Raw genomic sequence first — 72089 nt, forward strand, 5'->3', positions numbered from 1 at the left:
CCGTGGTAGTCTCAGTTGTGCTTGTCATGAAGAATTCTGAAGAAGTTTCTGGAGTTGCTACAGTTTTTACTGTGGTTTCAGTGGCAGGAAAAAGAGTAGGCTCCACAGTAGTGGTTGGATTAATGGTAGGGGTAGCTGTTTTATCCTGAGTATTCTTGGGGGCAGTGGACATAGATGATTGGTATAGGGTTGGCTGACGGATCATAGAGGATGCATACATATTTTTCAGAATTTCCCATTGAGGAATTTGGATATGTGGCATGGCTGCAACTGGCTTGGCATAAAATGGATAAAACATGTACTGATTACCCATGGGCACAACTGGTTTATGTGGGTAGTAACTGGATACATAGTGAAAAATGTTATTCAGCAGATAATGAACTGGAGCAAGCTTGAGAATGTGCTGATCAAGAAAGATTTTCTCATTCTCACAGAACTGCAAAAAAAATTACACAGAATGGCATTATTTTGGTTGAAATGTGCAGATAATTGAATTCTTAAATGATAAAACATTTGGTGCCGAATATGTACATTTTATAAGTACTGAAATTAATGATAGCATCATTTTACACTTTCCTACTAAAATTTCCAATGAATATTGTCCACTGTCCACTGTCCTCCCATTGTTTATCGATTTGCTTGAGTGGGCCCAGTAATGTCTCCATTGTGAGACTTGTTGTTACTGTGCTTGGCATATCAAATACGTCACTGGGAGCTTGCCAAGTTTTGCTGTGCGGGCAATAAATATTAAGAGTTATAATAGTTCTGACGAATTGGATGAAGTAATCTTGTATGGTAAGCCATAGTTTTCAGTCTAGTCTATATGGTAGAACTCAGAATGATTATTGATAGGGATATGTACAACAGTTAGAACTATCTTACAGAAAGCTTTGCTATAGTTGCTCATGTTAGGCATGAACCCTAACCATTAAACTACTTCCCAGTCCCATATGTATAAAGAGCAGATATTAATGGAGAGTAGATATTTAATTTTTAGACATGTTATTTCACTATCATTAGTCTTCGCAGAAAATAAACTTCACAAGTCACATCTCTAATAGAAATAATAAGAAAATACTTACTGTTGGCTGTTCTTGTTTTTGTTCTGTGTTTTGTGCCTCAGCACCCTGGTGAGATTTGAAAAACGTGAAAAACAAGAAGTTAAAAAAATTAACAGGGCAAGGTGTAGTTTGTTTTAATGTTTTAATAAAAATATTTTTTAATAAGGAGAAAGTGGATTATTTGCTCTTACTTTAATATAGTACACAAATTTCTATTTTTTAAAAAAATTTAAAGGCCTGGGTACCACTCCAGAAGCAACATACTAATATGTATGTTACAGCAATATACTATTTAAAATAATAACAATAGCTGCATGATTAAGTTGTCTTTAGAAGCCACTATTTTTAGTACAAAGATTAAGAACAGAAATGGTAGAGATGTTAAGGCACTTGCCTTCTGTGCAGTTGCAGCCCAGACAATGGCCTCAACAATCTTACATGGCACTTGGTTCTGGGACACGATGACGGGTGTGGTCCTTGAGCAGAGAATCAGGTGTGGTCCCTAACCAGAGAGCCAGGAGTGGCACCTGAGCAGGGGCCAAATGTGGCTCCTGAACATAGTAGCTGTGGCCCCCAAACCAAAAATATCAGAAGTCATATGATCATTTGAACCCTGTTCATATTTGCCTAAGTGAAAAAATTAAATATATATTAAAAAATTTATTAAAATGTAATTAGGAAAACAACATTGGCACAATTTTTCTTTATCTGTTCTATTAAAATGACTTGAGAAGTTTACTTAAATTTCAGATATTGCCTGCAGCATAAAATTAATCCATAAATGTTATACAATTAGTGGTGTTCTAAATAGATATTGTGGTGGGGGAGCCATGCCCAGTTTACCCCTGATTCTGTGCTGAAGGGTCTGTCCTGAGAGTGCTCAAGGGACTATATATGGTGCTAGTCATCAGTCTGCAGTAGCCTTTACCCCTTCAGTGTCTCTCCAATGTCAATGTGTGCTTTTAAGAGAGCATTTTTTTAAAAAATTTTGGATTGCAATCGAATATAGCCTGCCCACAGGGCAGAGTCTGGCAAACTCCCCGTGGCGCACCAAATATGCCAAATACCAGTAACAATGATGGGTCTCATTCTCCTAAAGAGCCTTGAATATAATCTCAGGGCTAGGATGAAAGAGACGTTACTGGGGCCTGCTCGAGCCAATCGACGAATAACAGGATGATGAATGAATGAATGAAATGGATTGCAACATGCACAGGGAAACAGTGGTGATAAAACAATTTTCATGGGGTATGTACATACATACACTTAGACACAAACACACACACATACACACACACACACACGCACACACACACACAAGCTCCAAAAACTCACAAAGACTTTAGAAACTTTTGAGATGAGGCAATAATTTTAAATATTTTAAAAAATGTTAGCTCCAACTTAGATGTTTGTATACATATCCCTTAAATGTAAAATACTTCAGATACCTTTGGGAAATACAATCATAGTTTGTCATATTTTTTTCTCTATGTTAAATTCCCACTAAATAGTTTTAAAAGGACTCCAACTGCTAGGTCAATGAGCTGAACACAGCTTTGCATGCAGTACTGCTGCATGGTTCTCCGCACTATGAAATGTGGCCCAAAGAGAAAACTAAAAGGTATCTGGGATGGATAGAAGAGCACTAAGTAAATGATGGTTGGAAGGATCCCACGCATAGTAGATGCATGATGAAAGTAGACTATGGACCAAACATGATGGCCGCTTGATACCTGTATTGCAAAGCATAACACTCAAAATGACAGAGTAAGAATGTCCCTTCCAGAAAGGCAGAGGGTGGGAATGCGTGGGGGTGGGGAAAGGGATACTGTGAAAATCGGTGGTGGAGAATGGGCACTGGTGGTGGAATGGGTACTTAAACATTGTTTGATTGAAATGCAATGATCAAAGTTTGTAAGTCTGCAACTGTATTTCATGGTGATTCATTAAAATTAATAAAAAAAGGAAAAAAAGAAAACATCTTAATAGAGAAAAAATAAAATAAAAAATAAAAAGTAATATGAGGGGTCCAGAAAGATAGTAGAACAGTTGTCTTGCACATGGCCGATCAGGGTTCGATCCTCAACATCCCATATGGGATGGGAACACCACCACGAGTAATTACTGAGTTCAGAGTCAGGAGTAATCCCTGAGCACGTCGGGTTTGACTCCAAAAGTCAAATAAATAAATAAGAAGCAATATGAAACTTCTAGAAAACGTGCCTGATAATCTAGACACATTGATGCATTTTATCAATCTATATTACATATTAGTTTTAAGGTTTGTTAGGTATCTCTTGCTTTGTTGAAAGAAGAATAAGCACTCAAAATTTCCTACTTAACTATTTCACATCTGCATATTTATAGTTGAAGGTATAAAACCAATTACTATCTCATAACATTTTATTTATTGTTATTTAGCTTTAAAAGTTCTTTTTTATTATAGACTGGAGTGACAGTCATCAGGTAAGGCACTTGCCTTGCATGTGGTTGTCCTAGGTTTGATCTCTGACACTACATATAGCCCCTAAGTACCACCAGGAGTGATCCCTGAGAACAGAGCCAGGAGTAAGCAAGTTTTGAGCACAGCTGGGTGTGGCCCCCAAACCAAAAAATTATTTTATATGTGTATAATATCTGTACATGAAAAGCTTTAAAAAAGTTTTGATACCTAGGATAGTTTGAAAAAATGCGATTTTGGGGAATTATATACTGACCAACTTATAAACCACCAAATCCCCATAAAATTATGTAGTCCACCACATAATTTTTAGTAATAAATAGTAATTATTGTTGAAAGAAAGATAAATTAGTGCATAAAAGATACCATGCGTTGCTGTTTTCACTTGTATGTCTTTGACTACCCATAATATAAAATGATGCAATCTATAAAATTTCATTTTAAGTTGAATTATTTATCTGTGTGCCTCAACTTTGAAGTTATTGTGAAATAGTAAGATGTTTTGGGGAGAAATAGCATGTTCAAATAAATCAATAAAAGATTGCTATAGGACTTATGCATCATCTTACAATTTAAAGTTTAGTTCTTATCGAAGAAACTCAAGGTCTAAGTGTGTGAGTAGCAAAAATTAAATAGAATTTCAGAGACTAAATAAGAAAATTAATTTTTATAAATAACTTTGACTTCAAATTGTCTACTGAAATAATTTAAGATATTTTACCCAAAAAGCAAGTGTAGCTTTAATAATAAAAGAAATATGGGGCCCTTAGAGATAGTTCAGCAGGTAAGTTGCTTTTCTTGCATGTGACAGCTACCAGGTTTGATCCCCTGTACCATATATAATCACTCGTCCTAGGATTAAGTCCTGAGTACTGCTGGTGGGGCAGGAAAACCAACCAAACCAAATAATAAAAAAAAAGAAGTTTAAAACAAGGACTAGTACCCTCCAAGTATATTCAGTCTAAAAAGTATTGTAACATTACCTTATGTTTATTTCTATTGGGAAATAATCCCCAGAGAATTCCAAATGAGCATACAAATCAAACAGAGCAATAGCCATATCAGTAATAAAAATAAGCAATACTTTTTTAAACAGAAAAACCTTTTCTTGGTCCAATAGTCCTGAAACACATGTAATTCAAGAAAAATTCTAAACACAACAACAAAAAGCTGAACAAAAACACAGGAAGAAATCAGGCAGTAACTATGATGGTAAGAAATATATCAAAAGATAAGAGAATGTTTGGATATTAAAGGCAGATGTTTTAATATGTGTAAAACTGGAGAAAAGGCTTAAGCAAGCTTCTACTCTTTTAAAGAATTTAGTCCCTAAAGAAATGAAGGTCTGTATAGGGTAGTAATTTAATTAAAAGGATTTCTAATCTTGGATTATAATTTCTTTATTCATAATTAGAACATATGCCATAACATAAACTAATAAAATAATTAACTCACCATAAAAGCCAGGGTTAATGCCAGGATATTCAAAGATAAGAAAAAGCCCTTCATCATTGCACCTATAAAACAAAATTAAACAAACAAAACTAATAATTTTTTTCTGATTTTGAACATAGTTTTCTTGCTTTAAGGGGGAAAGGCAAGATTCTGTTAATGTGAAAGAAACATTTTAGTAAAAGTTTTAGAAAAATTTACATCACAATTTTTTTATGTAACTTTTGGATGTATTATTAAAAGTACAATTATAAGAATATTTAATGATTTAACATTGAAGAATTTACTAGGAAAGAGGCAGCATACGAAATATTGAGATTATTAAAATGATTCAGAATTTGTAAAAAATTAAATTTATGGAATATAAAATAACATAATATGAGACTGACACCCAAGGACAGTAGACACAAGGGTCAGCAATATTGTTCCATAGTTGGAAACCTGCCTCATGAGCTGGGGGAGAAGGCAGATGGAATAGAGAAGGGATCACTAAGTCAATGATGGTTGGAGGAATCATTCGGGATGGGAGATGTGTGCTGAAAGTAGATAAAGGACCAAACGTGCTAGTCTCTAAGTATCTATATTGCAAACTATGATGCCCAGGAGTAGAGAGAGAGTATGGGGGAAATTGTCTGCCATAGAGGCAGGCGGAGGGTTGGGATGGCAGGGAAGATACTGGGGACATTGGTGGTAGAAAATGTGCACTGGTGGAGGGATGGGTGTTTGATCATTTGTATGACTGAAGCTCAAACATGAAAGCTTTGTAACTGTATCTCACAGTGATTCAATTAAAAAAAAAGTTGAGAAAGAAAAGTGAAACATGTGCAAATTACTGCAAAATGAAAGAAAGTAGGAAAATATTACAAATGTAGTTTATTAAAGAGAATCAACTAAGTGTGTGTGTGTGTGCGTGTGTGTGTGTGTGTGTGTGTGTGTGTGTGTGTGTGTGTGTGTGTGTGGGTGGGCCGAGGGAGTGTTTGGGAGGGTTGGGGCAGGGTGTAGGAGATTTCACCTAAGATAGGAGGTGCTTATGTAGACATTAATAGGGAAACTTTTTAAGTTTTTAAGAGGGAAAGATTGAAGATATTCATGGACATTTTGGAAGGTGTGCTTTATGAGATGGAAAATATATAGTTAAAAAAGAAAGTTCTGGAAAAACAAAGAGACTCCAAATGATACATTGCTTTGTAAGCAATGGAAACCATTCCTTGGAACTAAAGACTGATATATAACATTGTTTGGAGGACTAAGTAGCCCATCAATGTCTAGCTTATAAAACTTTGACCAAAATTCTCCCTTGCCTAGACTTTATATTTCTTACTTTGCAGATAAGGAGGATTTGAACTAGTGATCTCTAAAAATTGTCTATTTTCTGGATTGGTTTAACAGGAGGATACTGAGTGTCTGTGCATGGGTCCTGAAACTTTTTTTTCAGTAACAAAAGAACAGATGTAATTATTTTTATGTTAATAAAAATCTATAAATATAAATATATACAAATACAATGTGCTGTTATAAAAGCAACATTTAGAGAAAAAATTCACTTTGTCTTTTTAAAAGATTATGCTGAGCCAACATACTGATTTGTTTCTTCATTCTATTAAATCGAAGCTTTGAGAAAGATAATATTTCAAAATTTAATATTAAAAACATATTGTATTTGTGAAATAAATTATTTTTAAATCTATTTGAAGTTAGTTTCTCTCAAATTTTTAGTTTTACACTACAAAAGAGAGTTGTGGTGACAGTCCAAATTTGAAAAGAAGTTGCACATCAGACTTCTTTAGTCTCAAATCCTTAGGCAATAATGGTTACGAAAAACATCTGCTTCAAGCATCTGTCAGAACAATTGCAATATAGAGTTGGATGGGGCCAGAGAAAGAATACAGTGGGTAAAGTGCTTGCCTAGTATGTGACCACCCTTATTTGATCCCTGGTATCACATATGTTACGCTGAACACCCAGTTAGATGAAAGAACTCATGTGAGACCAATTTTAAATAACCTGAGGAAAATGCACATTTTACTGAGGGTGATGGAGTTTCTTTTACTGTTTGTTTTATTGTTTTGGGACCACACTCAGTGTTTCTCAGGATTTATACTTGTTCCTGTGTTAAGGGTTCATTTCTGGCAGGGTTTATAGAACATATTAGGTTCCAGGGATAGATCCCGGTATTTCAGGGAAGCATCTACCTGCTGTATTATCTCTTGGACCCAGGAAGGAGTTTCTATTTTCTAACTTTTCAGATATAATTACTAACCCTTTTTACCCTCTTTTTTTTACCCTTGTTCTTCAGTACAAAGATAGAGTTATGACCTTTAAAAGCACTACACTTAATTGTTACACTCTTTGCAAAAATATTTGCCATAAACCCTGTGATAGTTATGCAGTGAAATATATATTGAGATAAAACATTGTGAAAATGAATTGTATACATTTAATATTAATATTGGACTGTGACTGACATTGTAATTGTAATAAAACTGCTTACATGTTACTTATTTTTCTACTTATGGTTAAAAAATTAAGAATTTTCTCCTAAGTTTTATGTTCATGAAATAGTATAGATAATATAGACAATAATATTTTATTATAAGTATATATTAGCTCTAATATTATGACAATGACATTTCTATGGTGAATCACATATTCTTTTCAATTAACACAAAATGCTAGCAACACACATATGTGCATACAAATACTTTAAATTGATAGTAATTCCTCTTTTTTTAATATTAAACATGAAGTTCTCATAAAACCATACTTATTGGTTAAACCAATGAGTACTTGCATTTGCCTTGATAGCTTGCTAAGGCAGAAAGTATTTATGAAATTTTCCAGCTTTTCAACTATCATGATGTTTTAAGAGACATATTTTAAAATATTTCTTAAAACATGGCTAATAGTTATGAATTACATAGTTAGAAAATTTTAAATGAAATTGGGTTAATCTAAGTTATTGCTACATGTCCATCTTTCTGAAAGTTAGCTTCAACATTTTCTCCGTAGAAATAGTTTCATCATCTTAAAGGTCTTCCAGAATTTGCCCTAGCCTCATGAGTTGAGCTAATATGAAATCTTGACTTTTACCAAGAGCAAAGTTAAAATAAGCTTGTTCAGGACACTATTTAGAATCTAAAACCAGTATCATGTTTAAAACCAATATCAAATGGATGCCAAGACATGTTCAAGCTCACCCATAAAATCAAAAAGAAAGCAAAGGTGGTTCTAAATTAACGTTAGTGCTGTCCTTATCAACTGCCATGAAAAGGAGTCATTCTCTTTGGGCATTTCAATATTATTACCTTTTCCTTGTGCCTGTCAGGTCTTGCTTGGCAGAAGGCTGAGTTGGCTACTCAATTGTAGAGAAGACCCAAGATAAATAACTGAAGACTATAAGTGACTTGTATCACGCGATTGATTTTCCTCCTACTTTTTATCCAATAAGAAGCTGATGACAAAGAGGAAAGATTTGATGACAGCAAGGTCATCTTTGGGTCAATAGTAGTTGATGAAATGAAAAATGAGATGGGGAAATGTTTTCTCACTCATAAAGTTTGAAAAGAAACCACACTTTTTTTTTTAAAAAAAAAGAATGAATGTTTGTTTGATAGGGATATAGAGAAATTTAAAAATACAGGTACCAACTAATCATACCTATTTAAATTTAAAGTTATTGCTGAAACAAAAAAAATTAGACAAAGACTTCTATGTTTTAAATATTTATGTTTAGTTTATGAATCTGAATATCAACCAGCCCTGTATGCTATGAATTATGGTTAGTGATCTTTCTTCATAATTGCAAGTATTGAAGTTTAAAAATTAGAAAACTGTCTATCTCTGACATACACTGCAGCAACTTATTATAAGTAAAATCCATGTTAAAATATTTTGATCAATATAAAGCATGAATTCACTGACATTTATGCTGTCACATGCATTTTCTAATTATCATTCATATGTACTTTTTAATTGCATAATATATTATGAATTATATTTTTCTTATATTTTAAAATTTCAATAATATAACAATTCTAAATCTACAGGGTTAAATTATTGAATCAGAGATAACTGTTACGATTCAAGAGAGCTTTTACTTACTAATACAATCAATATCATATAAACTTAAATTCAGAGATATAGGTGACACTTTTAAATACAGATGCCTAAAAAATCTCTTAGATAACTCAAGAGAATTTTTTTTGTTTTCATCTGGGAAAATATTAACTGTGGCTTCATTTTTGCTCTAAAGATATGGCCAAACCAAGCTATTTACAAGAACCATTGTAGGACTGCCAGAATGAAGACAAGAGATAATGTCAGCATTGTAGTTATTCTAGAATTCCTGCCTTTTTTCTTAGAACTATTTCATGTTTTAGAAAGTTAGGAACAATCAGCAGAACCACAGGATGTTTATTGAGTTTGTACAAACTGAATTGAGATGTCCTATTTTCTTGTAATACTTGGCTTCTATTGTTCAGGTGAAGATGGCAGAGTTTCAAAATCCATAAGAAGAGCTAAAGTAATAAAAACTGGTATGAACGAAATAGCTAAGAAATACAATGAAACAGAGCAAAGTAAAACTATGTGCAATGAATACCACCAGAAGAAAAACACAGAGATAAAATATATATATCTGCATGGAGCATCATTAGAGTAAGAAACTGTTAATAGTGAAATTATGCATATGGTTGCCTGAGAGGTGTACAGCAGCAGGGCGCTTGCTTTCCATGTGCCACCTCTGGATTGGATCCCCAGTATCCACTATGGTCCCAAGCAATGTCAGGAATGATCTCTGAGCACAGAGCTAGGAGTAATCCCTGATCACTGCCGGTATAGCAGAAAAGCCAAATATATATATATATATATATATATATATATATATATATTTGCTCGAGCGGGCCCAGTAACGTCTCCATTGGAGACTTTGTTGTTACTGTGTCTGGCATATCGAATACTCTCGGTAGCTTGCCGGGCTCTCTGAGAGGGGCGGAGGAATCGAACTCGGGTCGGCCATGTTGGCCGCTTGTAAGGCGAACGCCCTACCCGCTGACTTATATATATGCGTGTGCGAGAGAGAGTTGATTACCATTCATTCCACTTATCATGAAATGTATTGTTTCACAGTGTTTTAAATGTGAGCTTATGAAACTGCAGGAGTCCATTACCTACTTCCATTGTGTGAGCAACTACATACATAGACACTGATTTAACCATCCAACTCTATGTTTTAGCACTTTGCTCTCATGATAGAAGTATTGAACTAGTCCTTGGGACTGCCACTTCAGTGACATTTTTGTTCCTATAAGATGCCAAATTGTTTCCCAAATCAGTAACTTTTTACTTATGCATATAGTTTATGAATGTTCTTATCCTAGTTTTTTTTTTCATTAGTGTCTCCTTTATTTTATTTATTTTATTTTTTTGCTTTTTGGGTCACACCCAGCGGTGCACAGGGGTTACTCCTGATTCATGCACTCAGGAATTCCTCCTGGCCATGCTTGGGGGACCATATGGGATGCTGGGAATCGAAGCCGGGCAGGGCCGCGTGCAAGGCAAATGCCCCACCCACTGTGGTATCGCTCCATCTCCAGTGTCTCCTTTATTTTGTTAAGATCAACTTGAATAAATATCTTCTCAGATTTTTTTTTTCCTGGTTACCTTTTCAAGTAGTTCTTTCCTTTTCTCCACTACTCTATTATTTCACTCTTTTATTTTATTACAACATAGCACCAGGTGAAATAATTTGTAAAATTCATATATAGTCCCTGGTGCATGAATCTATGCATGGCATATATAATGTACTATATATTTGGATTCTTTGGGTTACACATTTTTATTTACCCCTCATTACTGAGTAATAACTTTGATAAGAAAAATGTACCTGAATGTCTGCACAATTAATAAGTACTTGAATGAATAATTGGGGAATGGGGTTGGCCATACCCAGCATATTTCATGGCTTATTTCTGGAAAAACTCTTAACGCTGGAAAAACTCCTGGTGGAGGACCATATGAGTTGCCACTATCAAACCAAGGTTAACTAGATAGAAAAGTGGAAATCACTTTTCTCTTCCAGATGAAGGCAGAACATTTCATTTCATTTTCATCATCCTGTTAATCGTCGATTGCCTCGAGCAGGCCCCAGTAACGTCTCTTTCATCCTAGCCCTGAGATTATATTCAGGGCTCTTTAGGAGAATGAGACCCATCATTGTTACTGGTATTTGGCATATTTGGTAGGCCACGGGGAGTTTGCCAGACTCTGCCCTGTGGGCAGGCTACATTCGACAGCCTGCAAGTTTGTCCAAAGTAGGAATGAGATAATAAGATGTCATAAAAAAAAGTTCTGATAAGGTTTCGGGATCTGGATTTTATAGTCTCTGAGTCTTGGCCGCTGATGGGATTACACGGCGCCAGGGGGCCAGGTGGTGGGTGTGACCCCCGCCTACTGGAATTTGGAGGATCTGGATGGAAGACATAGTCACCAATAATTCCTAATGTGGACAACAATACTATCTACATCTATTGGAATTCTAATTTATTTGACTTCTTAATTTATTCATTAAATATAATTTATCACTATTAATTTTACTAATTTATTTTATATGTGCATCAAGATATGGAATATTCCTAGACTAAATTTCTATTAGAATAGTACAACTAACTTAACCTGAGAAGGTTGGAAAAGCTGAGAGTAATTATAGCTAAATTTCAGTGTTCCACTTTCGTCTTATATTACAACACTTATAAATCCTTGTTTAATAAAAAGAAATTAGAAACTTTCTGAAATTATTGTTGGGAAGGAACTTTAGTTGTCAATTCATAACTAGCTTATGTAGTTGTTGTTAACTAGATTCAACTACTTTGATTTGACTCAGAGTCTTTTATCAGAAGTTTCAACCATTCCTAGATATTATTGACTTTACATACTCCCTTCAGAGAATTATGATAATTTACATGAGGAACTAACTTATCAGGATATATTTACCTTCTATGTAGATATATAAAGGATTAACATAAAGAAATATATCCTAAATGCTATCTACTAAACAGAATCTTATTGCAATACTTGTTAGTTTCCTTTTTGACTCTCGGACAGGCTTAAATCCCAGGTTAAGACAATCTACTCATTTGCACATTCATTAATGTAGCTTCTAATGAATTTAAATAATAACTTTTATTGTTTTATATATACTTTGCTAAATGATAATTTTTTTAAAGATACCACAAATTCAGTGTGAAGTTTACCCATGCAGTAATACAAAGCAAAGTAAAACAAAACAAAATGTCAAACAAATAAACAAGTAGTAATGGGCCAGGGAGATCATATAGGAGGTGAGACACTTACTTTGCTTTGCATAATGTCTGTGGCAGCAGCTATCCTGGTTAAAGCTCAGGTACCACAACAATCTCTTGAATACTGCCAGAGATCAGTCCTGAGCACAAAGCCAGGAATATTCCCTGAGCACTGTTGGGTATGATCAAAATTTCCTCTCTAATATAACTAAAAATTAGAAAAAACTTGAAATATGTTATTGGAACACTTGTATATTATGTGTATATAGTCACATGTTGAAGATAAGTATATTTTTTTCTATCCTCACTAGAATATAATTTTTTGTTTGTTTGCTTTTGGTTTGGGGCCATATTTGGCAGTACTCAGGGAAACTCTTGGTACTATGCTCAGGGATTGCTCTCGGAAGTACTCTGGGTATTGAACTGGTGTTAGCTGTGTGCCAAGCATAATACCTTTTGTATTAACTTTCTAGCCCTAAGATTCTTTTTTTATTTAATTTTTATTAGTGAAATATCATGAGGTACAGTTGTAGACTTATAAATTTTTGTGCTTGGGATTCACTTAAACAATGATTGAGTACCCATCCCTCCACCAGTGCCCATTTCCCACCACCACTGATCCCAGTATTCCTCACACCCCCCCATTTCCCCATCCCACCCTGCCTCTGTGGCCTGGCATTCCCTTTTGTTCTCTCTCTCCTTTTGGATGCTGTGCTTTGCAAAAGAGGCATTGAGTGGCAATCATGTTCGGTATATAGTCTACTTTCAGCATGCATCTCCTATCCTGGGAGGATCCTCTCAACACCCTTTATTTGGTGCTCCCTTCTCTATCTGAGGTGCCTTATCCCCTAGCATGTACGGCTGGCCTCAAGCCATGGAGTAAACCTCCTGGTACTTATCTCGGCTATTTTTGGGTGTTGTCCTCCTCTTTTGTTACTTTATGTTCCCCAGATGAATGCAATCTTTCTATGTCTGTCCCTTTCTTTCTGACTCATTTTGCTTAGCATGATACTTTCCACGTAGTACCACTTGTATGTAAATTTTATGACTTCATCTTTTCTAACAGCTACATAGTACTCCATTGTGTAGATGTACCAAAGTTTCTTTAACCAGTCATCTGTTCTAGGGCACTCAGGTTTTATCCAGATTCTGGCTACTGTTAAGAATGTCTAGTCATACGATTCTTAAACAAAGTCCTTATGTTTAAATCAATCATTTTAACACAATGATACAAAATAAGCATTCAATTATTTTAGTGAATGAGTGAAATATGAGAGATTATATGGGACCATGCGAGTCTTTTCACTATGAAACTAACAGAACAGTAGATATAAATTTAGATCTATAGTAACTATTTGAAAAAAGCCTTTTTCAATAATGGTACTTAAAAAACTCCACATGAATGCAGTGCCTCAATAATGGGTTTTATGAAGTTACATTTTAGAACAGTATGTTGAGAAACAGACTAGTTTTCATCAACTATTTTTGGAAGAATTGGGAATTGTTATATGGTCTATTTGGTTCCGGGAAATATAGTTAGGTAAAATGATCTTCTAAATGGTCACTGTCATGATGGAGCTCAGTGCCAAAATGCTGCCATGTATGTCTGAGTCCCTAAGAGAAATCCCCAGCACTGAGCACTAAAAAAGACCAAAATAACAACAATAAAAGCCATATTTGTATATGTAGAAGGCTACCATATCTATATATGTAAAAATATTTAAGAGATTTTGAGCCTGAATAGTACTTTTTACCCAGTCCTCTGATATTAATGCTTCAAGAAGACAACTTTTGAAAATGTTTTAGTAAATCCTATCTGTAAAACCTAACAGTAGGTTATAAAAGAAAATGGGGGTTTGACAGATTTAAAGAAAAATCACTTCGTCAATGATAAAAATCAAAGATTTGAGCATGGAAAATGATGTTTCTTAAATCTAAGGAGTAAATAACTGGTTGATTTTAATAGAATTTATTTGCTTCACAAACCTAGTAGTTGAAAGTAATGGCAATGTATATTTTTTTCTTCCACCAGAAATATCAGTAACATAATTTGAAGTGAGCAAAATAAAAGTTCTAATTTGAGAGTTTAGGGCATAAATTAAGACAAAAAATAGCAAACTTGGTTTTGTTCTTACTGGGTGCTTTTCTTAAGTCATGTAACGGTTTCTAATATGGCAACTAAAATATCAATAGAAAGCAATCCTTATAAAATTTAACACTATGCTAAGGATGGCTTGGTTTTCCTGTTGCCTTTTCTGTGGTTTTAACTAGAACCACTTACTTCAATAAGTGAATATTTAATATTTGAAGAACCTCTAATTGCTGAACATGAGCAACAAAGTCAACAATTTACCCATTCAAGTCCTGCCAGGAGGCTCATTAGGCCTTGATTTGTAGTCAGCTGATAGCAAGACCGAATTTCCCTCTCTGAGCTAGTTTTAAACCGTTGGGGGAGAAATACAATCTTTATTCCTGATAACTTATGTGTGAGGATAAAGGCTGCAATTGTGACACCATGAAAGGCTCATTGTGCAAGTAGAAACTTGGATGACTTTTAAGATGTTCTCCAGGATAGTTCATTTTCATCACCATCTGCTGCTTTCCTCCTTTAAAGGTTTGTTTCTAGAATGCTCATTATGAAATTTAGGAGAACTGATTACCAGGACAAGTTGTTCTTCCAAAGTGTTTATGAAACCTTTGAATATACAAGTACATAATATGAAAGATTATATGCACTTGATAAACTAAAGCCTTTGAACTTGATTTTTTCAATACCTTACAGAAAAGTGAAATCTTTTAAAGCATATGTAATATGTGTACTTGTTTGTCTTCACAAAATCATTAACTTATATTTATATAATCAGATATAAAAGCTCTTTTATTTCACATTAGGCCTTTTATTAATTAAATTTAATAAAACTCTTGAAGTTTTATTTATGTTTTCTATTTTTATTTGTTAACTGGTACCTTCTATTTTGTTATTCAATGGAGAGTAGTAGCATTATAATATGCTAGGAATTTATAGTCCCCTGAAGAAGGGTATAGAGATGTTAATGAATTTTTAATTAGAAGGTAAAAATGTGATTAATTATCCAAAGTTATAATAAAATGCAGTGGACGAGGGTCAAGGTGACTTATTTCTGTTCAGAGCAAGAGAAAAATCTTCATGAAAGAATAGTATTGAAAATTGGTTATGGAAAACAAATAGAACATAAACAGTGAGAAATAAAGACCATAGCAAAGGCACAGCTGTGTGTTAGTGAAGATGAGTAGAGTTGGTTGTATAGATTATTGGCAATGCCCCAGAGCCGCAATAGGGATGGAAGGTAATCTGCCTGATGCCGGTGACAAAGGGAGGGAGGTCTCTAAAAATGAAGCTTGTGATTAAAATTTTGAGTGCTTATAGTCATGCAGAGAAAAATGAATTTAATATTGTAGGTCTCTAAAGTATTTGAGTAATTAGAATTAAAGGTCACTGTCACTGTCACTGTCCTCCCGTTGTTCATTGATTTGCTTGTGCAGGCCCAGAAACGTCTCCATTGTGACACTTGTTACTGTGTTTGGCGTATCGAATACATCACGGGTAGCTTGCCAGGCTTTGCCATGAGGGCAAGATACTTTCGGAACCTTGCCGGGCTCTCTGAGAGGCGCGGAGGAATCGAACCTGGATTGGCCAGGTTGGCCTGCTGCATGCAAGGTAAACGCCCTACCCTCTGAGCTATGGCTCCAGCCCAGAATTAAAGGTAAATATATATTTTGAAAGATAACTGTGAGAGCAGTGTTTCATCTAGATTAACAGTTTAGGAGATGAGTGGCAGTCATAGTCTTAGAGTATAGGGTTCTCTTAAGTAACATGAAAATAGAGCTTTAATAGTATTCGATTCTACTATCCTGGACTCAGATTTAGTTTTAGTAAGGATGCTGCTGAAATTAGAACATAGCTCAGTTATGTATTCCAGTTTATAACTTTTCCCCATTACACATTAACTCTATTTAAGTCTGCAGGACTTTCATGATTCTTCAATTTTCCCACATCTTAATTGTGAGTACTGTATGATTTCTGAAAATTCGGTGATATGACATGGCAAACATAAACAAACCATAGGCATAATAGAAGCACTACTTTTGAATTGTCTAAATTTGAGTCTTTTGAAATTTAAAACAGTAGTTTTAGTATTCTTTTTTCACCCATCAAGCTTAATAGCTTATTATATATAAGCTTATGCAATATGACATAGTATATATGCAACATGACATAATATATATGCATATATATTATCAACCCAATTGAATACTGAAACTAAATTAGTGAAAAATTGGCTTAAATGAAATATGTCTCTAGTCCTTGGCTACACAGTCAGTGCAACTGTTTAGCATAGCTTCTGAATGAACTCTAAATGCAGGACGGTTTGATTTTGGTCACCCTCACATACCATAATTTCTCTAGAAGGATAGTTCTCAAGATATGTATATTATGTTACAATTTATTTTGGGTTCCTAATAGCAAGGCAAATTTAGAAATTAGAAAATTCATATCTTTCTTTAAAACTTACTACAGATGACTATTAAAGGTATTAATGAGAGAACACCATACATTACTTCATTGCATTAATTTTATTTATTGGAATGTTTATCCTTCAGGGAAGTAGCTCACATACATTTTTAGAGTTACCTGAAATAAATAAGAGACAAAGAATCACTGACTTAACAGGTATTTTTTTTACGAACTTGCATTTTACATTTAAATTATAAATGTTATCATATAACTATATCTAATTGAAAGATTAATTTGATTTCTACTAGAGAAAAACTGACTAGATATAGGAAGGAAGGCGAAACTTCCAATATGTATTACATAAAAGTTCTTGTGTCCTAGAATACAAGAACTGTATCAAGCATTCCAACGTAAATTACCTCATTAGGTAAAGGATCAAGCATTCCAACATAAATTACCTCATAAAGTAATTGACAAGCCATTCACCTTACTTAGGTAATTGACAAGACATTCACTTTACTTATGATACAATAAGGAGATAAAGATTTCTTTTTTATGGATTTATCTGACCTTTAGGATTCTGTTATAATATGACAATCAGAAATTGTTTGGGATTTTAATGTTGATCAAAGAAATATACAATTTTTCTAAGAATAACTTGAGGTTTATCTTGGAATCCAGATCTGCAGGTTTATCTATGGAGATTTCTTTGATTAAGGTTTTCAGTCTTTAGCCTTCTGACTCAGGGCCAAAATTCAAAGCTGATTATAGAGAAAATGTAAAAATTAATCTCTAAAATATCTTAAACCTTACCCTTGTACTTTCTTTTCAGCCCCCATAATATTTCAGTAGGAGAGGCTTCATATATATTATATCATAGGAAATGAGGGATTCAGATCATGGAAAGGCTCATAAACACATCTACGATAGAGTCCCTAACAGTTTCTATGGGAGAAATTGTATTTGAAAGAAACCAAATTCAAGCACTGAATATTCTTCAAAGGATGATGCTTTAGAAATTTAAGACAACAACACCACCGCCAACAAAAAATCCATGCTTTGAACTACATGTACTTACCTCTCATTTCCTTTTAAACTGCACTGGGTCTCTGCTTACGGCTGATCAGTAGGGATAGGGGTAGTGGTAGGAACAGGGAACGGTATTGGAATAGGAATATAGTAAAATCGAAACCATGGATATCTTTGATAAAAGAATGGTAGGTAGAAGCCATATGGATATTGGTAAGAGGGGTAATAAAATTGTGAATTTGGTTCAATGCTCCTACTGACCTGTTGAAAGAAATTAAAAAGTTCATTGACTCTTGGTAAAAGTGAAAACCTTTAGCTAAATCTCTAGCATAAGGGTCCTCACTTTTAAATAGAAGTTTTAGCCAGTTTAAAATCATCTGTCTATCCAATGTTTAGTATGACTAGGGATTTACTTTTCAATATTTACAAATAATAAGAAAATTACACAGAGAAAATGATCTCCTTTTACCATTTTACTCATATCTCACTGTCACTGTTACTGTCCTCCTGTAGTTCATTGATTTGCTCGAGCGGGCCCAGTAACGTCTCCATTGTGAGACTTGTTACTGTTTTTGGCATATCAAATACATCACAGGTGGCTTGCCAGGCTTTGCTATGAGTGCGAGATACTCTTGGTAGCTTGCCGGGCTCTCCGAGAGGGGTGAAGGAATCAAATCTGGGTGTGTGTGTGCAAGGCAAATGCCCTACCTGCTGTGCTATCTCTCCAGCTAATCCGAGTGCAGTGGTATTTGCAATTAATTGATCACAACCAGTTACTCATATCTCATTTTTCCTAAAATAAATTTTTTTTCATATTTACAAATTTTTGTGCTTGGGTTTCAGTTATGCTTTTTTTTTTAGATTTACAAACCTAAAATCACTTTTATAACTATAAAGTGAAAGGAAAAGGGATTGATGATTGGATATAAAAACTTTTCTTTTGCCTTTTTACAAGTTTATTTAACATTTATTTTTATTAATATACTGTGATCTATAAAGTTCTCACAGTTTTTGTTCAAACTAGGTATAGACACCAGTTCCTTGGCTTTTCATTCTTTCACTTTCTTTTGTTTTATATCTATATCCCTATCCCTATTCAATATTCTTATCATTGTCTATATTTTTGCCTTAAAAACCACACTTTCAGATATTAATATCTCTAGATATATACAAGCATAAATAAATTCTTAAAAACAAAAGCTTCTCCTAATGGTATCTTCAAAGATGCCACGCCACTGGCCGAGCAAGTGAAAACAGAGATAGATAAATGGGACTATCTTAAACTAAGAAGCTTCTGCACCTCCAAAGAAACAGTGACCAAAGTACAAAGACAGTCTACAGAATGGGAAAGGATATTCACCGAATACACATCTGACAAGGGGTTGATATCCAGGATATACAAAATACTGGTTAAACTCCACAAGAAGAAAACATCCAACCCCATCCAAAAATGGGGCAATGAAATGAACAGAAACTTTCTCAAAGAAGAAATCCGAATGGCAAAAAAGCACATGAGAAAATGCTCTACATCATTAATCATCAGGGAGATGCAGATCAAAACCACAATGAGATACCATCTCACACCTCAGAGACTGGCCCACATTCAAAAGAACAAAAGCAACCGATGCTGGCGTGGATGTGGCGAGAAAGGGACACTCCTTCACTGTTGGTGGGAATGTCCACTGGTTCAGCCCTTCTGGAAAACAGTATGGACGATTCTCAAAAAATTAGAAATTGAGCTCCCATTTGACCCAGCAATACCACTCCTGGGAATATATCCCAGAGAGGCAAAAATGTATAGTCGAAGTGACATCTGCACTTGTTTGTTCATTGCAGCCCTCTTTACAATAGCCAGAAACTGGAAGAAACCTGAATGCCCAAGAACAGATGACTGGTTAAAGAAACTTTGGTACATCTACACAATGGAGTACTATGTAGCTCTTAGAAAAGATGAAGTCATGAAATTTACATACAAGTGGTACAATATGGAAAGTATCATGCTAAGCGAAATGAGTCAGAAAGAGAGGGATAGACATAGAAAGATTGCATTCATCTGGGGGATATAAAGTAACAAAGTATGAGATTAATACCCAAGAATAGCTGAGATCAGCACCAGGAGGATTACTCCATAACTTAGAGGCCAGCCGGGTATCCTGGAGGAAAGGGCTATTCAGATAGAGAAGGGAGCACCAAATAAAGGATGTTTGGAGGATCCTCCCAGGAGGGGAGATGCATGTCGAAAGTAGACTATGGACTGAACATGTTTGCCACTCAATGCCTCTTTTGCAGACCACAACACTCAAAAGGAGAGAGAGAACACAGGGGATCGCCCTGCCACAGAGACGGGGGGATGGGGGGATGGGGGTGGGAGGGATATTATCCATGGTGGTGGAAAATGGGCACTGGTGGAGGGATGGGTATCTGATCATTGTATAATTGAAACCAAAGCACAAAAAATTGTAAATCTACAACTTTAAAATAATAAAATAAAATAAAGGGGAAAAAAAAAAACAAAAAAACAAAAAAAAAACAAAAGCTTCTCTTTCAAAATTTTAATTTTCTTGAATGCATTTTATTTTTCTTATTGTATAGTTCAGCATAATTCTTTAATAAACTCGCCATTAGTGGGATGGGACTGCTCAAACTTGAGACTCCATCTCTGATTTTCTTAAATTTAAATTACTTTTTGCCTTTGTTGAACTGGACTTTGTAGAGTTAATTACAGTGGAGATCTGAATAATCAGGAGTCTTTAAAATATTAGGCAATTTTACTAAAAATGCAATATAATTGGTTGTAGAGGATTTGAGATTCAATCATCATCACACTGTTAAATGAGATGCTAAGATAATAAGCCATAAAATTCATTTTATATATACAGTCAAGTTTCTGAGGATTAAGCCATTGTTGAATTCTAATTCTCAGACTCTATACAAATTTCTCTAGAGATTGAGAATGTTGGATAAAAGAATATTTTTTTGTCATGGTTATAGATATTTCACATGAAAGCACAAATGTTAAGATGAGAAAATGCAACTTACATTTTGTTTCTCTTGTTCCTCATCTTGAGAGACCTAAAACAATACAATTAACTCAGTTCATGCAATACATACTATAAAGAAAATATTTTTTACTTGTAAATGATATACTTTTATTTTTAAAAAAATGGGATTTCATGGTCTATAGATATTGTAGAACAGTTTCTGATTATTAATATGCATTTTAAATGCATCAAAGTGATCACTACAAGGATGTAGAAGCAAGGCCTTTGCCTTACGTATGGTAGACCACTGCTTTGACTCCCAGCATCACATATGACAGCCTGAGCAACTCCAGAAGTGATCCCTAAACAAAAAACCAGATGCAAGCTCTGACACCACTGGGTATGGCTCCAATACCAAATAAATAGATGAATAAATAGAGGCTTTATCAAATTGAAGTATGTACTGAACAGTATACGACAGATAGTTTCTTGAACAAAATAAAGTGATGGTGTTTGATGTTCTTGTAAATTAGTACACAGCACTGGAACATAAGAATTTCTAAGATTTATGTATTAGAATGAAAAAAACACATACTCAGGAATGTGGAAATGAGTACTTACTGGGAAACCAACAGTTATGGCCAAGATGGCCATAAATAGAAGGAGGACTTTCATCTTGTTCCGAAATATCCCAGAAGTCTGTAAAATCAAATGTTAATGGAAATTCAGAAATTCGAGTTGTAGAATGGATTATATTATGATTAGCTCTTTGTTTTGGACCAGTCACTAACAAATTTTTAGGTATCTCATTCAATGACTTTTTAAAAGTTGATTTAAAAGTGTGTTGCAATTTTATAGTATTACATGAATTATTGTAAAAATAAATATTCAAGTATTATTTGAGAATGCTACTTTTCTTTATATGTCAATAAAAGTAAATCTGGGATGAATCCTACCTCAGTTTAACACAGAATGTTAGTGTGGGTGTAAGCAGCTATTTAGTGACCTCTATTTTTGTTTGTTTTGGGGTCATACTCAGCTGTCTTCGGGGTTATTCCTGTCTCTGTGCTCAGGGGACACTCCTGGCTTTGCTTGGGGAACCACATGGGATGCTGGGATTAATTTAGTTTAGCTGCATGTAAGGCAAGAACTCTATCTGCTGAATTATCTCTCTACTTATTATTATCTCTTCCTATTTAGTGATCTCTTGAAGTTCATAAAACATATTATTTAATAATGACCATGAAGTGAATTTAGTTGATGGAATTTTGCAAGCTATAGACAATAAAAAATTAATGCTACTTAGGAGAAACTATTTTCAACATTTGGTAAAGGAAGGTCACAAAACATTTTGTCCCATTTTTAATTTCCATAGTGTATTCATTTTTTATAGTAAATCAATTATTGTTGCTAATATTTGAGAAAGCTGAGATAAATTACTTAAAAAATTATAATATCATATAATAGAAAATATTCAATAAATAATGTAGGAGAATGGATTAAAATATGTTGTCAAAGAGAGAGAGAACAAAAGGGAATGCCCTGGTACAGAGGCAGGGTGCGATGGGGGGATGGGAAGTGGGAGGGCTACTGGGATCCGTGGTGGTGGGAAATGGGCACTGGTGGAGGGATGGGCATTTGATCATTGTATAATTGAAACCCAAGCACAAAAATGTGTAAGTCTTCAACTGTACCTCATGATGTCGCACTATAAAAAAATAATAAAATAAAAATATGTTGTCAATGCAGTTAGTTTGTATATATTGCTTAAGTTCAAATACAGACATGTAGTTATTTCTAATGAATATTATCTTTTGCATTAATTTTCTTTTTTGTCATTTTGGATTATGTTTATGCAAAGGCATAGGGGATTTTGAAAGAAAAGAATTAAGTTTGATGATAGAAGATGGCAAGGGGATTTTTCTTTAAGTTTCCTCAATTTTTTTTATTCTTTTATTTGCAAAGTAATCTGATCATTGATTAGATAAAATTCAAGAAGTCAGATATACAGATATTTTAAGCCTTGTAAGTCCCTAGTTTTACAGAGTTTTGTAAGTACATTGTTATAGGTTAATACATTTGAAAGTTTCCTATTTAAAGTTAAATATTAACCATATGCCAATCCCAAATGTAATTTTTATTATTTTTTGGGTGACTTTATAATTAGAAGTCAGGAATCTAATGGAATTTTATTAACTCTCAGTGTCTTCCAAATATGACAAAAGATTGATTAAATATAAAAGAAAAATGCATTAAGTACAAGAAGATTAAATATAAAAGAAAATGCATTAAAATTTGCATGAATTTTATCATGTTAATTAAAAAATAAAGTTGGAATTTAAAAATATCAAGTGCCATTTATGACAAGATTTTAAAATTTTAGTAAGTTTTTCAATTCTACCAGAAGACCATACATAACTAAAAGCACAAATCTTATACATATATCTATATACTGCTGGTAGATAGACATATTTACAAATCTAGCATAACTTCTATTTATATAGCATTGTGCATAGATGTTGTCAGGGTTATAATGAAAAACATAATTTTTGGCAATTAATAAGACAAACAGATACAGATTTTTTTAATTAAAAATATTAGGCCAGGGGCTGGAGCAATAGCACAGGGGTAGGATGTTTGCCTTGCACGTGGCCGACCTGGGTTTGATTCCCAGCATCCCATATGGTCCCCCAAGCACCGCCAGGAGTAATATTCCTGAGTGCAGAGCTAGGAGTAACCCCTGAGCGTCGCTGGGAGTGACCGAAAAATAAAAATAAAACAAAATAAAATAAAAAATATCAGGCCATACTTGATAGTACTCAGAGACTGCTCCTCAGTCTGTGCTTGGATGTTGCTTCTGGCCAAACTTGGATACCAGATAGGATCAAGGACCAAACTCAAGCTTCCCACATGCAAAGCAAAATAAACCATTGCTCTGGCTCAGAGAGACACATTTCTTATAAAGTAAGGCAAAATATAATAAACACTGTATACAAAATTGCAGACTATTAGCAGTGTATCATGTGAGAAGTAATGATAAGTTCAGGAAGGTTTTAGACAGGATATGATCCAAGCGGGACGTTTATAACAGAAAGATAACCAATGAATTTCAAACCACATTAAGCAAAGAGGTAAACCATATCACAGACTTTGCCATTTCATGTAGATGGGACATGGCATAATTAACAACTGCTATGTTTCATTGCTACATAGTGAAAAATGAAGTCAATGACTTTGAATAAAGTAGATGCATCTTAATGATACATAAATTCAAATTTTATAGAAGAGCACCTAATTTATATATTAGAATCACTTATAGAAAGACTCTAAGTATGGAAAATTTTAAGATAAAACTGGAGACTGCAAAAATACTTGACAGTTTTTCAAACTTTTAAGACATGATACAATACATATTTCCTCTGTTTGCTGACTAGAAATAGATAAAAGTAAAAATGATGAACCGTAAGCTCTGCCAGACTCAGTATTTCAACACCAGCACTCCACCTACATAAAGATCTACTCATGAGCTCTTCAAAGTATTCACACACTATGTCTGGATAGTGTTTTAAAAAAAGTTTTGTTAACTGTATATCTTAAATAATTGTCTGATTACTAAGTTTACAAAATTCAGCAGTGATGCAAGATGCAATAACTTAAATATTGACCATCTTATTTTATAATTTTACTTAAGACTTTTCATACCTCAATTTTTTCAGTCGATTCTCTGTCAGATGCTTCAGCGAGAAATGTAAGTGACTTGTTCTACTGTTTTGGGGTTATTTTATTCACTCAGAAGTGGATGGAATGGTGAAGTCTGCGGTTTGATGGGGCTTGAAGACCTTATCCCTAGGATCAGTTGTTATTCTGTGAGTCATCACATATAACAATGGATTGAAATCAGGAAGGAATAACCAACACCAACTATTTCATTCAAACTGGCTGAATGAGTACTGAATTTACTTATTTGTGGGTTTGTTTATTTCAAATTTTGTAAAGGTAAAGGTAAAGGTAAAGGCCCTCCCGTTGATCGTCAATTTGCTCGAGCGGGCCCAGTAACGTTCTCCATTGGAGATTTTGTTGTTACGTGTCTGGCATATCGAATACTCTCGGTAGCTTGCCGGGCTCTCAGAGAGGGGCGGAGGAATCGAACTCGGGTCGGCCATGTTGGCCGCTTGTAAGGCGAACGCCCTACCCGCTGTGCTTTCGCAAATTTTGTATATATTGTATATATTGTATATATTGTATTCAAGGTATATCACTGTATATAATGTTATTCATATATTTATTTAATTTTCTCTTTAATAATTATACAAGATAATTTACATAAAGTTATCATAAAAATATAGAAATTATTTTCTAAATATAATGGAGGTATCTGTACTAACAGAAAATCTATTTGGTAGTATGACTTTAAGAAAATAAAATATTAAAGATGAGATTAAAATTTTTCATGATTCTGACTTTTATTTTTTAAATAAAAATTTTATTTGATTTGGGGGAAGCACACCTAACAGTACTCAGGGGATTTTCTTGGGTCTGTTTACAGGGATCACTCCTGGCAGTGCTTGTGGATTATATGTGGTGCCAGGGATATGAACCAGAGTGGCTACATGGAAGGCAAGTACCTAATTTCTGTAGTATCTCTTCAGTCCCATGTTTTGATTTTTAAAAAATCTTACTGAGCCCGTTAGCTCTTTAGTGATCAATAGACTGTGTTGGAAGCATCAAAGTGTACCTATGGAACACTTTAATTATTAAAGTGTTATCTAATTAAAAATTACTTAACACAATAGGAAGGATAAAATCATCAACTATTATTAAAAGTAGAATTCTAAATTTTTTTAGAGTCAGAAAATAGAAAGGTAGTTGAATTGGCAGAACATATGCCTAGTTTGTAGGAAGTCCTGAGTTTGATTTTTTTGGCAGTGACTTTGTACTCCAGCTACTATTAGACCACCAAATGTAGTCCTAGTACTTCTGAACACTTCTGGAGTTAAAGAAACTCTGAGTGGTCCCTGTAAAAACATGCAAAATTGATTTAAATATCTATGCATACTGTATACGCCATTGTAAAATTTGAACTTACTTCAATTTTAACGTCAAAGATTTTTCTATCCTTGAATCTATTTTATATTTCATCAGTTTTTGTACAACTAAATTTTTTAAATTTTGTTATATTAGAGTTAAGGAAATACGGTTGTAAAAATGTAGCATTTAGGATATTGCTGTACAATGTTACTGTACACTTCCCCTCACACCAAAGTCCCCAAATCCTCTACCTATGTTCCTATGTCACCTTTAGTTCACCTCTTCATTCCCTCCCACCTCTCTTCCCCACTGCTTAGTTATCTAGATTTTGTAATCCAAGTCTCAGGTTTGTCATCATTTGATCCTCCTTGCTTCCTTGTTTTGCTTTGCTGTATCCCGTGGGTGAGTGAAGTCACCTGGTATTGGTTCTCCTCCCTCTGACTTAAGGTGCTTAATGTGATACCACTCCTCCCCAGGTCCATTCTGTAGAAACAGACTGCAAGGTTTCATTTTTTAAATGAAACCTTAGCTGAGTGGTATTGAATTATATAACTAAATTATTTTCTTATTTTACACTTTTATTTACTTAGATTTTTATTTTGAGTTAACACCTCTGCTAAAGGTTTACTCCTAAGTCTGTGCTCAGGAATCACTCCTGGTGAGACTTAAGGAACTATATGTAGTGCTGACGATCGAAACTAGGTTGCCTGTGTGCAAGGCCTTTCCATGCTATCTCTCCAAGTCCCACAACAAAATCTCTTATAATGAATCTTTCTTCATTTCCTTTTATTCTTTCCAGGAGTTAGTTCTTAAAAAAACTGCTAACATTGAGGGCAGTATTCAAATATAAATAAAGTGATTTATATTTGAGTAGGAAGCATTGGATAAATATAACTTGTATAATAAGATGTATTATATGCATACATTTCAAAATAGTTACCAATATATTTGTTAAATATATGCACCACCTCCTCTTATCCTTTTGGTAAGAATGTGGTGAGACCATTTAAGAGCCTGTCTCAGTGACTCCCAGATATATAATATAGTATTCCATTCACTTGATCAATTGATTTCCCGTTAATCGTCGATTTGCTCGAGTGGGCGCCAGTAACGTCTCCATTTGTCCCTGTCGCGTGCTAGTGTAGCCCAAAGGCGTCTGTTCACTCTAGGAACATGAAGAGCCTCAAACCGATCGTTCATGATCTTGATGAAGACGTCTGACCATCTGGTAGGTGGGCAGCTATTTAAAGTATTCCGTTATCATGAGCTTAATAATCTTATAATGGGAAGATTGCACCTTTGAAAACCATCATTTCTCTACCTATTCCAATCCCCACGTCAGTTCCTAAAAACTGCTTATTTACTCTCTTCTACTATTAGTTTAGTTTTTTAAATCATGCACACAAATATAGCTTACAATGACAATGAGACGTGGAGTGTGTGTGTGGGAAATAAGGTGCTGAGATAAAGGGAAAGGGGAACCCTGGGACAATGTTGTAGAAAAATATATACTTGGGAGAGCGGGGACGGGATGAGAATTTCCTTTACTTATTTATTAAAAATTAGCATAATTCCCTGTCGAACCAACTTTATAAAATGACAGTATTGTTTATGGCTGAAAATTATTGCAAACAACACACTGTCTTCTGTTGTGGTGGTTATATGATTTTATTTGTTTATATATTTCTTTTTATGCCAAAACTAATGTTTTTATTTAGGTACTTTTAGGTTATATTAATAAAACATTTATTTATTAATTGAATAATCGTGAGACACACAGTTACAAAGCTTTTCATGAGTGGGTTTCAGTCAGATAATATTCTAACACCCACCTCTTGACCAGTGTACATTTCCCACTACCAATGTCCCTAATTTCTCTCCTCTATGGCAGATGGCAGAATCTCTCTCTCTCTCTTTCTCTCTCTCTCTCTTTCTATCTCTCTCTCCACTCGCTCTCTCTTTCCTTTTCAGCATTATGATTTGCAATACAGGAATTGAAAGATTATCAGGTATATTCCTTTATATTTAGGTACTTTGAATAATAGGGTTTCAAGTTTCAACTCCAAACCCATAAGCAGTACCACACTGTCTACTCATGCATCTGTTGTTGTGAACTTGGATTGAATACATTTTAAAAATAATTCTGGCATTTTACATAAAGAACATACTAAAATTTTTCTATTTCTTTATTTTGAGTTTGGAGCCATACCTGATAGTGTGCAGAGCATATTCCTGGCTCTCTGCATTCAGGGATCAGATTTGGGGGAATCATATGTGGTGCTGGGGATTGGATCCAGGTTGGTTGTGTACAAGGCAAACACCTTACTTGCTCTATTATTTCTCTATTTCTCTGTGTATTTTTCCTATATGCTGAATATATTTTAGTTTGCATTTTTAAATTCTATTTATATTTACCCTAAATTTTAGTTGTCAACGAAAGAGAAAGATTATAAAAAGTGGCAAAAATATAAGAAGTATCTACTCTAGGTAAAATGTAATTGGTAATTTGCCATACTATTGATTTTAAATTTTTAGAAAACATTCTGTTTACTAGTTCCTAATAAACTTGAAAAGATTAGCACTCACTTTATAGCAATGTAGCACTCTCCTCCCATTGTTCATCGATTTGCTCGAGTGGGCCAATAATGTCTCCATCATGAGACTTGTTGTTACTGTAGTTGGCATACTGAATACGCCATGGGGAGCTTGCCATGTTTTGTTGTGTGGGGGAGATACTCTCAGTAACTTGCCGGGCTCTCCGAGAGCGGCAGGGTTAGCTGGGTTGGCCGCGTGCAAGGCAAATGCCCTACCCACTGTGCTATTGCCCCAGCTCTACTTTAATAGAAAGAATGAAAAATTCTCAAGTTCAGAAAAATAAAGATTGATTTGCATAAAAACTCAAATTTTCCCTATTGAAGTGCAGGTATTTCTTGCTTGTATTATATATAACCATTTCACATAATTTTACACACTATTTCATGTTTGCTTATATAATATAATTTTGGATTAATGGGTCATAAGTATTGGTGAACGTAGTGTTATCCAAGTATATCCAAATATTATATAGAACAGATTTTTTAAAGTCACATTAAAAGCAATCATTGGTTTAACTTTCTTTATTATATTTTACAATCAGATAAGACAAGTCATTGATTCAGGAATAGTAGGGAGTGGCATTCAGAACCTGGACAGGTCATAAAAGAATGTTTAGGGTTGTTTGGGGTTATTCAGATGGCAGAAGTTAAATTAGCATATCAAGTTTTTTTAAGTAGTCTATACAAAAATAAAAGTTTAAAACTTCCACCTCTGCAAAAATTCAAGGGAAAGGTGGGTGACTATGTGGGTGTTTATGTAGCCAATAAAAATGGTGACATGACAGTTTTACTCTTCAAATGTACTATTTCCAGACTCTGGTAAACAGGGACCAGAATACCTCCCAGAACAGATTTAGCAACTACAAAATATAAAATCTCATACTCCTATTCTTATTAATGGAATTGAATTAGTGGGAAGGAAATACACATTCTAAGTCACACTATGGGAAGTCTTAGCAGCGAATTAATAGTAATAGAAATCTTTCCCCATACCAATGACTAACAGTTTGTAGAAATTTGCTAAGTATTCATTCTTTAGGGATCAACTTTTTTATGGTGCTATAAAAGCCATGAAAAATTATCTGACCTTCAACAAATTTGCATACGTATGAATAGTAAAGAGGGATTAAAAATCTGTAATTTCGTTTCTCTAAGAATTACATCATGTAGACAAATAAGTCACTGAATTTTCTGCAAAGAAGATTTAAATGCTATGAATATTTAACTAGAAGTGACCACAGGGACCACGGACTCATGTTACATGCTTCCTCTGTGCAACCTTTCATAGAATCCTGTGATCACTTGAGTTTTGTCATATTTTCCACCCAGTATGACAAAGCATCCTTTTCTATCATATTGGTGCCCACTCTTTTACATTTTCTTTAACTGACAAAATCCAGTAAATTTGAATAAGTCAATAAAACAAGTTGATTCAATGGGTATTTATAAAACCTGGGGTTATCAACCTTAAAACAATCTATTCATTTTTAATGCATAGCTGGCACGCATAAAAAGGGTATGTCTGAGCTATAGACATCATCAATAAATTTCAAAGAATTAAAATGATATAGAACATATTCTCTGATATCAGTGGGTTTAATTATAAATCAATAACATCAACATGTTGAAACCACCAAACACTTAGAAGTTAACCAATACATTTATCAGTAGATCGTAAGTGGACACTCTAGTGGAATTTTACATGCTTAAAACCATATCATCAGCAGCACTATAAAATATAAGCTTATTAAAATAAAAAAGAAAGGAATGATTAAAATCATTTGTAGCATTAAAATGTTTATATAAGGATAGACACATTTAGAATAATGATATAAACCTACCATTGATAAATGATCACTTAGGGTCAGTTTGATCCATAGTCTGTTTTACTGAACCACAGCTACTGATAGCATCTACACATTAAAGTGTTATGGGGAGGGAGAGATTTTATAGTGGGGAAGGTGCTTAGTTCTTAGACCACAACCCACCATGATCCAATCCCCAGAACTGCAAATGGTCTCCAGATCATAAGCCTTGAGCATTGCTCAGTGTGTGACCCCTACCCCACAACTAAATAAAATATGTATGACCGCTTTTATGTTATATCAATTAAGTAACTGAGCAAATGAATGGACCCTAAGCCAAAAAGTATTTATTATTTGTTCCTTTCAGGAAAGTTGTACTCAAAACTGTTGCAAGTTTTAAATCTTAGAATGCTAATGAAAATACTATAAAGTAGAATAAAATAAAAATGGAAATAATATCTGTTTAATATCCCTTGATAAAGTATTTATTGATACAGAAAAAGAAAATTGAGATAATCTATGTCAACAGGGATAGACCATTACTACAGATCTAATATTCAAAGAAAATAAGAATATGATAAACATTTTTGAATCTATTATTTTGAAAACCTTAGAGAAACATTTGTTTTTTTAAAAAAGGCATATTTTCTAGAACTATGACCACGAAGGCTGAGTTCCACTGCCTCTGAGGCAGTTTCACTCCATCAAGAAACAGGGTGATGTTTGAGCAAGAACTTTATTGGCAGCAAACCATAATATTGGAAAATGGTGGACATGTATTCTCAAAGTAACCATCTTGTCTACGTAGTAACTAGATATGTAATTTTTATAGTGAAAGAGAAAGGAAGTGGCTCATTTGTTGTTGTTGTTTCATTCCTCTCCCCCCTATTTGGGTTGCACCCAGCAATGGACAGGGGTTATTCCTGACTCTGCACTTAGGAATCACTCCCTGCGGTGCTGGGGGACCATATAGGATGATGGAAATTGAACCCTGGTTGGCCAGTTGGCCGCATGCAAGGCAAACATCCTACCCATTGTGCTAAGGTTCCAGCTCTCGCTGTTTCTTTTTTAAAAAAAATTAACCGCTCACACCAGAATGAACAATAGTTTTATGCTGGTCCCCTGAGCCTCAGGCAGTAGTTTTCCACATTTCCCCATTGTTGCTATTTGTTGGGGGACACACCTCCTCCTGTTCTATTTCTCCAGATTCCAAAGCAGTAGTCTGATCTGTAGTACTTCTAGTTTGCCTTTCACTGAGGCTGACCAGGGTCTGATCCAGCACCCAAAATGGTCCCTCACCCCTATCAAGAGTAATTTCTGAGCCTCAGGGAGAACTTCAGGAACAGAACAACAAAAAGGTTAAAAAAAATAGGAGCCAAACAACAACACCACCAAAAGGCAAATAAAAAAACAAAGTAAGGGTTAGACTTTTGTGGGGAGATTAAATTGGTGATAAACTGTCCTTAATTTTTAGGTTTTGAGGAAAGGACAATGATCCTTGTTTAAGCATCTATTTTCAGCATGATTTCAAAGCCATCATATTTTTTAAAATGACTAGAAACAAGTTAATTGAATTATAGATAAAAATATTCAGACAAACACAGCTTTAAGTCTAAATGATTTGATTGGTGAGGTTTTTTTTTTAAACATCAAAGAGGAATTAATACCAAAAGCACACACTCTTAAAGTAATAATTTCTTAGATCATTTTATGAAATCAGAAAGCTCCAATATAATCATTGCCAACAGCATTTAAAGAAAAGTGAATTGTTGGCTAGGATTGCAAAGATGCAAAAATCATTGATGGTTGTGATACTGAAGTGCGTGCCCAGGGGGTTGTGAGCTCTTGCTGTTGTAGAACTTCTGCACCTTGCAGGCTCCCATCAGGTTATACCTGAGACCCACCTGCTCTGTGCAACTTGAGAACTGGTCCATATACTGGAACTATGAGGGAGCCAAGTTTCCCAGCTTCAAATGAGAAGCTTTTCACAAAAACTTCTGTCGCTACTTCTCTGAAGTAGAATCTTTGTTTTCCAACTCAGAAAAGAACTTTTGAAGATACAGATAATAAAAGAAAACATTTTCCTTGTGTGAGAATGATGTAGGCAGGCAGATAGGGAAGGCCCCTTCCCAAGGCAATGGCAGTAAATCTCCTGGGAAGCAATAACCCTGACCTCATGGACAACTAACTGGCACCAGTCCACCAGTCTGTCACAGACCCTGCGGAGGCTCAACACTTACAGGGATGACAGCAGAAGAAATAGAGACCAATTAAGGACTAGAAAGAGATTCACCAGAAATTCCAAAGCTGTTCCTTTGACACCTGACCAACCCCCTTCAACAGAAGCTCCTGCAGAAACAAATGTCAGGAAAGGAATTTCGAAGACTATCACCACACCCAACCACCTTGGTAACCTCCCTAGTAATGGACTTTTACCTAGGTAGAAGCCCCACATGGGAGCTGGTTGGAGAAACCCTATAAAGGCCACCTTGGACAAAGGATGCTGCCCTAGCCCATGTGCTGCCTGCACCCATGTGGCAGAGCACATGTGGTGCCTGGGCACATGTGTCACCTGCATCTCCACTTTGAGATGTTTACTTTCATGCTTTCATGTCTAATGCTGGGAAGTGTGTAGGGGCTCTCTCTGCCCTTGGAGAAGCCCGAGTCTCTCTCTCTCTCTCTCTCTCTCTCTCTCTCTCTCTCTGGTTCCTCTCCACTCTCCCACTTTTTCTCCCTCCTTCCCTTCAAAACCTCCAAATAAAAACTCTAATTTCACTGCTTCTCTACTCCTGAAATTCCTTTCTGTGAGGCAAGACAAGAACCCAGTAACCTTGGGTCCTGGGTGGCAGAGCAGGATGGGGAGAAAGTGACCATCTTTCTTCTCCCCGCTTCACATAAGTACCTGTGGGGCCCACCCACATCAAGAATATTAATTTTAAAGAGAATGCAGGAGTTGTGAAAAAGCAAGGGAGAGGGAGAAAGAGAGTGAGGGAGAGAGGGAAAAGGAGAGAAGGAGTAAGGAGGGTGGGAAAGAGAGAGATATGTATGTGTGTGTGTGTGTGAGAGAGAGAGAGAGAGAGAGAGAGAGAGAGAGAGAGAGAGAGAGAAGAGACAGAAATAAAAGACCAAAAAAACAAATCAAAATATCTATCACCATTTTAGTAATTTCAGAGGAACTGAGATAGAATGAGGTCTGGATTTGGCCACTCACTGCAAATAATAATAAAAAAAATCCCACTTTTACATTTCTCTGTGAATTTATTTTATTTATTTATCTGTTTATTTATTTTTTGCTTTTCAGATCACACCCAGTGATGTACAGGGGTTACTCCTGTCTCTGTGCTCAGGAATTACTCCTGGCGGTGCTGGGGGACCATATGGGATGCTGGGAATTGAACTCGAAATTGCTGTGTGCAAGGCAAACACCCTACCTGCTCTGCTATCACTCCAGCCCCACCTCTGTGAATTTAACTCAAGGCAATTTATACTCCAATAGACAGATTAATCAGATAAAACTGACAGTGAACTTTTGATTACAAGCAAGGTAGGGAAGAATTCTTAGCTCAGTATCAAACTACCTATCCAGGGATTAGAGGGAAAGTATAGGTTTAAGAAACTTTCCTTTCTTTGCCAAGCCAGATTTGAACCCTGACACATAAGGTCCCCTGAACACTTCTAGGAGTAAAATCTTAGCAGAGAGTTAAGTGTAAGACCTGAGCACTGGAGGGCGTGGTAAAACCAAAATAAATTTTAAAGAATTAGCGTATTTATCTTGATATTAATGTTTCCATGAAAACATTTACTTTTATTTAGAAGATATTATAAATATCACTTCTTTCTTTTTATTTAAAAGAGAAGTTGAAGGGCTCAGAGAAGATACCTTTAGTTATGGCACATCCAGGTTTGATCCCTGGCATCATATGGTCTCTTGGACATTATCAGACTCACCCTGAAGGTTCCTGAACCTTCTTGATGACCCGGATAATCCTCTACTCTGCTGAGCCTGGATAGAGCTGCATCTTCTGAACCCACCATTGAACTGTCAGCCAGTTAATTGAATATTGTTTGGATGGCCATTGGATCCCCTGAACACTGCATTGGAGCACCCCCACACATAGAAAAAAAGAGGGAAATTGAATACTGACTGTGTTTCAGAAAGCATTATAAACACCAGGAATAAATTACTTCAGGAAATTTTTTTTTCAAAGATGTTATAGATGTTAAGATTTGGGGACACAATTAGGGGATCCAAGTGCTGAATACCTGATTTTATCAGACATTTTCCTGATCTTTGACATCCTTTGACATATTCGGTAGGGTGAAGTAACTCAGTTACCCAGATTTACACTTATTCTTCACTTCAATTTAGAGAAGAATTAATTATAAAATTAACATAACATAGTTGAATTGGGTTATTATTATAAAAGATAAGTAGAAAATTCCAATGTCTTAACAACTCCTATATTCTGGAAAAGATTAAATTCTAAGAATTATAATCAACTTAACCAGTAAAACCAAATTTTCCTGAAAGTATCAAATGCATATTCATTCACTAATTCAGTTAATAATTCTTTTCCACACATATACACTCATATACTACAGAATCTGCATGTAGCACTGTAGCACTGTCCTCCCGTTGTTCATCGATTTGCTCAAGTGGGCACTAGTAACATCTCCATTGTAAGACTTGTTGTTACTGTGTTTGGCATATCGAATATGCCACGGGGAGCTTGCCAGGCTCTATCATGTGGGCGGGATACTTTCGGTAGCTTGCAATGCTCTCCAAGTGGGAGGAAGAAATCGAACCCAGGTCAGCCACGTGCAAGGCAAACACCCTACGCCCTGTGCTATAAATCCAGCCCAATCTGCATGTAGATATGAAAAAATATATCAAATTCCCAGACCCCTCATTTTCTTAGGATTCCAGCTGAAGTTCCAAAGCTGAGAAAATAAGAAAACACGTATATTTATAGTCATAAATGAAAGGGGAAAATGAACATAGTTAGATTAGCATGTATGAGCTAGGATTTTTTTTGTGTATGTGTGGAAGTGTTCTATGGGGAGCCATTTTTGGGGGGTGGGGTGGCAGGACAAGTTGGGCTGCAGCCTATTGTGCTTATGCCTTACTCCTGGTTATGTGCTCAGGATCACTCATGGAGGTGCTCAGGGGACAAATCTCAGTGGTAGGAATTGAACTTGGGTTGACCGCATGCCAAGTAAATATCTTACCCATTTACCATTTCTCTTGCCCTGAACCATGTTTCTTACATATGTTGTTTCATATATCCCTTTTAGAAAATCTAAGAGATAGATATTTTTGTCTCTGTTTTAAACTAAAGAAAATTTAGACTTGAAATGGGTAAGCCACTTTACTAAAAGTAGAATCCAGAATGAAAACCAGTTTGGGTGATTGTCAAAAATTATATTCTATCTGTACAAGTTGTGGCCTCTCAAACCAAAACATATCATTGAGGGAATGAATGTATCTCCTTGGGTTGATGACAGCCACCTTTCTATGTAGCTGTGAACAATGATTGTATACACTTTATTTTGTCATTTTTTTATTCTAATGGGAAAGGTATCATAAAGATTCTAGATGGAAGGGCTTAAAAGAAATAATGAGATGATATATATACTTTAGTTCAGAAGTCCAATCACCACACTAGTAAATACAGTGACATTATATATTTATTCTCAGGGATGATATCATATTGTAGAGCTATTCTTTATTAATGCAACTATCCAGTTGACGTGGTAACATCAGTTTTATTCTTATTCTTGTACAGATTACCCAATGACATTATATTTGAAAAAAATACAATTTTAAGATAGCATTTATTCATGATTTTATTATCCTATGATTTAAAGCATTAGCATTATTTGTAAATAAAAAAATCAGAAGAGCTTTTTTTTATATTTCAAAAATTTTATATTTGCATTTAGAAAGCTAGTAGCCTAAAGTGATATCCAAGGCACCATCACATCTTTTCCCCTGAAAAACAAGATAGAAGAAAAGTAAAATATCACATTTTCGTGGCATTAAAGAGTTTTGTCTAAAGCTTACTATTATTTTCTAAATTTCCCAATAAAAAAATTGAAAGCTTCTTTTTTGTGGGCATTGCTGTAATATATTATTGAGGCCAGGTTGTACTGAATCATTTTTAGTGTTCTGATTGAACAATTTGATTTGATTACATAGTGCAACACATTATACTATAGCAACATTTTTGTAAAGAGTTGCTAATACTTCTAGTCAGTTTTTGGTCTATGTATCATCTGAATAATGCTGAGTGTTATTTTCATAGAAGGAAAAACTGGAAAAGACTCATAGGCAGCAGGGAGGAGATTGCAAATTCTTTCATTATTTAGTTCATTCTAATACATGTTTTATTTCAGAATAAAATTCTAGTTCTTGGTGCCATTCCAATATGCTCATCTATAAATACCCTCCAGCATCAAAATTAATGGATCCACTAAAATATTCAATGTTATTTTGATATAAGGGTCATTAAATTTAAAATTTTCATTAAATTTTGTATTATTTATCATACTGGGACTTTATTTCATTCCAGCTAATATGGATAGATGTATTGGCATTGCTCCAATAATATTTGCAAAGTGAGACATTGGTTTGAAAAAGTTGAGTCTATTATATCTGTAGAACTGACTCTATATGTTGCGTCTGTAGAATATTATTTATATGATATATACTATATTTACTATTTTGTTATTCAGAACTAATCAAGTCAAAGCATAGGCTAATATGGAAAAAATTTAATTTGATTTTTTTAAATGCTAACATATAATCATTAGCATTGTAGGGATTATAAGCAACCAACATTTTTCCATTTTTGTGACTTTTTCCTTAGTTCCACTGTCAGTCCTTTTCCTCTTTTAATTTAGGATATGCCATGGTTCTTAATACCTGTTCTTTGGCAAATACCTACCCAAACTCTGAATTGTTAGGTCAACATCTTATGGTTCCTTGGGACTATCAATCTTGGCCTAGTAAGAAAAGGAAATTTATAAGAAACTCTTATTAAATAAAAATTATCAGAGTCTGATTCAGTAGCTGTCAACATATATTGGTCTCCTGACTCAGATATGACCATAGATTCTACTGTTATCTTCTCTCATGCTTTCCATAATTAAATTGTATTTATTTATTTATTTATTTATGGTTTTGGGGTCACACCCGGCAATGTTCAGGGGTTACTCCTGGCTCTGCACTTAGGAATCACTCCTGGCGATGCTCAGAGGACCATATGGGATTCTGGGAATCGAACCGGGTCGGCCATGTGCAAGGCAAACATCCTACCCGCTGTGCTATTGCTCCAGCCCCAATAATTAAATTTTAAAAGTGGTTTTATGTTTATTTTTTCTGTTAGCCGTTTTTTATGTATAAGAAATCTTTCATTACTCTACCTTCTCTTCCATGAGCTCTGGGGTAATAGTTGGGTCTATGACAGGAGCAAAAAAATTTGTTGTGCTGGGTTTTGGTGAAGTTGAAGGAATGGCAATTCCTGCACTGGCATGCTTAAAGTCTATCATTTCGTTTTGAAAGTATGGCATCACTCCTCCTGCTGGCTATAGAGATGAGAAAGAAAACAAAGTGGCAACAGGTTCAAGAGGAAGGTTAAACTTGAAAAGAACACTGAGCAACAGGCTTAATATGCAAAGCAAGAAATTTAAGAAGTCAAGATCACATTCTATTTTCTCGAGTATAATCTATTCATCATAATGTTTATGAATACATCCTAGCATATGTGAATGCCTAAATGTCTGATTCTAAATTATCTTACCTTAGAGAACATTTGGTTTCTTGAGGCATACATATACCTAATAGCTAAGTGGATTCTTGCATTGGTTAAATCCTCACTGCCAAAAACTACCGTGGAAGAAGTAAAAATTTGATGCGATCACACTAAAGTTTTTATTAAAATGAACAATAAAGCATGGATCCTGAAATGTCACTTGCACATCTGGTAGGAAGCTCAGTATGGTGAGGAATCTTACCACTGCTGCAGTTTCAGGAACACTGATTATGACTGGGTCAAAAGTGATTTGTTGCTGTCCTCCAGGGACCACCTAAACAATTACAAAGGTTTGGAAAATCCACATTATAAATATATAAAATATGTTCCTTCATATCTCAGGTACAAAACTTAGTTCACCTTTTTATTTTTTCCTCATTTGTCTTGTTTTGGGGCCACTCCTGACAGTGCTCAGGGCTTATTCCTGGATTTGAGTTCATGATCACTTCTGGCTATGTGGGGGATCAAATTTGGGTCAGCTGCTTGTAGGACAAGTGCCTTAATCCTGTACTATCTCTCTGGCGCCTGTCCACTTCTTTAGTTTGTTAAAATAAAAGTAATTTAGGGATGGAAGAAATTTCTAAATAAGCAGAATGCATGCTTTGCTTTGGAGATCCAGTTTTGATTCCAGCACCCTATGGTCACTCAGTCACCAGCAGAAGAGACTCTTTGGCGATAGCCTCAGGTAGCATCAGTTGTAATCCAGAAGGATAGCACAGCGGTAGGGCGTTTGCCTTGTGCTCAGACAGCCTGGCCGAGCTGGGTTCGATTCCTCCTCCCCTCTCATAGAGCCCGGCAAGCTACCAAGAGTATCTCGCCCACATGGCAAAGCCTGGCAAGCTACCCGTGACGTATTCAATATGCCAAACACAGTAACAACAAGTCTCAAAAATGGAGACATTACTGGGCCTGCTCGAGTATGACTATTTATCACCAAAATAATTTATATTTGAGAAAAAGAAAATCTACTAACATCAGGAAAGTAAACGAATGCTGCAGGCTAGCTCCGTGTGGTGAGGATTTTGCTTATTATTCTCCATTAGGCCTTAACACTCTCCACCTGAACAGTCATTTTGTTTTTTGTTTTTAACTTTTGTTTTGTTTGTTGGTTTGGGTTTCACATCTGGAGGGGCTTGGGGCTTACTCCTCCATCTGCACTGAGAGATCACTCTTAGAAAGCTCAGGGGTGCTGGGAATCTGCGTAAATAAAACAGGATTTGTACTCTCTCCAGCACCAACAGCAACAAACATACAGCAGTGGTTTTAAACATGTTTACATCTCTGGACAGGTGAAAATAGAAGATATATTTCACAAACTTTCAAGGAAGGAAAAACGCCCATCATTATTTATAATAGCACCGAACTGTCCTCCCGTTGTTCATCGATTTGTTCAAGCAGGCCCAGTAACGTCTCCATTGTGACACTTGTTACTGTTTTTGGCATATCAAATACGTCCACGGGTAGCTTGCCAGGCTTTGCCATACAGGCGAGATACTCTCAGTAGTTTGCCGGGCTCTCAGAGAGTGGTGGAGGAATCGAAACTGGGTCGACCAGGCTGGCTGCGCGCAAGGCAAACGCCCTAATGCTGTGCTATCACTCCACCCCATTATTTATAATAAAAATCTTTATATATGTGTTTATATAATAGTGATTATATTTATGTATTTTATACAATAGTACCCACATGTGATTCAGGAATACCATATGTTAATACCTTTTTAGTGAAGTGTCAGGAAATTTCTGTTGAACAGTAATTGAAAACCACTGATATAGAGCACAATTATAAGAGGGTATCTGACAAGATGCCCTCTGAGCATACTGAGAGCAACAATAACAAGAAGGAAAAGCATACTGAGAGCAACAAAATACACTGAAAGTAAGAAAAACAATGGACACAAACAAGTACAAGAGTAATGTTGGCCAGAACAAAGTCTAATCTACAAAAGTACCAGGTTTACTTATAACTTTAGTTCACGTGAGGGCTTTGGCTTCTTTACCAATCCTATACATTGCATTGCTCCACTTTTTTTAACCTTATGTAAGTAAGTAAGTAAAGTAAGTAAAGGCCCTCCCGTTGATCATCGATTTGCTCGAGCGGGCCCAGTAACGTCTCCATTGGAGACTTTGTTGTTACTGTGTCTGGCATATCGAATACTCTCGGTAGCTTGCCGGACTCTCCGAGAGGGGCAGAGGAATCGAACTCGGGTCAGCCATGTTGGCTGCGTGCAAGGCAGACGCCCTACCCACTGTGCTATCGCTCCAGCCCTAACCTTAGAACCACTAAATCACCCAATCCAGAATGCCCACTGCCAGTTCCTCAGACTACTTTATCCAGTGTAAATTGTCATCACTATTAGAACTCTCCTCATATTCATCTAACCCAAACCTAGGTCCTGTGAGAAGTCTTCAGTATTTTTCCTATTAAGTTCCTACTCTTCCTGTGGTGCTTAACAAGGGTTGTGATCTGGTGGGTTTGGGTTGCCTGAAGGACATTTGCTGATTTAACATTATAAATCAAATAGTTTCATTATTACAATTTTATTTATTTTTTAGAACAAAAAGTCTTCATTTACTTACAGGTTCTGCTAATTGTGGAATATATCCAATTTGAGTATAGATTGGCATCTGTAAAATTTTGAAAAATGTATTAGTTTTGATCTTTTCATATTTTGTGAAAAACATTTACTTAAAATTGCATGTTTTATATAATACTAAATTATTCTGAAAGTTTATATGTTTATTGTTTAGATGCTTACATGCTTAAAGTTTAGATGTCTATTAATTGTTAAATAATCAAGCATCACTTTAGTACCATGTGATTTCTAGATTAAGATGATTTCTTTCTCTTTAAATTAATACTATTTGATTAGAATTGTTGTACCAGTGATTTTTAACTTTAACATTTTTATCTTGATTTATTAAATTCTAAAGTAATGATTAAACTATTATTTCAATTCTATATAAATTGTTCTAGTTATGTGAAGCTACTTAAACTTACATTAGAATTCTGAAAAAGTACTGCAATTTCACAAATTTAATCTAGTGTTATCTAATTGTATATTATATAGTGATCAGGGATAACTTTCATATTGGTACCTATTTATATTTTTAATTTTTAAAAACAATATCCACACTTGTATGTGCCTAAAAAGGAGGCTAAAAATTTTTTACTAACTACACTTTATTTTTCAAGATGACTCATATTTTGACCTTGGCTTAATTATTTTACAATCCAGTCTTAAAGCATTTTCAAGGTTATTTACGAATGAACCACAGATACAGAATCATTATGAATAAGCACGATTTTCTTTTATATTCATCAGTTTAAGCCATAAGGTATTTAAAGTATTTTTAAACTTTTATTAATTTATAATTAGCTTAGAGTAAAAGTGATTAAAATGTGTTTGAATATTCTTTTTTCTGCAAATATATTTCAACCTCTATTCTTTATTTTTTTTCATTTAGTTTTAAATTTTATTTGAGGCACAGTGTGTGATTTACAATACTGTTAAATGGTAAGCTTTTGTACGCTGTGTTCCAAAACCACACTCTCCACCTGAGTATCTGCTTCCCTCCACCAACGTTTCTGTTAGGTTTACCTAGTCAGATTACAATCAAAGACTGCAGTACCTGCTCTTCATATTGCTGTTGTCCTGTTGGTGCAGGTGATTGGGTGGCAGTTTGTTCCCAGGGTAGGAACATGTAAATTGGATAGTACTGAAGCATCTATTTGTAAACAGAAAAAAATTATATATGTACATGTGTATACATATATAATAGGTTTCTTTAGATGAATGTCAAGAATTAAAAATATTAGCTCAATATATAAATGATTATGTTCTTTTAATATTAATATAACAGAATACAAAATTAAAAAAATTTTAATTTGATTCAAATAGCTAATAAACATTTTTGAATAGTTGAACATTGCACATTGCACAAGGAAAGAAATAAAAGTAAAGTCACCTGCAAATTCACTATCACATTATTAACTGTTTGTTTTTTAGTCTGTATAAGTTGATGCATACATATAAATTTTAGGAAAGAAAGAATGAAGTCCATCCTTGTTATTTTTTCTTTCATACTTGAAAAAAAGAGACTATTATTATTTATAGTCATTAGCACACAGAACTAAGACCATGGCTTGAGAACTATACTTGTGTTGTCTCTTTTTGACGAAAAACAAAATTCATTACTGAGCATTTTTAAAGCTAATCATATTGTCTACTTATGAAGTTTTATTCATTAGGTATTAGTAGAGTCCAAAAGATTTATAATTTTCAAAAGAACTCATCAAAGATTCTCATGCAAAGCCAGGGAGGAGAACCACCAGCTTTACGATTAAAAGAAGAGTAAAGAATTATTTTCCAACATAGTTATATACTAATAACGTATTAGTATAGGTGATCTAAATGATTGAACATTGGTTTCTGGATCTGTAAAGTAAATCAATTCCACTTTTGTTGTGTCTAGTTCTCTGAATACTTGTGACTTTGAATGAGATAACGTCTAGAAGTTAGTTTTGTTTTGCAATGTAGTGGGTGTGGAACAATCTTCCATAGTTATGATTATAGTAGGCCCAAGTGGCAAATAATATAATTTATCTGTATCCATAGTTTTTGAGCTATGTATTATCAAGATGACACGATAAGAGAAGACAGAGGTGTTTTGATATAGATTTCGTAAATGTCTAATAGCAGGGACAAGTGTTTAGATTCTTTTCTATGCCACAACGTATTTTGTCAATCAATTCATCTTTATCTGAAACATTTCACAAAGTCAGCTCACTGTATTTCTTGAGTTTCTCCAAAGGCCAGAATTTTAGATGTGAGAGGACTTGGGCTTCTTTTCTCAGAGTGGTGTAATTCTCTTGAAATTCCCTTTTAGCCAGCTTTTCTTCAGGGCTATTAAGTGAAACTAATACTACCAAATCAGCAAGTATTCATACAGTAATAACTATTGATGTTGTATGGGATTTTATTGTACTTCTATATGAACCAGAGCTATAAATTTTAAAGAAATTATAGAAGGAAAATGTATGTAGCCAACTTTTTATAAAATAGCAGTGTTCTGTTCATTTACCTGTGTTTGCTCTTGAGGCATTTTGAAAGGGAATATATAGGGCAACACCTACCAAAAAAAGGAAACACATAAAAGTTATACCTTATTTTTATATTTCAAATATGTGAGTTTTAGTCAAGTTTGAAAATTTATCCTTATCTCTATTCAAGCCATATTAATGAAGATTTTATTAACGGACTTTCTTATGCCATCATTAATGGTATTAATGATGATTGTTTTTCTTTCATTAATATAAAATTTCCTTAAAGATGTACACTAATTCTTTAAGTTTTTGTGTATGTGATCCCGAATAGTTTATTTGAATTGCATTTTTTCTTGGTATTTGATCTCAGAAAGGATAAGGAAGTATTGTCTGTAAAGCTAGGGTAAGGATTTTTACTCAGTAATTCCTCTTGCATTTCAAAGCTGATTCATATTCCTTCTCATATTCAAAGTGAATTATCTCTCCTTAAACCAACAGGAAAGAAAGAAGAAAGGCTTACGTGATTAGGGTTTTGTTGGGTCTGAGATGGTGTTTGAGGCTTTGACAGCTCCAGCGGACCCACCTGGGTTCCTCGGGAATTTCCCACCTGTCCTGGTGAAGGTACCTGATTTGGGAATGGTTTAACAAATCGTTCTAGATTCGTTGCTGAGAATTGAGAGAGGCTTGGATTCCGAGTCTGCTGCTGCTGTTGGGGAACCCCAGAGAAAGAAGGAATCCATGAATTAAATGGGCCCTGGAAAGACACAAAGGGAAAGAAGCATTTCTGTTGTGCAGGGACACTAAACTATTTGAAGAAAAGGCGGGGGTGGGAGAGGGAAGCAGTTCGCAAAAATAATCTTAAATCATTCTTGAGAAAGAAAGGGAGAAAGTAGTTTCTATAATTTCATTTCCGCGTTATAATTTAAAAGATGACATTTTTAACATATGATAAGCTACGCAAATTCACAAATATGCAAATTCACAAACACTCCTAAAGGTCATGAGAAGTATTGCATAAAATGAGGTGCCGAAAGAGTACATCTTTTTTTAAGTTGACAAACTAGTTTTAAATATTCTCTTTTCTTTTTAAAAATCTTTCTTTGTTGTTTGGGGCAATACCCAGGGGCACACTGAGGATACTTCTAATTCAGAGTTTGGATGTCACTCCTTGTGCTTTTTGGAGACCATGTGATGCTAGAGATAGAACTCCAGTATGCAAAGCCAAAGTTCAGCCCATGGAATCATTTGTCAAGTCTTAGTGATTGATTGATTGATTGATTGATGGATAGATAAGGCACATGTAATTACCAGCATGTGACTTTCTACAAAACAGTGCATTTTACTATTCTATAGATAACTGAATTGATGCCTGAAAAATGCCAAATATTTTACAAAGAAATGTAAGCCAGGTTATAAGTTTTTGCCTTATTCTTAAAATATATATGGTAACTGTAAATTCATAACTTTAAATATTGCTATTTCTTAAAATGGATTAGGAAGAATTTATTCTCATGAAAAGTCCACTAGAAAAGTTTTTAAAATGATTGGTGCACATTTACCTGAAATTGTAGTGGCAGAAGTTGGCCATTATTAAGATTCAGAAGTAACTAGAAAAGAAAGAGAGCATGAAAACAGAGTATTATACATACTAAAAGTATTAAGAACAATGATTACTACAATATAGCTCAGATCAGAAATGACTAATTACCATTCCTGTTAGAAGTGAGATAATTTCCCACCAAGATAATAATAAATCACAGTGATTAGTGGCTGGGATTTAACTACCTCTTTCCTGCTATGTGCATGTTTGCACAATCTTAGCAAATTCCAGTGGTTCAGTGGTTTAGTCATTTTATATTCTAACTCCTATTTACACCTCTTTCAGGTGATTTTAGAACAAAAAGATAAAAGATATTGTTTCTGCATTTGAAAAACTTGCAATCAAGCAAGAGAGGGAACATAATATTCTAGAAGTAATTTGGTATAGAATATAAGAATGAAGATTGGGAATGCATTTGAATGTAAAACAGGAGATATAATGCATATAAATCAAGGGGCAGACTTTTGTTATCCTTTTCAGTGAATTTTTCTATTAAAATATATATTTCTTTAATTATTTAAACTAACCTCATGACTGTGACTTGCAGATAGAAGGCGCTGTGGAATAAGCTAAAACACAAACAAAAACCAGAAATGGTGAAAAAAATGATATTTTTCAGGTTTCCTATAAGAGAGCAGTTATACCAAGCCATCACTTACCGGGGCTGGCATTGTGGCTCCCAGGAGTCCAAGAAAAATTATAATTTTCATTTTCAGATGAACTTTCTAGGAGACAAATTGCCAAATTTACCTTATCAACTTTTTAGATAAACATCATGACAATTTTTTGTTATTGCTCAATCAGAGAAGTGGATGGGTGAACTACTATACTGCTTACATATTAAAGGATCTGTAGTAAAACTCACTTCTAACTCTAAGGGTAGCTATTTATAAAATCCTTTTCTTTTTGGTTTCTTTAACTTGACCAAATGATCATTTTTTGCTGGCATATGATGTAATCAAATGAATTAATGCTGAAAATATCTTTCTTTCTTTCAGGTATCCTGTGAAACCTGATACGCACAAAAACCTGCAGAGTCACATTGACAGTCTAACCTGTGGAGCTGATTTATTTTGTTCTCAAAACTATGAAAGTAAAGCAAAGATTTCAAATCTTACCTCACACTTTTGCTTAGGAAGAGAAAATCTAAACCCAGCAAGATCTGTGCTCTTTATATGCTTCAGCTCTGGAGTTTTGAACTTCTCTTAAATTTTAAAACCCATCTTTGGAAAAGAAGGACCAATCATTTTTCAAAGGGATCAGTGATTCAGTGGATTTCAGACAATGGCTTAGCTAATAACCCCTTTCCTAATCATCTAGGTGGTAGGTATATGGATTCCAACACATTTAGTAATGTTATTAAATTATCATCTGAGCAAAGTTTCCTTGTGACCATTACTATCTTATGTCTTGGTAATGACTAACTGCTCTAGAATATTTTCATTCTGCTTATTTTATCATGGAGTATTTATTACGAGTGTCCCAATAGAGTAACTTTAAAAAAGTTTAATAAATTATAGAATTAAATGTTGATAAGTTTTCAAAATAAAATATGGAACTATAGAGCAATGGTCTAAAACACAGAAATGAAAAACACAGGAACAGTTAAGGCCCTTTTGTTCTTCAAAAACAGAACAAAACTAGACTGAGCAACTGTGAGCTAGTTTGGTGTAGGCTCAATCTTAAAACTATTAAGCATCTCTCTATCTTTAAGATACGTTTCTGAACAAATTTGCTAAATTTCTATTTATCTTTTAGAGCTTACTTCTTCATCTTTTCAGTTATGTTATTTGTATACACAATTTAATAAATATGAACCAACAAGGTATACATTTTAAAAAACAGTAGTGAGTAAATATTTGTGTTTTTAAATTTTTCTTTTAGAAAATTTAATTTTAACATTCTAAGCACAACTTCTTGTTACTATGAATTCATTTATATTTAGAATTTCTTCTTACAGTGAATTTGTGTTCTTTTTTCTTCATTTTTGTTAATGTTGTACTACTCTAGTAGAAGTCCAAGATTGAAATTATATGATAATGTATTATTGGTTTATGCCCATTGTATAACAATTCTTAGAACAACACAACTCATAAAAGTTTTGCTATGGAGGAAAACAAAGTTATTGCTTTCAAATTAATTTGTCTTATCTAGAATTGAACTATCTTAGAACTTGCATGAATCATTAATACTAAAATTATTATGCTATTTATTGTCTAGATCTCCCTCTTGCCCCCTAAAAAAAAACTCAGAGAAAAATAATTTAGATAAAAGAGGATTTTTACTAAACTAAAACAGAGAATTTACTGCTAGGATCTTATACCTTTATATGGGATGCTGGGGATCAAAGTCAGTTTGGCCATTGCAAGTCAAGTTTTACCCACATACTATCACTCAAGTTTAGAAGAAAGGTTTTTTAGTTATAAAGGAAAGAACAAGGGGTTTGTGGATCTCAACCTGAGATAGCCGTCAAGTTTTCAGTCATGAAAATAAACCTCTGAGAGACGGTTTATAAAGATTTGATCACAATTTTTCAAATGTTATTTCTTATTACTTAAGCACCTCTTAATCACTTCAGAGAATAGGTTACTTTTGAGAAACTGAGCTATGTCTAACTTGTTAGTCTTGGTATTGATTTATTGAGTTGAAAATGCTCTCTCTGGGTTTTAGGTATAATATAGGATCCTAGCAACTTCTCATATACTGGTTATTAATACATACTTTAGGAAATAGATGTAAGTTAGCAGCAGTACTTCACATAATGAGCATGACATAGTTAAACTAAAAATTCTATGGCATTACGTATAGACTGTATAGTGAGAGACTGTTGCCATATTTGGTTGATAATGCAAAACTTTTATTTATTTTTTTTTATTTATTGAATCACTGTGGGAAAGGTTACAAAGCTTTCAGGTTTATGTCTCAGTCATGCAAATATCAAACACATTTCCCTTTACAAATACTTATTTTTTACCATGAAGAACCCCAATAAAACCCCACCCCCCACCCCTCCCCGTCCCTGTGAGGCAGATGAATTCTAGTTAACACTCTATCTGCTTTGATTAGATTCATTGTTTCAATAAAAGATTCACCACTATTATTTAGAGTTTACCACCCCCCCCCAAATCAGACATGCTGAAAAAGCATTGTGAAGTGATTTGCTTTCTACAGCTGGGTTCAAGAATTAAATGTTGGTTTTGGATTTCTGCTATTTTACCTATTGACCCTGGAAGTATTTCTACTGAAAGTCAGATAGTTAAGAAATTGGTTTCTGTGTTCTGGAGTCGTGGCCGTGCTGGAGAGCCGCTCGCGGGGGGACCGGTGACCTCAGAAGGGCGTGAAGGGCGGAGCGAAACGCCCCCCTTCCCATGAGGTTTTAGTCGCCCCCACACTCCCGGCTCATACCTGCTGTCCACAAGGCTCCCATGTGGCCGCCATCTTTCTTTCCAGAGAGGAGAGGGCGAATGGGGCAACACCCTTTCCCCTCTGGCAGACTTGATGGCCTGGATCAACGCATAGTCCATTCACTTTTCTGCTCCAAGCTGCTGGGTTCTGCATTAAGTCCTTGTGCTTCTGGGGCCATGGCCGTGCTGGAGAGCCGCTCGTGGGGGGCGACTGGTGACCTCGGTAGGGCGTGAAGGACGGACTGGAACGCCTCCCGACCCATGAGGTTTTAGTCGCCCCCACTCCCCCGGCTCATACCTGCTGTCCACAAGGCTCCCATGTGGCTGCCATTTTACTTTCCAGAGGGAGGAGGGCGGAAGGGAGCAACACCCTTTCCCCTCTGGGCAGAAATGATTGCCTGGATTAACGCATAGTCCTTTCACTTTTCTGCTCCAAGCTGCTGGGTTCTGCATCAGGTCATTGTGCTTCTGGGGCTGTGGCCGTGCTGGAGAGCCGCTCGTGGGGGCAACTGGTGGCGTGAAGGGCGGACCGAAATGCCCCCCTTCCCATGAGGTTTTAGTCACCCCCACATTCCCGGCTCATACCTGCTGTCCACAAGGCTCCCATGTGGCCGCCATCTTTCTTTCCAGAGAGGAGAGGGCGAATGGGGCAACACCCTTTCCCCTCCGGCAGACTTGATGGCCTGGATCAACGCATAGTCTGTTCACTTTTCTGCTCCAAGCTGCTGGGTTCTGCATTAAGTCCTTGTGCTTCTGGGGCCGTGGCTGTGCTGGAGAGCCGCTCGTGGGGGGCGACTGGTGACCTCGGTAGGGCGTGAAGGACGGACCGGAACGCCCCCCTTCCCATGAGGTTTTAGTCGCCCCCACTCCCCCGGCTCATACCTGCTGTCCACAAGGCTCCCATGTGGCCGCCATCTTTCTTTCCAGAGGGAGGAGGGCGGAAGGGAGCAACACCCTTTCCCCTCCGGGCAGACATGATGGCCTGGATTAACGCATAGTCCTTTCACTTTTCTGCTCCAAGCTGCTGGGTTCTGCATGAAGTCCTTGTGCTTCTGGGGCTGTGGCTGTGCTGGAGAGCCGCTCATGGGGGGCAACTGGTGACCTCGGTAGGGCGTGAAGGACGGACCGGAACGCCCCCCTTCCCATGAGGTTTTAGTCGCCCCCACACCCCCGGCTCATACCTGCTGTCCACAAGGCTCCCATGCAGCCGCCATCCTTCTTTCCAGAGAAGAGAGGGCGGATAATGCAAAACTTTTAAAATAAAATTTTAGAGAGACATAGCAAAGATATTACTAGGATGAAAGACTTGTTTGTTTCAGAGAGAATCCACCAGAAAATTTGTCACGGCATGAATATGTGGAGTTACAAATCAGTGTCAAGAATATCTAGGGCAATGACAGTTTGATCTACAAATACTGAATGATCTCACTTTTCTGTGGTATATAAAACATCATGTAAATGAATGCAAAGCATCAAAAAATGACAAACTTTTGTCCCTAGATTACAGAAATCAAAAAGTCCAGGGAAGGAGGAAAATGGAGGAGGTGGGGAGTAGGAAAAAGTGGTCAGGAGGTGACGGGCAAAGTGGAGAGATGGACATCTACACTATAGAGCCAATAATACTGTGAACATGGATCCAAGACATGATAATCAAACTGAAAAATGTGCCTGTTAGGGAAGCAAGCTGGAATGAGAGGGAATGTGGGCACATTTCTTAAGGGAAGTTGACACTGGTTGTGGAGTTGGTGTTAGAATATTGTTTGCCGGAAACCCTATTATGAACATCTTTGTAAATCATGGTGGCTTGATAAAGAAATAAAGAAATTTACAAAACCCCTTAAAATATTGTTTTCATTTTCTATAATTTTTTGAGTCACGCCTGGTGATGCTCAGGGGTTACTCTTACTCTGCACTCAAGAATTAGTTCTGGGGTGCTCAGGGGACCATATGGGATTCTGGGAATTGAACCCAGAATTGCAGCATGCAAGGCAAATGCCCTACTGGCTATACTATCGCTCCAGCCCTATCATTTTGTTTTAATCAAAGAATTTATTAATTTGATTTGGAGGGGCCACACCTGTTGGTGCTCAGGGCTCTTAGGTTTCACTCCTTACAGTGCTCTGGGGATTATATGCAATAGCTGGCATCAAACTGGATTCAGTGACCTGCAAGACAAGCCTCGTAAGCCCTGTATTATCTCTCTAGCCACAACTCATTTCTATCTTAGAGATGACCTGTATAGAATCAGGGTTGACCTCTGTGCTCTGTAGAGTCATTTTTGCTTGACTCTAAACATTACTGTGAGCAAGTTTTAAGTCTCTTTATCTCAGATAATGTCCTGACAGAAATGTTGATAATTTCTGCTCTCTGCAGATAACTGACACCTACAGTTGGCTGTATCAGCCTTTAGACTATAGGCATTTGGGGCACTGTAGACCCTAATATATGAATAACATTGAATATTTGTTGAGTGACTAAAATAATGAAGTAGAATACAGAAATATTTACCCCATAAAGATTGACCTGATAAATTTGAAGATTTTACAGATAATTTGAAATAATGTAGGTCCCTGAAACAACATAAAGGATAAATATAAACAATCAACTCATTCATTTGCCCCCTTCCCTCTGTGGTTGAAATAACTAGAATTTAGGACTTTAGTTTTAGTGCTGCAGAGACCACACACTTTGCCATAATCACAAAACGCAGGACTGCTAAGATTGCACTTCACAACTGCAGTGATGCTAGTGATGAAACTCTTGGCTTCAATCACGCAAAGTAGACATTCTGCCAGTGAACATCATCATTAGGCCCACAATCAATTTTTTAACACATTCTTGGGAAAAAAATCCAATCCATCCAATATTTAACACTTTATTAAAGAGTAGTCATTTGCTTTAACAACATTACTTTTCCTCAAATTCTATCTTTAAACACAATTATGGCCTAGGCCTTTGAAAGGAAAAAGCCAACCAATTTCCATTATGTTAATTCTTCCAAAAAATTCCCATTCCAAGTTACCATATACTAAATAATTGAGTTTTTAAAACCTTACTTATTTAAAAACTGAATCAATAGGCAATGCAAGTAAACTCCAGAAAATTAATATTTTCACTTAATGAAACACTTGAAACACTGAAATTATACAGTTTTGTTGCTCTGATTGAAGTATTTTAAATGACTGTTTCTCGTATAATGTAATAAGGCTGTCAATTTAGAACAACGAATTTAGTTAGGGATATGAAGTTATATTCGGTTACGGATCATTTTCTAAATACATTTTTCAAATTGATCATCATAAGAATCTGGAAAGTTCCTTTACAATCATTATACTCATAAAAACTCAAGTTAATAATTTTTTGAAAGTATCAAAGTTCTTCAGTGATAGATCTCAGATTTAACCGTAGGTCCTTTTCAAAGTAAATACTTATTGAATATCATATTTATTGATTTTTAATTTAAAATTTTGTTTAGTCATAATGAATTACAAAGTTATTCATTGTGGGTTCACAAAATAAATTGTGGGGGTGCTGCTGTCCAGTCCTCAGGCCTCTCCAGCAGAGAGACAGAGATGGTGTGGGGTGGTGAGGGTTGGGGGTAGGAGGGGCGGGGGAAGGCACAGCTGTCTCTGAAATGGCCAGTTTAATGCAGAACTGCTAGCATACTCATAGAACATCTGTGGGGGGTGTGGGGGAGGTTGAGGTTAGGACATAGGTGTGATGGGTCATTTACCTAGGGAAGACATCTGGAAATTAACACAGATCATTTACATAGATAGAACTTAGGAAATTCTCCTTTGGGGAGATTAAAGCAAGGAGACACTTTGTTTCCCAGGAACATCTACATTTCTTTTTATCTTTCCCTCTAGTTGTACATGTTATTAATACTTGCAGGTGTTTGGATAAACACAGTAAGAGACAAAGATCCCAACACTTAGTTCTCTTGGCTCTGAAACCAGGAAGACTTTTACCATATATCCCAGGCTAAGTCCTCAGGCCAGCTCAGCTTGTCCTTCCCCATGGAAGTCCTGTCTCTTAAGTCAAAATAGCTACATCTTGCATCAAGATCATGCATTTATGCTTTCTAGACTGTCCCATTTTGATGCTGAGGTAGCTTTGCCACTTGCCCTGGGGGTCCATCCCAGTCCCACAGCGGGACCTCCCTTTTGGGATGTTAGAAACTACAGCAACTGAAGCCTGAGTCAAATGATTATGATGTATGTCCAGGAGTAGATTTATTTCAGAGTCAATCAACTCCCAAATATTAGGAGCATAACATTAATGGTCTTTCTGTGTTTAGCCAAAGAACATTGCCCTATAGTAAAATATAAAAAGGCTATAAGGGAAATAGAAAAGCAGGTACAAATACACAGTACTCAAATACAAAGTACTACAAATACAAAGTTCAGAATTACCAGAAAGTTTTGGCTTATAAGTAATCAAAACTGACTTGGGGAATTGTTACAATGAGAGGTAAAATACAAAGAAAAATTAAAAATAAACTAGAAATAAACTAACTAAATTAGTGATGCTAGCAAGAGCATGATAAACTTCTCTGGGAGGCGGGAAAGGGACAATTCACTGATGAAGCCTAAAACACTTAGGGTTAATATCCAACAATTCATGATTGGGTTTCAGGCATACAATATACCAACACCAATGTCCACTCCTTTCACCAATGGCCCCAGTTTCCCTCTTACCCACCAGCTTGCCTTTATGACAGGCACTTTTATTTTATTTTTGTTTTGCTTTCTGTTCGAAAATTTTTAATTTTAGATACCATAATTTCCAATATTGCTCTTGATGGGGTTTCATGCCTACAATGTTCTTACATCACACCCTCCAACTGCTCCTTCCTGCTTCCTTATGGTAAGTAAATTCTGCAGCAAGTTCACATTTTTAACTTGCTGGTTTTCAGAACTGGATTCCTGAAAGATATTAAGTTGACTTATCTTTATCCATATTCCTTTGAATTCTACAATGATGAGAATGACATTCTTCTTGCTCAGGGTTGTGAATGGACAGTTTCTGATTGGCACATCCTGGTGTAATAACCCAAATTGAGTTTGATACAGAACATTTCAAAGGTAAATGTAAATTATTAGAAAGTGCATTATAATTGTAATGCTGGTTATAAAGATAACATGACCCTGTGAGGGTAAAATTCAGGACATAATCAAAACATGACTCCTATGAGGTTGCATGACAGGCACTTTTAAAATAAATTTTAGGCACCGAGGTTTACAATGCTGTCACTGAAAGAGTTTAATGACTCATATTTTATCATCCTTATTTACATTAGACCAAACTATTATATATTTTTTGTATTTTAAGATTTTTAAATAAATATCAATATATTGTTGATTGAAATCACCTTTATTATTGCAGATTTTCTAAATATCTTGAGCGATAAAACTTCTCACATGAGTTCTGTCATAGTGATTATCTCCCAATTTCTGAATTTTGGATGTTTTCCTTTCATCTTTCAGTATTTCCTAAAGAAAGATGTATTAAGCCAATTTATTTGAGCTATTAGATTATTTCTGCTTCATTGTCATCAGAAAACATGGTATGATGAAATATAACTGGTATTATTGCTCAAGTCTACAGTTTTAGTGTTCTTGGTTGCAATTGCCAAACGTGAAAAGCAACTAACAAGAGCTTATTGTTCTGGTTAAATTTCAGTCGAGGAAGTTTCCCTCTGTTCCTTTTCCAAGAAAGTCATCCACCTGCAAAAACAATCTCTTAAAGCATTAAAGCCAAGAAGTAATAAACGAGTCCTGGACAACTTCTAATCTGACAGGCTTCAGAAATGCAGGAACTCTGAAAGCACTATAAGTAATAAAATAATATGTTTATGGAATATTTCATATTAAGAAATCAGTAGCATTTATAAATTACAGTCAATTTATGTTTTTTTGTCAAATTATGGTTTCATTTCTTGTAACTGGTAACATGACAAAAATTATCTTGGTACTCTTGGTATTTGGACAACATAGAGATCTTACCAAATTTTCAAAAGTTTGTGCTACTATCTTTCAAGCATATGCTTGGTCTTACAGTCTTTTTTCCCATATGTAGACGTGTATTATGACATACAAATATTTATTTTAATTCTTCTACAAAAATCCCTGTCAGTACCAATTTTAAAATAATATAATTAAAATTGGCAGGAGCGAGAGCACATTGGGTAGGGCATTTGCCTTGCACGTGACTGACACGGCTGACCGGGCTGACCCAGGTTTGATTCCTCAGCCCCTCTCAGAGAGCCCTGCAAGCTACCGAGAGTATTTTGCCCTCACTGCAGAGCCTAGCAAGCTACCCGTGATGTATTCGATATTCCAAATACAGTAACAACAAGTCTCACAATGGAGACGTTACTGGGCCTGCTAGAGCAAATCAATGAACAACGGGAGGACAGTACAGTGCAGAATAGTATAATTAAAATGTAGATTAAACATGGACCTATTCTAAACATTTATATAAATTAACTTAATTGTAGTGATTTTCCTTCATCCTTCAGTTTTATATATTAGTATTCATTTATGGGTGAAGAACATGTAACTCAATGTAATTTAGAAATCTTCCCAAGAGTTTATAGGTATTGAGTTCCAGGGCCAGTTCTCTACAACTGCAAAGTCCTCTTAGCATTCAGAAATTATTTAAGACCTAGTCTGGATTCTTAATATTTGCATTTTCTTATGCACACATACTTAAATCACTTAGTGAGTTGAAAAATGATTTGGTAAGTGGTTAACCTACATGTCCAGAAATGTATTTTCAGTTTTTGCATTCTGTTGTAAAATCTGTTCCAAAGAATTGAAGACATTTAACCTTCAACAATACCTTATTAAAATAACTTTTTTATGTTTTTATTTACCAGGACACATTTTTAAAATGTTGTTTTGGAGACTAATAAATTAAAATGTTAAAAGAACATATTCTAACCAAGAAAGTATATATGGGCTAGAAAGTATTACCGAAATGAACTAAATTGGTAACTGGTTTTTAAAAAAAGGGACTAAAATAGGTCATGAATAAACATTGTGTAATGTAAAATGTGTCTGAGGCTGAGTTATTTGTCTAAGTCTGGCCTTTGAATAAGTATTAGGTTGGGCTGAAATGACTCAGTTAAGAACCAGTGTAAACGAAACTATTTGTGGGAAAATAATTTTGAGGCAGCAAGCCCTGTTTGGTTACAAGATAGCAGAAGCTTAATTACATGGGACTATTTCTTCAGTAATCACTTATCCTGATTTTTCTAGAAGGTAAAATTCACTGAGTAGTCATGTCTATTTTTGCTAAATGAAGGGTGGTCATTGCATATTCTTGTTGAACAAGCAATTTTCAAAATTTCTTGGATCCTTTATATAATTTTTAACCCTATAAAATCACTGATTATTAGAAAAGTGAAACATCTACTCAATGCAGAGTTTTAAAAATACTCTTAATACTTCCCTATAAAAATTTGTCTATAGGGGCTGGATCAATAGTACTGCAGCTAGAGCTTTTGCCTTGCATGCAGCAGACCAAGGATTGATCTTCCACATCCCATATGATCCCCTGAGCATCTCCAGGAGTAATTCCTGAGTACAAATCCAGGAGTAATCCCCAAGCATTGCCGAGTGTGACCCCAAAAGCCAAAAAAAAAAGTTTGTAAAGAATTATAGAATAACTTTAAGTTGGATTGTAGAATAAAGGTCTCTAGGTTTTTAGTTTGTTTTTGTGAGGCATCTTTCCAGATTTATATTTCTTAGTTATTTTGGAGAACTCATTTAGATTCTAAAATTAGATGAAAGGTCAGATAAAAATTTCTTTAGCAAAGGTGGATATAATTTAATTCTAGAAAGAAATAATTGTGAAAACATGACCTGCGGCTAATTATGTACATTTGGAAGAATGAGCTTTAGAAAGAGCATTGTAACATTAGGAAATTCTTAGTATGAGGAGTTCCTGGAGAACCGCTGAACTGTTTATTTCCTTGGAATGTCATAAGTACAGAGTAACCCAAGAACAATGTCTACCCAGTTCATGTGCCTCTGGGTAGGTAGATGTCACGGGGCATAATATAAACAGTTCATGACAACCTGTCCAAATTTCACTTATACAGGTGAGAAGGCTGGAAGTTTATAATGTATTAATGTTCTCTGGAGCGATAGCACAGCGGTAGGGCATTTGCCTTGCACGCAGCCAACATGGCTGACCTGAGTTCGATTCCTCTGCCCCTCTCGGAGAGCCCGGCAAGCTACCGAGAGTATCTCGCCCGAACGGCAGAGCCTGGCAAGCTCCCCGTGACGTATTCGATATGCCAGACACAGTAACAACAAAGTCTCCAATGGAGACGTTACTGGGCCCACTCGAGCAAATCGATGAACAACGGGAGGGTCTTTACCTTTACCTTTACCTTAATGTTCTCTGGAAAAAGTATAATGTAGAGAAAGCTGATAAAAAAAATTGAACATTAATTCCATAAAGGGACAAGTATGATATGTTTTCACATAAACATTTTCATATATCAATCACATAAAAGACATCTTAATAGCATAACTTTTTAATCAAAATTAATTGAATTTGAATCTCATTTTAGGCATTTACCTTCCATGTTACTATGTCCAAGTTAATGAACTTCTCTGGAAACTTTGTCACCTTTTCAATTTTCTTAAATGAACAAAATTACATACTTATTTTCAGGACATCAACCCAAAGTCAATGCTATTTTATAGTAAAATACATTGCTTACCACAGTAATGACTTAATGACTCAATAAACAATGTTGGGGGAAATTTACACATCTGATTTTCTGGAGAGTATTCTAATATTTAAAGCTGTGTTGAAAACCACCTCCCCTCAAACTGATACTGTTTACAGGTTGCATTGAAAGGAAAAGAAAAATGGTACATAGAACAGAGTTAGCTTTACTAGTAAAGAATAAAAATCTAACACCACTTCTCTAGTGTCCTACATCCCCTACCCTCCAACCTGCGAAAGTTCTCTGGTTCATTGATGATACTTTAATACATATGATATGTTATTTTATATAACTTGGTATTCCCCATCAAAATGAAGATGATTTTATTACTTCATCCACTGATCTAGAGATACTGCACTCAGCACTTATGAGTCTAACATATGAGAATTGCATAAAAACAAATAAGCATTGACTGTTGATGAGAGCATTGTAGATGTAAGGTTAGGATCCTAACCTGAATAAACTCTATAAGTAAAAGAATGTCATGGAGTAATACTGAAATTTATCAACTAATCAATACAGACATTTTCAATAGCAATATCTACCAAATATTTACATTTCTTCTTCTGGTTGATCATAAATATCTACTTTCTAAGGCTTCAATTTAGTAACTTTTTCTGCAACTAAGTATGTAAGAAGTGTTCAAAAGAAAATTAGCACTATTTCTTTCTGTTGTGGTTACTGACGTTTCACGTGGTAGCTTCTCCATAATCATAAAGTCTTTCACTGGATTCTTCGGTGAAAGGCGTGTGGATCACAAGTTTAAATTGACCTACAGTGAAAATGTTGCATCAGGAAAAAAATAAATCCTGTAATTTTAAGCCACTGAATTTTGAGGGTTTTTTTGTTGCTACCGCATAATTTAGCTTGTCCTTATTATATCACCAGATTGGTGTTTTTGCAAGATCACTCTAGCAACAGTGTTCCAGCTGGCTTTGAATAAGAGAAAGGTGAAGAAGACTACATGGCAAGTGTGTGCCTGAACTGGTGTTGTGGCAAGAACATAGAACCTGCCTATTCTCCAACCCTGAATTTGGTACTTAATATCTGTGAGGCCAGTTGACTGCTTATCAAAATTGAAATCTAGATGGCAATTGAAATTTTACAATCTAGAACTCAGTGGATATTTAAAAGGAAATTCTAGCTTTATATGAGCACAAGGATAGACTTGTACTCAATGAAATTCTGACTCAATGAAATCTGAAATATTTAATAATGGCTCTCAGTAACTTTTATTTGTGTTTCTAGTTTCCTCCTTTCCACAACATTTTCTTGCTCCTGTGATTCTTCTGATGTTTTTTTCTTAAGAAATTTCCCTCTGCCTTTTTTTAAAGAGGGTATCATTATTTATTTATTTATTTATTTTAATTTTTATTAGTGAAACACCATGAGGTACAGTTGTAGATTTACAAATTTTTGTGCTTGGGTTTCAGTTATACAATGATCCAACACCTATCCCTTCACCGGTGCCCATTCTCCACCACCATGAATCCCTGTATCCCTCCCACCTTCCCTCCCCCCATCCCATCCTGCCTCTGTGGCAGGGCATTCTCTTTTTTTCTCTCTCTCCTTTTGGGTGCTGTGGTTTGCAAAAGAGGCATTGAGTGGCAATCATGTTCGGTGTATATAGTCTACTCCCAGCACGCATCTCCCATCATGGGAGGATCCTCCCAATACCTTTTATTTGGTGCTGCCTTCTTTATCTGAGCTACCTTTTCCCCTAGCATGTGTGGCTGGCCTCCAAGCCATGGAGTAAATCTCCTGATACTTATCTAGGCTATTCTTGGGTATTAGTCTTCTATTTTACCTTTATGTTCCCCAGATGAATTCCCTCTGCCTTTTTTTCCAGTGGAAGCAGTGAACTCACCAGCATCACTCCACTTTAGGTACCAAATTTTAGTTTACGTTACCAAATTGATTTCAAGATTTCATTAATTTTACCCAAACTTCTTGACCTTATTTCTCTAATATGTAAAAATAAAACTAATGAAAAATAGATCTGTGGAAGAATTGTGATAACTATAATACATTCAAGGCAGTACTTTGTCACCATCATATAGTGGGTACTAATTACATAGAAACTGTGACCATTATTATTAATACTCTAATTTCACAATCCTATCCATCTCAATTTCTCAAATATTAGTAAATCTGCAGTATAAGTAACTCTCAATTTCCATAAAAGTTAATGAATTCCTTGACCAATAACATCAAGACTCATAGCCTTGTTATTGATACCTCAGCATTTCATGGAGCTTTTCATTGATAAAGGTAATTTTAATGGCATCAGATCTTTATGGTTTATAGTTACAACCACTCAAAAAATTGCAATGATTCATTACCATATTATTATGTATGTTGTTCACCATTTCACTTGGCAGAGCAAAATACATAGGTCCATGAACTATTCACAGGAACATTCAGTTTGACAAATTATATTATCCTATTTGTACATATATACTTTTAGTGATAGTAAAATAAATATGTACAGTCTTAATAAACATAAATTATAGGTAATAGGCCAAAATTTTGCTAATGAAATAATGCAATGCATGATACTAGTGTAGGTTTATTTGTGGTTATATGTGGGCACGTGATATAGAGAGAAATAGTGATAACATATGGCCAGTGATATGACATAGTTGCAGGAATTTTTCTCCTTATTATTTTAGGACAACTGAAATTAATGTAAAGTAATTAACATACATTATGAAAATGTAAATAAAATTAGTAATTTGAATAAATGAGTATTATCAGTTTCTATTAAATCTGATCACTTCTATGCATTTTAGCTAAACTTTTCTGTGGCTTATTAGATGAACCTAAATTTTACTGTTAGCATCAGCCACACTGATTGTATGTGACTATTTAGAATGCTGTACTAAGAAATTTTAAGATTAAATCAATGGCTAAATGGCACAAGACAGATTTTAGTGTCATCATAGAACTTTCTACTATAAAACAAATTATATATTTACTAGTACTCCCAGTATTTCAATGTACAGTAAACTTGGGAGTGTGACATGAATATGTATGTTTAGATTGTTTTAATAATAGTATCATCATAATAAGTTTTTCTTAAGTACAACTCTATTTTATAGCATAAACTATATGTTGTCTATTCTTAATTTTCAAGATATGGTAGAATCATGTTATATAAAATAATTTCCAAATAACTAGATAACTCAAACTTAATTTTAATCAGTAAATATGTTGAAAAAATCTGAAAAATTATTGATGCCAGGACTTAGAGCTTAATTATTCTGATGAGCTTGTAGTTATGGTGCTTATTTTAATCATAATTGTGAATTCTTATTTGGTATCTTCTGCAAACAAAGTATGGTGGTATGAAAAACCAAAGCAGAGTTATATTATTTCTTTTGGAAGAGCTCTGAATCTATAGAAAATTTAGTATGATATATACTACATAATAGATAGATTAATTTTGTTTTGTCTTTATTAAGTAACCAAATACTGTCATTTGAAAGGTAAGTTACTGTAGTAGTATCCCTTGTAGTGAGAACAACTATTAAAATGTTAAATGCTAGTAGAAATTTGACACAGTCAGAAGATTTCAAAATGATCCCTTAAACCCATGACTTGACATTAAGAGATGTATCTAACCCCTGTTGGAGTCTATGAAGGTCATTTATTGTAACAGGACAAAGTCACCCATGACATATATTGGGGATTAAATTTTAGTACAATGACAGTAAACGTGACGACAGAGTTAATAAAGATGTTCCTAAATAAGAACAGAGGCATACTGTTTGCCAATCAGAGGAAAAGCCAATGGTAACAAAGACAGAAGGAAAAACCCAGAGAGCTAAATTCACTTCAAACAAACCCTATGACTTATTCGAAGTATCCTGTGAACAGTGCTAATATTATTGATTGTCCAAAGCTCAAAAGGACAAAGTAGAGGCAAGTCACCTGTGTAAACACCCAAGTACAAAACTCAACAGCATTTCTGTCAGTTGTTTATGTGGCTTGGCAATGTTAAAGGCCAGGTTTTTTTTTCTTTTGTAAATTCTTATCACCTGCTCACTGATCCTAGAATTTTTACTAAAATGTGATTTCTTTTTTTTAAATTTTTTTTTGTTATTCCTTTTTTTGTTAGGAATTCTGAACTATTTTGGAGACTTTTGAAACTAGATTTTTCAAGGTGTTAAAATATCACATTTATCTAGAAGGGATTCACTAAGTTTTACTTAAACAGTGATAAATATTTATAATCTCAGGCAGATAGAGATGAGAGTGCAGGCTGTTCTCATAAGTTTAAGCATTGCCAAAGTTGTTAACATAACTTTTAGAGACCAGTGAAAATAAGATTAGAACAGGAATGGATAGCATCATTTAGGATATAAAAGACCTGGTTTATGAACTTGAGGACCCCAATGGCTTTGGAATTTTAGAATTATTTCTGCGGGTGTCATTAAGATTTGCTTTTGTGAATTGTCATTTTTTTCAGTCCTTCCAATTCCTGTGATTAAATAACTTTCCAGAAGCAGAGAAAAGTTTTATTTTAAATTGGCATTCAAATTGATGCCAAATATTTATATTAATGCAGAGAGACTTATAATTGAGGTGTTTGAAGAACTGTAGGGAATCCCAGAGAAACAATTGAGTTAATTAAATATTTGGAAAATTGTTCTCTGCATACAGGTAAAGAAAAAAATTTGGAATACATAAAATAAGATACTGAGAACTACAAGTTTTTGAAATTACATTTCATAAAATTTAAGTGTTACTTTGTACCACTTCCTTTTATTACTCTTCCATGGTTAAAAAGCATAAAAACTGCTTATAAGATTTTTCTGTAATTTCCATTAGAAGCTTTGATATTTTTTTATTGAGAAATTTGTGATAACAATAGAACTTATAATGAGGCTGTCAGAATTGAATTTAGATAGTAGGAAGAATACAATTTTTTTATTTTAATGTAAAAAATTCCTTTGTATCTATGAATATTTTATAACAGAATTGGAGGAAGATGAAGTGATTTGCAGATATCACACTTAAATACCTACTTCACGTGTTAGTCATGTTTTTCTATTGCATTGCTAGACACAGTTTACTTCTTTTCATAAACTTGTCATTCTTATACTGTGTTTAGGCCAATGAGTAATTGAACCCTAAAACTCGTATGCATTAGACATGTTCACCAATTGAGCAGCATCTTTGGCAATCTATAGTTATTTGATGATTTTAGCTGCAATTACAATCAATTAATACATCTGTTCTTTGTGCTTTATCAGTCTCCATTCATTTTACTTGTAGACTTTCGCATAATTTTTCTTAATTTCCACCCAACTTTTTTTGAAGCAACATCATTGAATATATAAACATCATCTATAGTGAAGGTATAAATTGCTATCATTTGATAAACATATGCATTATGAAATGGTTACAATAATATAGTTAATTAACATCTGTCTTTTCACAGTTACCATTTTTCTGTGTGAGATGAGAATACTTGTCATCTATTCCCCACAAATTTCTAGAACTCAATATATTACTATTAACTTTAGTCCCATGTTTTATATTAGGTTTCCAGAATTTATTATTCTTAAGTGGAAAATTTGTATTTGTTTACCAATTGTTTCCTGTTTCCATTACCTGTCAGACACTGATAACAACCATTATAATCAAAATATGAATTTGACTTTTAAAATTCTGAATATAAGTGAGAAAATATATTATGTGTTGTCTTTTTGTGTTTCACTTTTATTCACAAAGCATAATGACCTTTAAGTTCACCACGTTGTCACAAGTGACATCATTTTCATTTCTTATTAAAGCTTTTAAATAGACAACAGGTGTACTAAAAGATGTTCAGTATCACTAGTCATCAGGGAAATGAAAATCAAAACCATAATGATATCACTTTAAATTTCCTATTATGGCTCTTATCAAAAGGATCCAAGAGAAATAAATGAAAGGATGTTAAAATATGATAACTATTGTACATTGTTAATAGGCACATAACTGGTACAGTCATTATGGAAGGTGAATTTTTTTAAAAAAATCAAAATTAAAGTGTTATGTGATCCAACATTCTCACTTATGGGTATATATTCAAATGAACAAAGCAAAAATTGGCAAGAATATGCCTAAGCTCCGTGTCTATTGGGCTGCTATTCACATTAGTCAAGGCAGAAAAAAAATTTCAATGTTAAATGAGATATTTTGATCGCAATTGTATTTAATATTCATATTTCATGAGACTATAATTAGTCTTTTTGTTTCTTTTTCTTTTTTGGTTTTTTGTTTTTTGGGTCACATCCAGCAATGCACAGGTGTTACTCCTGGCTCATGCACTCAGGAATTACTCCTGGCGGTGCTTGGGGGCCCATATCGGATGAACCTGGGTCGGCTGCATGCAAGGTAAATGCCCAAGCAACTGTACTATCGATCAGGCTCCAAGACTATAATTTTTCATAATATTTCATGTCTTTGTTTTTCTATAAATTTTAGCATTTATATATATATTTCCACCGTTCTTTGATCCTTTGTTGGAGAAAGCTGAGGTTCTATCAATAATAATAAATAAATAAATAAATAAAGGCCCTCCCGTTGATCATCGATTTGCTCGAGCGGGCCCAGTAACATCTCCATTGGAGATTTGGTTGTTACTGTGTCTGGCATATCGAAAACTCTCGGTAACTTGCCAGGCTCTCCGAGAGGGGCGGAGGAATCGAACTCGGGTCGGCCATGTTGGCTGCGTGCAAGGCAGACGCCCTACCCGCTGTGCTATCGCTCCAGCCCTATCAATAATAATTTTAGTGCTATCAATAATAATTAGTGCTATCAATAATAATTTTTAAAAAAGGCATAATGTTTGATGTAAATAAAGTTAACTGTGTTTACGCATGTATTCAGTCACACAACAGGGGTAGCAAAGTCAAATAAAAACAGGCCTTTTCTAAATATCAATCTGAAAGAAATTTTGTTTTATTTGGATATAGAAAAATAGGAGAATGGTACTGGATAAGTTTAACTAAGGGATTATTTTAAGTAAAAGAATTGTAAAGAGGGTAGTTTTCCTCCATCTTTCATAAGATATTTAGCCAATTTCGTATGAACATTTTTAAGTTTGCCCCAACTGTTGCACAAAGCATAAACTTAAATGGCTTAACTTAAAATTCAAATGAGTATTTTGTTCTTGATTTTTTCATATTTGCTAATCTAGAAACTCTACTTATGAGAAAATTCACTGTCACTGTCACTGTTCTCCTGTTCATTGATTTGCTCAAGCGGGCACCAGTAACATCTCCGTTGTGAGACTTGTCGTTATTGTTTTTGGCGTATTGAATACCCCATGGGGAGGTTGCCAGGCTCTGCCGTGTGGGCGAGATATTCTTGGTAACTTGCCGGGCTCTCCCAGAGGGGCGGAGGAATCAAACTCGGGTCCTCTGTGTGAAAGGCAAACACGTTACCACTGTGCTATCGCTCCAGCCCACATATGAGAAAATATCCAGAGAAATTGAGGGTGCAAACTAAACAGAGCATAAGCATTTAAGGGGAATAAAATGACCAGCACTAAAACATTAACTGGGAATATGTCCTTCATATTCTAAGAAGGATGAAGTGGGTAAAAGAAGCCCAGGGAAGATAATAGTTAAGGAAGCCAACATTTGAAGAAACTTACACTTTATGTTGATGTGAAAATGTCTATAAATTTCATTTACAGCTCTTTTTATCCTAATTGACATTTCCTCTGAATGATATAATCAATAATGAAACAGTATTTAATTAGAGAAAGAAGAAAAGTGCTTGCCATAAAGGTAGTATGGTAGATGACGGTGGACGGATGGGAACTGGGGACATTGGTGGTGGGAAACGTACACTGGTGAAGGGATGAGTCTTAGAACATTGTATGACTGAAACCTAATCATGAACAGCTTTGTAACTGTGTATCTCATGGTGATTCAATTAAAGAAAAATTCTCCCACTGCTCTTCTGTTATTGTTTACGCATTTGCTCACACTCTTAGCAAGAGGTTAGATTTTGTTTCCTGATCTATCCTGTCTGTACTTTTTTTTTTTTGAAGTAAATAGATTTTATTTGGAGGATTTTTTAAGGTGTGGAGTTGGGAGGGGGGAGAGAGAGAGAGAGAGAGAGAGAGAGAGAGAGAGAGAGAGAGAGAGAGAGAGAGGTTAGACACTAAAGCATGGAAGTATGAAACATCTCAAGAGGGGAGATGCGGGGGACACATGTGCTTGGACACCACATGTGCTCAGCCACGTGGGCATAAGCACACATGGGCTCAGGCAGCATATGCGCGCGCCCTTCCTTTGTTCAAGGTGGCCTTTATAGGGTTTCTCCAACCTGCCCCAACCTGGGGTTCTTCCCAGGTAAAAGTCCGTTGCTAAGGAGGTTACCAGGGAGGATGGGAGTGGTGATGGTCTTTGAAATTCCTTTCCTGGCTTTTTGTTCCTGGAGGAGCTTCTTTGGGTCTGTTGCTGGAGCCAGGTGAGGGTCTTATTAAGCCTTAGTTCCTGTTTTCCTATTTTCTGCAGGGCTGGCTTTTGTCATTGCCTCGGGAGGGGGCCTAGGGGGCCTTCCCTGTCTACCTGCCTACATCATATCCCCCCTAGAGATTTCACCTCCTTAAATCTTTAAGGAAAATTGGTCGGTGGTCCATCTTCTGAAGCTGCTTCATGCTGACAAGGGGCGCAGAACCTGCCTGTGAAAGGGGGAAATCTCAAACTACCTTAGTTTATAATGGGCCCCAGTCAATGAATTGGTTGGGTTCCTGAAGTTATCTGAAAGAAAAGATCAGATGGATAAGACTGAGGGATATCACTTTCAAATGGTTAGACCCTGAAGGATTAGAAGTTCCTTTCTGACCCAGTGAGGACAATGTTGTTTGCTGTCTTAAAAAACAAAAGTTAAAGCAACAGAAACCAAAGCAACATAATTTAATTAATTTAAAAATTTTGGTTTTGGGGCTACACCTGGCTTGGGGGTTCCAGGGACCATATGGAGTGCTGGGGATTGAATTTGGGTCTACTGTGTGCAAGTTACAGTACAGAATGAATGTAAAGGAACATGTAGAAGTTTTGAGTTTTTTAAAAAAATGCTATGATCAAAATTATAGCACAGCGGTAGGGCGTTTGCCTTGCACACAGCCAACATGGCCGACCCGAGTTCGATTCCTCCGCCCCTCTCGGAGAGCCCGACAAGCTACCGGGAGTATCTCGCCCACACGGCAGAGCCTGGCAAGCTCCCCGTGACGTATTCGATATGCCAGACACAGTAACAACAAAGTCTCCAATGGAGACGTTACTGGGCCCGCTCAAGCAAATCGATGATCAACGGGAGGGCCTTTACTTTTACTTACTTCATGATCAAAATTGATTGTTATTTAGAGATCTCCTTGTATCTCTAGATTATATCGGCAGAATTGTTCTAATACTGTTTTGGCAAGTCTTTGGAAGGAAATTAAAGGATGGTCTGCACTCCTGTTACAGTGCTCTTAGGTAACTGGACAGGAAATCAAGGTTTTCAACATAGAGCAAAATGAATTAAGCATGATGCTTCTTTTGACTAGGAAGGACCCGCAGCAAATGAGTAGATTACATATCATTGTGAGTAAAGTAAAACATTTGTTTTTCTCTTTTCTTTGGTATATTTTTGATGATTCGTGGCACTAAGTTGGCTTGCATAAATTCAAATAAAAATATCTTTCTTTTTTTTTAATAGGGTGTACCCCTCATGCAGACAGGAAAGCCAGCTATGGGACCTCAAAGAAACAGAGCCAAAGGGATTGGGTTAAATGACAACAGCAGGTATTTAACAGGTACTGTTACAGCTTCCCTACAAACCTCAGGGAGACCCTAAAGGCAGGCTGACTCAAGGAAGGACTAGAAACCATCTCTGCTATGGAAAGTGAGGAGCCTACAGATATGTGATGTCTGGCCACTGGGGACTGTTCCCGAATTGCAACAAGGAAGGTTACTGGAACAGGGATTGTCCTCAGACCCCAAAAAGGATGTGGTTGCTCTCTGCTCTTGAGGCCCAGTGCAAGAACACTGAAGAGACCTGAGGCCACCATCAGCTCATCCTGGGACCTGATAGATCCTCACATCTTATAGCCAAGCCTGGAGTAGTCGTGATAAGACAGGTAAAATATTAATGCCATTATTGGTGTGTCTCCTGCTTTTTCTTAACTAATTCCCATGACTTCTTACTAGATAATGGGGTACACAAAATGGAGAGCTCTACAATCTTGCTGTGTTTGTGCAAAACAAAAACAAAAACAATAAACCTATTGTCCTGAGGCTGCAAAAAGCCCACTATGCAGACACAAGAACTAAGGCCTGATAAGACTTCACCTGGCCACAACAGACTCAGAGAAGGCAGGACCCCTGACTCTGAGAGAAGCTCCAGTGGGAACAAAGGCCAGGAAAGGAATTTTAAAGAAGGTCATAGACTACTCCCAACTCTACCCACTTGGTGACCACCCTAGCAATGGACTCTTACCTACCTAGAAGTGCCACATGGGGAAGATTGGAGAAGCCCTATAAAAGTCACCTTGAATGACTGAGTAGAACGATACTTTTTGGTGGGTAGGGGGTTAGGGACACATTTGGTGCAGCTCAGGGTCTATTCATGACTCTGTGCTCAGGAGTGGCCCCTGGCAGTATTCTGGGGACCAGACGTGGTATGGGGGCAAACTCATAGCTAGCCAACATTTATGTTTGTATATTTTAAAATACCCTCAATTTTTTTCTGTATTCTTTGTGCTCATGAAAGCCTTTTTGTATCTGTATCTGCTTCTCTGTGTTATGATTCTCTAATTTTATTACTTTCATTTTGTTTGGCTCATCTTAGTTCTTTATCTGTTGACACTTCAAGTTTTCCCTCTGGACTCTTGTTTTCTTTTTTGTTTGTTTTTATAAGTTCTATCTTATTATCACAGTGATTGCAGTAGGATTTTTTTTTAATGCATTGTTAGCTTTCTTGGTTTTCCTGCAGATGGCACTATGACTTTTGTGTTTGAATTATTTATTTCTATGGTTGACTTTTCCCTAAGGTTGACAATACTGCCAATCTATAGATGTATATTTAATTTTGAATTTATAAAAACAATATTTTAAATTGCTATTAAACAATATTTGCTAAAATCACAGAGAGTCTACATTATGATTGTAGCATTTCCTTTACCTGTTTTCTACTGTATCAATAACTAGATACTAAATAATTCCATTATCATTTATGGGACAAATAAACATCATCTTGATCATTGTCTTTAAGAATTTCAACTTGCACTTTTGTTATAATCAGTAAGTTTTAGGGCGAGCCAGTCCAGGGGTTGAGGAATTTTTTGCACATGACTGATCCCAGTTAGATTCCTGGTGCTACATATGGTCCTTACTGAGTACTGTTAGGAGTGACCTCTGAGTTCAAATTCAGAAATAAACCCTGAACACTAATAAACCTACTATCTCCAAAAAGAGTCAATAAAATTTTCTCCTCTTGTGGAAAATAGCTAAAAAATAGTTAAATTATTTTTGATGTTATTAAATAACTTTTAAGCTTAGTAATAGGCAAAAATGTATACAAAAATGTGATCGGTCACTCAATTTCACAGCTACCTTTTTTTTTCCAGGACAACCCAGGGTGCTCAGGAGTTTCTCTGGCCTCTGCATACAGGAATCACTTCTGGCAGTGCTCAGGGGACCAAATGGGATGCCTATAATCGAATCCAGGTCAGCAGTGAGCAAGGCACATGCCTTACCAGTGTGCTATCTCTCCAGTCCCTAGCTATTTAAATTCATTTTATATTTAAGATGTGGCTGTTTTCTTTATTCATGCTAATATATATTTTTTTGCTCAAGAATTACTAGAACTTTATACTGGAAATAATTAGTCAATTATTTCCATTATTTTTGCTTTTCCTAGAAAATGTTGAAAGTTTATTTGAGATAAGAAAGATCTCAAAGGCTAAATTAGTTTTAAAATTTTTATTTTTTCAATTTTTGTTGAAGCGTTGTGATTTTCAGTACTACCAATGGAATCTCATACATACAATGTTCCAATCCCATGCTCACCCCCAGTGTGCTCACTTTCCTTCACTGATGTCCCTTGGTCCCCTGTCACCCACACTCACACTCAGTTTTATAGGCTCTCAGATTCTGTCATCACTAGCCACTTGTTATTCTCTTACCATGCTTCTTGATATCCTGTATATGAGAGAACTCTCTCTGTATTTGTCCTCCACTTTTTTATCTATAGAAATAAATGTGCATTCAGTAGACTTGAAGTCATTTTTTCTTGCTCAAATAAATTTTATTAATGTCTGCTTTATGAAAATTTCTCTGTCATGACTTTCTCATCACGATAGTCTTGAAATAACAGATATGGTGACTATTTACACATGATTATTTTAAATTTTGAATGAAAACACTGGATGGGGTATGAGGTATATAATCATAGAAGTAGAGAAACAAGAAAAGAGGTTCTCGCTTCTTAAACGTGCCCCAGCTTGTGTTCCCCAGACCCCACCCAAGTATGCACAAGGATAACCTCATGATTTCTGAACATCAGCTACCTCAAAACTCGGGACTCATTTAGACCCTTTGACTTAGTAAATAACTGCCACTGGTAACTCATGCGCACACACTCTTGATTGCTATTTGGGCTATTCTATCATGACTCATAGGTACCCCTGGGCACTTAAAATAGTTACCTTCTTATCCTTGTGTCTAAACCTTCAGTGTTCTCTTCAGACCTATAGCAGAAAAACTCTGCTCTGACTGTAAACTGCATTGACAGGTAAGGTTTATGCTCCAGATGCCTCTGAAATCCAGCCCAGCATGGGTGCTGAGATAAGGTCACTGCAGCTGTGGCAGTCTAGTGACTACTAGACACTCACACCATAAAATTCCCTGGTTGTTGACCAGACCTTTCAAACTAGCTCCGTGAGCACCCTCATTGCACTACTACAACCTGTTTTCTTCTGGTACTCTGTTGCTGATAGGCATTTGAGACAGTGACCTCCAGGTTACCAAGCACAGCTGCCATACTTTCTTGCTTGAGCATAACCAGCTCTATTGTTCTTCACAGTTACCAGAGTACTGCTCCTAGCTCGACAGAAGTCCAGCATACTCTTAGAATCCCCAGTGCATGTTCTTCAGAATTATCTCAGGGCTGAGTGTGCATGGTCCCTAAGCATCTGGTAGGCACTTGTGACCATGAGCTCCTTGGTCACCATCTAGACTCAGTTAAACTTGATGCCAATGCCAGGCACCCACACCTATGGGTTTCCCAAACACAGCTGGGCCTGCTCATCACAACTAGAAACAGACAATTACAATTGTCAATCCCCTTGTTACCTCCAGGCCTACCTGATTTCTTTGCTACAGACATTCCTGACTATGAAACCACACATAAATCAAACACCAGCCACCAAATCACCATTCAGGCCCTTGCGGAGTACCAGATTTAAACGGTAGATAAAGAAATTTATGTTGATGGAGCAAAGCAATGTTGTGTGAACAACTACTATTCAACTCACCAACATAAGCTACCTAAAAGAAGCAAACAACAGCACTAAAACCCTTAAAAGTCAGAGTCCTACTTAAGATGTAAATGGAAGAGAATTTTTTAAAAGCTGATTGTTTTTAAATCAAGCTGATGACATTTGCTAAATCAATCACACAAAAATTGTCTTTAGACAAAAAAAAGAGCAAGATTTATTTATTTAATGTCAAGATGAACTGCAATTAGGCAATCACCTGAAATTGCAACCCAGTATAGAAGTTCAGAGCATGTACAACAGGAGTTTTCTGGCAGTCACACCAAAGGTGAGACAAAGAGAAGAAGGGCATAGGAATGGAGTTTTTCAAATTCTTCCAATAGAAGCATTATGTTGAATGGGTTCCTGTTACTGGGAATCTTTGTGGTGGATACCTTCTGTCTTAGATTCCACATAGATATTTATTAATATACTAATTGTTTCAGTAGCACTTGATAGGTTGATTTGGGTTCTTATGTTTAGTTCTATGTCCTAACTTATGATTTATGGCCAATACATCTTTGTCCAGTTCCCAGAATGGGTCACCCAGAGTTCCTGCTTCTTAATTACATTCTTAGCGATGTTTTCATGCTTCCAGCTTTCTCACTGCACTCACAGGGTGATGATTTAGATCAACAATGCATACAGATAAAACGTTCCTTAAGCATAATGTAGCAATATTATGAGAGTACAAGAAGGTCAAAAGCTGTAATTTATCACTCTTTTCATATGATAAGAAATAAGAAGGTGCAAACTAAAATAAGAAAGCTAAAAAAAGTCACTAAACAAAAAAAAGTATAACAGAAGAGCCAAACAGAGGATCAAACGACTATAAAAATCAAATCTTTGTGCTTGAAGGTAAAATACATGGAAATATCCAAAAAGACCAGAAGAATGAAGATAAATATCACATTATCAGAGCCAGGGTTGTGCTTCAAGGGGTAGGATATATGTTTGACATATGTGAAACTCTCGGATTAAAGCTCTGTAACACACAACCCCTGAGTGCCACTAGGTGCAGTCTGGTGGTCTTTTAGTATCATCACATATGCCCCACCTCAAGAGCACCACCACTACCAGAACAACAAAAAGTTTAATCATTTAATCATGTCAAAACACACAAAAGCAACTTGGACATAATTCAACATCTGTTTATTATTAAAAAAAGCACAGCAGAAGATGATAGAAGTAACATTTAAATATAATACAGGCAATATTTTACAAAATGGAGAGCCTGGCAAGCTACCGAGAATATCTCGAAATATGCCAAAAACAGTAACAACAACTCTCACCATGGAGGCGTTACTGGGACCGCTCGAGCAAATCGATGAGCAACCGGAGGTCAGTGCTACCAGTGCTACCATTAACTTTATACTTCAGGTTCAGAACATGAAAGGTACTTAGCAAGATTAGGCACAAAGGTATTCCGCTCACTACTGTTATTTAATAGTGTTGAAAATCAGTCGCATTCACTATAAAATAAAATAAATGCATATTAGAAAAGAAGTCTTGCTGACAAAATAGTATGCACACAAAATCTTAAGGATTCTATTAAAAGACACTTTCTTTTCTTAATGCCCTCCTCTTTCCAACTCCGAGTAGAGTAGTTTAACTAAGTTCCTTATTTCATCAATTCAATAACTGAATTTCATCTATTAGCACTATAACAGGATTTAAAATGGTCCCTCCAAGAGATAGTCAAGTTCTAATTCCATACCCTGTGAATATTACCTTATGAGGTTGGAGGAT

At 35.6% G+C, this 72089-nt stretch overlaps 1 protein-coding gene across 1 annotated transcript; it reads right to left on the reverse strand.

Moving 5' to 3' along the window:
- Positions 1-5106: 5106 nt before the first annotated feature.
- ODAM (odontogenic, ameloblast associated) lies at positions 5107-45372 on the reverse strand. Its single transcript, XM_056111170.1, has 11 exons — positions 45322-45372; positions 45190-45231; positions 44622-44669; positions 43583-43816; positions 43101-43148; positions 41649-41744; positions 40596-40643; positions 38221-38292; positions 37630-37791; positions 21399-21476; positions 5107-5127 (listed from the first exon to the last, which is right to left on the reverse strand). Exons 1-11 carry the CDS (start codon positions 45370-45372, stop codon positions 5107-5109), a joined length of 900 nt encoding a protein of 299 aa, XP_055967145.1.
- Between the last annotated feature and the right edge of the window lie 26717 nt (positions 45373-72089).

The sequence above is a fragment of the Sorex fumeus genome, unplaced genomic scaffold, assembly GCF_029834395.1.
Source record: "Sorex fumeus unplaced genomic scaffold, SorFum_2.1 ptg000013l, whole genome shotgun sequence".
Taxonomy (NCBI): domain Eukaryota; kingdom Metazoa; phylum Chordata; class Mammalia; order Eulipotyphla; family Soricidae; genus Sorex; species Sorex fumeus.

Bases quoted from the DNA above. Each gene is read 5' to 3' on its own strand.
- ODAM (XM_056111170.1), bottom strand. From the start codon at position 45,372: ATGAAAATTATAATTTTTCTTGGACTCCTGGGAGCCACAATGCCAGCC. The intron at 21,477-37,629 runs GTAGAGTAATGA...TTGATTTTACAG, and splicing joins CAGAGCTCATGGAAGAGAAG to ACTTCTGGGATATTTCGGAA. The intron at 5,128-21,398 runs GTAAGTACTCAT...TCACATTAACAG, and splicing joins CCATAACTGTTGGTTTCCCA to AATCTTGCCTTTCCCCCTTA.